This window comes from Choloepus didactylus, chromosome 17, assembly GCF_015220235.1.
Source record: "Choloepus didactylus isolate mChoDid1 chromosome 17, mChoDid1.pri, whole genome shotgun sequence".
Lineage (NCBI taxonomy): Eukaryota > Metazoa > Chordata > Mammalia > Pilosa > Megalonychidae > Choloepus > Choloepus didactylus.
Genome location: NC_051323.1, coordinates 14,021,990 through 14,094,078, shown reverse-complemented (window position 1 = coordinate 14,094,078; position 72,089 = coordinate 14,021,990). Strand labels below are relative to the sequence as shown.

At 36.0% G+C, this 72,089-nt stretch overlaps 1 non-coding gene and 1 pseudogene across 1 annotated transcript; both read right to left on the bottom strand.

Annotated features, from left to right (window-relative positions):
* Positions 1 to 17,284: 17,284 nt before the first annotated feature.
* LOC119512998 lies at positions 17,285 to 17,389 on the bottom strand. Its single transcript, XR_005212508.1, has one exon. It is a non-coding gene; the product is annotated as a U6 spliceosomal RNA (small nuclear RNA).
* An 18,250-nt stretch (positions 17,390 to 35,639) lies between these two features.
* LOC119512838 lies at positions 35,640 to 52,907 on the bottom strand (annotated as a pseudogene).
* Positions 52,908 to 72,089: the final 19,182 nt, after the last annotated feature.

Genomic DNA, 72,089 nt, shown 5'->3' with positions numbered 1-72,089 from the left:
AGACTTTATGTCAATTATTTAATATCCTGTTTTTATCATTAAATAATACACACATGCAAAAAAGTGCATTTGTACAGCTCAATGAATTATCACATGACCATCAGTGTATCTACTATGCAGGTAAAAGAAGAGAATTCTGACGGCATCCCAGAAGCCCTCTGCCAAACTCACTCCAGTTAGATAGATAGATAGATAGATAGATAGATAGATAGATAGATAGATATAGCCATATCATCTAATCATGTATCTCTAAACACCTACCTACCATCACTTAGGTTTGTCCTCTTAAGTTAACATATGCAGTATCAAGCATTGTACATTATTGTATATTTGCTATCTCTTGCTTAATATTATGTTCCTGAGAGTAACCCATGTCATTGCATGCTATGGAATTTAGTTTATTTTCATTGCTGTTCAATCATCCATTTTCTGGATATTTCACAGTTTTTTGCTCCATTCAACTTTGTTTTATTTCCAGATTATGATAATAATGAACTGTGCTGACATAAATATCCTTGTGCGTGTTCCCCTGGGAAGCTTTACTTCCAATCGTGAAGCTGAAAACAGGCATTGCCATGTTTTCCTTTCATCCATAGGGTTAACAATGGAAGTCCCCAATGACTTTTCCTCATAATAAAAATAGAAGACTTTTCTGGATATAACATGGCATAAAAAGTCACAAACTATAAAAGCGGGAGACATCTGTCCAAAATTTTGTAATTGATTGCTCTGTTGGCTACTCCGAGACCTTCCCTTGCTCTCTGCTTCTTTTAACATTGGATTGGAAGTTTAGGCAATTATGTTGGGAAAACTCACTGTGATACGTATGGTGTGCAGGATTATGATAAACCAGCTGTTATTTTGCCATTAACACAAGGGCATTTCTTTGTACCAAGAAAGTTGTCAAATTGTCTTGGTGTTCAATGGCATCATCCCAAGTGCTTCAATGCTACTATGGATTTGGTCTTTAATTTTAAATATTTATTTTTATTTCCATAATCATGTATTAGGGGTTAGAAGCGGAAAATAAATTGACCATTTCAATCATTTTGGACTAGAATTAAGAAATGGAAAAGATGAATAATGCCACATGGACAGAACATAATAACAGCAAAAATGATGATAAAAGATAGAATTTTTTTGAACTCTTAAAAGTTCCATATATTCAGATCTAAAGGAATCACTGAGGGAAAAAATAATAAAATCATAGGCAGACCTCAAGACAACTTACCATGAAGAACATGGTTGGTTGACTCTTAACATCTGTTTTACTGTCCTCCCAATGCTTGTCTATACCAAAGATGTAGGATATATATATATACACATATGCGTGTGTGTGTATATATATTTTTTTTTCCTAGACAATCTGGTTGTTAGGATCTTGGATGTGATTGTGGAGGGGGTCTTGTCTCTTCTGTTTCTGGCATTTCTCTTCTCAAGCATGGTTGAAGAAACACTGGGTTTTCCTGGTGCCATCCTTCCTAAATCTAGAAGATGGTTCAACCACTTATGTAGAAGCAGATTCCTGATGCCTATAAATCAGCTAAAATGGTCTGAGTATAGTCAGGAGTGACTTCCTTCTTCCCTATCTTTGTAACCAGAGTGGCGGTGTTAATCTGGAAGTGATTCATGGAGGCTCTATTTTCAGGGTAGTTGTCCAACACTTCTAAGGTTTGTGTAGGAATCTAGTTTCTTGTATTTAAACATTTTCCCCTTTAAAATGCTAAGGTTGTTTCTGTTTTCTGTATCTTAATCCTGAATTTAAAAGTATTTGATACAAGAAAAGGTTTTAGGCAATAGACTCTCAAGAATGGGAACCTAGTATTAGCTGTCTCATCAGATAGGGTTTGTAGGCAGTGAGTAATTGTTCGAATAATAAAATAAGGTTGCTGTAAGAAAATTAAGACTTTCCTTATGTGATTTACTCACTCAGCCCCATTCTCCATGGCACACAGAGAGGAAAGGATCATTTAAAATATTACTTCTCATGATATGGAATGTCATTCTCCACAGCTCAGCTCCAAGTATGATCAGAGAACCAATAACTTCCATAACTTCCTGAAAATAACCTCTTCTATGTTAGAAGCATAGGAATTAGGTGCCCAAACATCCCAAAAAGTCAGAGCTGCAGGTACTCAGAACCCAAGAACCAGAATGATAATGCTTATAATATTTATATGACTTTAAGTACTTGAATCCAAACTTCTTAAAGCGCTTTTCTTTGAGAAGTAGCCCTTCCTCCATTGTCTGAGGAAACTTCCTGTTTTAGACACCATGATTTAATTGGAATCGATTTGTCCATAATGATATGGCTATTTCTCCTTAAGCCCTATTCCTACCACCCTTTCTTTCCATAAGATCTATAAAAAAATCAAATGACTCAGTGATTAAATACAAAGTTTGGCCAAGAAAAACAACTCGTGCATACTAATATAATTATAATATTTTGGTAAATGTTATCAGCAGTACCTAAAAGACTATAAATGTGTGTGTGCCTTTATATATGCAACAGGTTTTAAAGATAGAGCAGAGATGAAGAAACAAAATTTTGGAACAGGGAAAATTTATCAGCATGGTATATTTATCATAGAGATTGCATTCTGTGTGCCAGCTCAAACAGCAAGGAATAATTCAGTTTGTTTGTTCACTACAAACTAGAATCATCAACAATGGCCAACACTGGAAGAAATTGAAATGCCAGAAATCCAAGTCTAATGTAGGGGAAGGAATCCAAAATCTTAAGGAGATAGGAAAATAGAATTTGATTTATTTTTTGAACCTCATGTCCTCAATCCTAACTAAGCCCCTTAAAAGGGCACAGAGAACAATTCATTCATGAAGTTTTGGGGATGAAAGCTGTAGTGGTAGCATCTTGTTGGTTTGGGGATATGGTAGATTATGGTATAAATGAAAAAGATTTTCCCATTTCTCCAGGAATGATGTGACTCCAGGGTTTCAAAGATTAAGTTGACATATTAGGAAGCAAGATCATTGGCTCAGACTGATTTGATCCAAACCATCACTGGTGGTTCTTAATTGGTAATTGTTTTCCTCTGATAGAAATATATAAGAAAATCTTATGGCCTGACTTTTTCTTTAAAATTGGGAAGAAAAAAAGAAAACCCAAAACAACAATAACAGCAACAAAACCTACACCTGGCAAATAGGGGCTTTCTCTGAGTGTCTGTTTTAGTTTCCCAGCTGCTAAAACAAACATCATACAATGGGTTCACTTAAACAATGGGAATTTATTGGCTCATGGTTTTAAGAATAGGAAAAGTCCAAAATTGAAGCTGAGGCAACAATTTCTCCCCAAAGTCTGGCATTCTGGGGCTGGATACCAGCAATTCTTGTTTTTTTTTTTTGGCTCTTCCTTCACATGGCAGTACACATTATGATGTCTTCTTTTTTCTCTTCCAGTTCTGTTGACTGCCAGCTTCTGGCTGCTCTCTCTGGTTTCTCTTCTGTGATCTTCTCCAACAGCCCTCCAGTATTAGGACTAAGACCCATCCTGATTCGGCTTGGCTACACTTTAACTGAAGTAACCTCATCAAGATTTTCTGTTTTCAATGGGTTCATACCCACAGGAATGAATTAAGATTAAGAACATGTTTTTCTGTGGTACCTAACTCCAAGAATGAAATCTTCTAGAATAAACATGATTCAAGCTGGTTAAATTATTTTAGAATGCTATTGATCTAAAAAAGAAAAAATAAAATAACATGAACGCTTCTGCGATATCCAGGGCATAGTGAAGACGGTAATATAAGACCCCAAGCATTGGTTTTAAAGTAGACATGCATGTATATATTTGAATAAAATAAATGGCACACTGAAAAAAAAGTCTTCTCTCACTTCTAGTTTTCAACATAGAAGTAGAGGATCTCAATGGAACAATATGTCAAAAGACAAAAACTAAACCAAGTTTTTTTCACAAATAGCATCATCACCTGTGTGGCAAGTTCTAAAAAATGTATAAAAATGCAACTCTAATCAGTTTAGCAAGGTTTCAGTTTACATAGTAATCATGACATATCCTTTGCATTTCTGTATTGAAAATTAAAATTATGAAACAATGCCATTTGCAATAGCATGAAAAACATAAAACATGTAAGAACAGATTTAAGGAAATATGTTGAGACTGAAACTGATATAACATGACTATGAGAAATTAAAGAGCTAAAGAAATGGAGACATAAACCATGCTCCTGTATTGAAAGACACAATATTAAGATACAAATTCTCCCCAATATGGTCTATAGAGTCAATGTAATACCAGTTAAAATTTCATCAGATTTTTGAATAGGAACTGAAATACCCACTTAAAAATGTATATGAAAGAAAAATAGAATAGGCAAAGCAAATTTTTAAAAACATTAACAAAGTTGAAGGTTTTACAGTAACTGAAGCCAGACACAAAAGAATACATATTGTATGATTCTACTTATATGAAATTTCCAGAAAAAGCAAGTATATAAACACAATTGAGACCAATGGTTGCCTGGGGGTGGGAGTAGGAGAAGGGACTGACTGCAAACAGGTGTAAGGAAACATTTTAGGATGATGGAAGTGTTCTAAAACCAGATTATGGTTATCACTGAGCTCCACAACTTTACTAAAAAAATGAATTATATGCTTATAATGGGTAAATTTTAGGGTATTTGTATTAAACCTTTTTTTAATGAATAATAAAGACATTGATAAAAAGAAAAATAAAATATCATACAATACAATATAATAGTAGGGTCAGACAACACCACCACTACCAAGAATCCCATATCCGTCCCTTATATCTCCCTCTCATACTGATTTAGCTTTGGTATATTGCCTTTGTAACATTGTAATATGCTTCCATTAAGTGTACTAAATTTTTACAAAGCTGTTTAAGAAAGCGTTTAAAACTCCTAAAATATATAATAAACACATGCAGCATAGGATTCAGAAAAGAGATTGCCAGATTAATAATTTAATTTTGAAATCAGAGATTAGTTATTTTTTTCTAATTAGGTAAATTAGAGAATCACCCAATTTGACAGTTCTCTAGGCAAATACAAACTGCTAATTGATTAAGTGAATAAACCTGAAAAAGACCGTAACACCAGAAGAAATAAAAACTATATTCAAAGAACTTCTCCATTTCCAAAACATCAAGGCTCAAGAATATTAGAGATTCTTTCATTCAAATCATCGAGTATTAGCGAATTTCATATATTTACTGTTTTCCAGATCATATAAAACTTCTTATTCCATCTTAATTGCCTAACTGTGATTCTAAAATCTAACAGAGCATAGAAACAAATCAAACACCAAAACTGACATCAAACAGAACAACAAATGTTATTTAGAAACATTTGAGGAGCATAGATATGTGACCAGAAAAATGAATTAGTTCTATATTGAGAAATTAATGAACTCTTCTTCAGATGGAAAATTTAGTGATTAAAAAACTTTTGATAAAATTTATATAAACATTTATACAGACATAAGCAGACCCAGGGATTTCACTTGCATAATAGCAAAGCATTCTTATTAGTATTTAAAATAGGATCACAAAGCTTACAAGTATGAACATGATTTAAAGTTTTCTAGCTAGAATTTCTAGCAACTGCAATTGGACAAAAAATAAATAAATATGGTGATTATTGAAATGAATGACTTTGATATGAGTTCCTAATTATTTAAGAAAAAAATGAAGTTAGATTCCTGTCACACATTTACTGAAAAGTAAATTTATTTTAGAGTAAATATATGTATGTGCTAGAAGAATCATTGAAATATTAGAATATAATATGTGAATATGTGTACGATTTTTGAATGGAGAATACCTGAGTAATTACAATGCTGATGATAGTAACAATTAAGGAACATATTTAAATATATAATAATTAAAAATTCTGCACATCAAGACATCATAAAATGTAAAAAGCAAAGAAGAATTTCAGAGATATTTGCAGTATATATGACACAGAGAAGGTGAGTATTATTACTTCATAAAGGGCTCTTACAAATCAGAAAAAAAAATGACTGATAAAAAATGGACAAACTTCATGAGAAGTAAATTATAAAATATTATTTAAATGACTAATAAGCATTGAAAAAGTGGTCCCCTTCAGTAAAATTATCAATTAAATAAAATTTAATAAATGACAAATTGTAATATTTTCTAATCCAATAATCAGAACTAAAAATATGTTACAATATCCAGCTCAGACTAAGATGAATTGAGATAGGCACTCTAATTCATATTTGAGAAGAATAAAAACTGGTAAATAAAAACATGTCTATTTGACACCATTAAAAACAGCTGAAAACATACATTTTGCTTGACTTCATCATACAAAGAATTTTTCCTAAATTAATAATAAAATATGACATGCAATTAGAAGGAAGTTCATAAAAATTATATTCATAGGGAAATAATGGATTTGTGTAAACGCAAAAAATATTTTAAAAAGTAAAAATACTTCCATACAATGGAGAGCTATGAGACCGTTGAAATGGAATAGAATATCTAGTGTCCTCTAATATGTATTTAAGAGTAAAAATAGGAAGCAATTCAGAATGGTGTTCTTCCAGTGTGTGTGTGCATGTGAGTTTGCAGAGCATCAATATTTAATGTTAGTATGAAAAATCTGGATGATGCTAACACAATGTAAACTGTGGTTTTATCTGATAGATGATATCGAGTATTGTTTTTATTTTTCTCTTTTTGTGTTTTGTCACAATGGACATTGCATCATAAGAAAGAAAATACAGTAAATCTTGTAAAATTAAAATATCTTTAAAGTATAAGAAATATGGAGGAAGGAAAACTACAGGAATGGAATCTTGAATCTTGTTAAATACCAGTAAACATTGTGGTAGTTCAGAGCTGTTATGTATCCCAGAAAAGGCCATGTTCTTTTAATACATTCCTGTGGGTTGAGACTATTGTGGGAGGGATGTTTTGGTTAGGTTATTTCAAGTGAGATATGACACACCGCATTGAAGGTGGGTCTTAATCCTTTTACTGGAGCCCTTTATGAGAGGATAAAGGACAGAAAAAGCTGAGAGAGCATCAAGAGAAAAGCCTCAGAAAAGTTAAGAGACAACCCACAAAAGCTCAGAGAAGAAGCCACTGGAACCAGAAGCTGAAAGCAATGAATCCTGGGAGCGAAGGACCAGCAGATGTCAGTCATGTGCTTTGCTATCTGACAGAGGAACCCTGGCTGCCAGCACCTGTCTTCAGAGAAGGTATCATCGTGTTGATGCCTTAACTGGTACATTCTTATGGCCTTGGAACTGTAAATTTGTAAGCTAATAAATCTCCATTGTATAAGTCAACCAATTTCTAGCATATTGCATTCTGATAGCTAAAGCAAACTGAAACACCCATTGTCCCAAAATATGAAGATTTTCTCTCTTTTGACCAATTCCTCACCCTGGCTTCTTTTTTGTGACTTCTTTTGAAGCTCACACCCTTAATTTATGTTGAATTATCTGAGGCAAAGATACAGTCTCCTTTACCTATCTCCTTTGAATCCTGGGATCCCTCAGTATTTAGCTCAGTATTAGACTTTCTCTTTCCTTTCTATTTATTAATTAGGTAAATGATATTTAATATTTAATAATACTAATTAGGTAAACAATTATATTTGTTAATTAGGTAAACAATTATATCCATTAAACAATTGTGAAATATGTAATCTAAAATATCTTTCCTCCACTCAGGGAGTTCTCAAATGAATAAAAGATTTTAAAATTATTATGTTGCCCAGGCTATGTCTTCATTTATGTTAGGAAATGTATAGTTAGATTTGGGTTTGTTACCATATTCCTGAAATGGATTAAGGCAACACCTAAGTGATAGCTTGAGCATATTGCCCTCTAATCCAGTTCTTGTATATTTATTGAAAATTAAACTTGAAAGACTTCACATTCACTGTTGGTTTGATCTTAGATTACTGTCTCCTGTTTTCTACAATTTTGGCCACTGAGATTCCCTTCCCAATCTAGCAGGAAGATAGAGTCAGCATACTAGGCATTTGGTACCAATAAATTAAGGACAGATAATAAATCCTTTTGAAATGTAATATTTCCTATAAATCAATTGAATAAATCTAATGTCAGATGAGAATGAAAGTGGCCTGACATAAGCTGGGGGCAAAAAGCAAAGTAGCAAGAAACAAATATGAGACATATTTGAAATTTGCATTTAATATTGCAAGCAACATAAATTCCTGTCTGTTTCACAAATTTTTTGTTTCTTGTAGTACTTTCTCAGATTTTCCATAGGTTGAATCAAGATGCTCAAACATTTATTGGAATTTTCCTGACTCAAAAATACATAGGCCATATTTGACTGACATATCTTAACCATTCATCCATTAAGAAATAAAGTTTTAAGCAAAGTAGGTGAAATACAATTGAGCTCTTACGAATTGCTACTTTTAAAATCATCTATTTTTTGTATGTTGCTTTACCGTAGCATTGAGTCACTTGAGATCTCTGGCTATTGACTGTAAAGAGCTGCAACAATTCATTTTAAATGAAAGTGCCACTCACAACCTTGACAATTAACCCAGTTAACCTGCTGTGTGAAAAAGTTAACATCAGCTTTCACCTCATGTGCTGAACTGTTTCTCACTATGTCAGACACACATTTCATTTTTGAGAAAGCCATATTTTTGTTCCTTCAGTGATTAGAATTTATAATTAATTCTAGAGCATGGAGATGCTGTAAGTACTTTAATTATAAAGCTCTTCAAAGTAGGACATATGAGACCTAGAGATGCAGAACATAGTAATCAAGCCATGCAACAAATAATTTTATCCCCTAATTGTAAAAGCTGCAGTAGTTCCTGAAATCTAAATGCAAAAGCCACTGGATTATTTTTTCTAACTGTGGGATTTCTCATATCTTATATCTTCTTCAAAGCCAAATTTTAATCCCTCATCTTCCAGGAAGCATTCCTGGCCATATAAGAGATGACATGCTATTGGAATTTTCTTTCCTTTCCCACAGGGAAAGAAAAGAACAAATTCTCTTCTCTTCCAAATGCTCAGTATGCTTATTTTATAGCTTTCTTATTATAGTTATCATTGTTAAGCTTGGTCATTATCATTGCTTTAGGTCTTATCTTCCTTGAGAATATTCTGCAAGATATGCATCTTTTATTCTTCATAGTCCATGCATTGGGAATAACAGTTTCGCACATGGTTTGTACTCAATCTATGTGGTTAAGGAAATAATGAAAAATGCATGACTGGATTATTTTACACTACCTTTATTGTAACATTTATTCTTCTCTAGTGTTAATAAAGTGTTCAAGATTATTAAAGCTGAATCTAAATTATTTTTAAAGATAGGTCACTAATATTATACTGCTTTGGCAGTCTCATAATGGTCGGTACTATCTCTATGTAATCACTATTCTCTTTCTTGTACAAAGAATCATACTCATGCCAATTGGGTTTTTGCCATTATAAGTCCAGTGAGGATCACATAGCAATCAATTAATTAGAATGGCTAATTATGCCATTAAATGGTGTATAGTGCTAGAATAACCTGGCGGGTCACGCAAGAAAAATAGCAAAGGTAAGACAAAAATTATGATGTATGTACAGTGCACAATATGTGAAAATGTTTCTCAGTTTCTATCTTACAGAGATACTAAATGAATGAATGAACTTGCAAAAACGAGAAAATTACACATCTACACAGTGACAATAAATCTTGCACTACTCATTATTTTGTGTAACTTACATGCAACAAGCGAAATGGATGACTATTCAAATGTAGTTCTAGATATTACATATGTCTACTCAATGTGATCTGCTCTGTAGAAGTTACTTAAAAATTATAAAACCCTATTGAAATATTAAAATCAATTATTGCTCTGTGAGGTGTGAAACTTAAAATTATACTTTCCCATTCTCTTCAAATTACAGAAGTAGCATTCAATCCAAGGGTTAATATACCTAGACATGTTGCTTATAGAAAATATTGAACATATCTAATAACTAAATTTTAATATTCACAAGGTAAAATTGTAGTTTAATCTTATATATAATTTTGTATTTTGTTAACTTACAAAAATCCATTTATGAAAACTTAGATTAATTCCTCTGTAGCATATGAAATTTTATCTTGATTTACTAGGTCATTATTTTTCTATTTTGAAACACATTTGAATTATTGGCCTTAGAAGAGATGAAAATTCTAGCAAATAAAGAGAGCACGGTGATGTTTTTTTCTCTTAGATCTTACTTGCCATTCCTTCCACAAGAAATGTTGATTGATACAGTTTTTGATTCATATTATAATCCAGTGATAAGTGGAAGGTTGAATCAATCTATAATCTTTGAAGTAATCATGTAACTTTCTATTGAGCAGGAAGTAAATAGCATTCCTATGTTCAGCAAAACTAAATATACAAATTTATTACAATTGGTGAAATTTTGCATAAAAGAAGTGGGGATTTATTTTAAAAATAAAATTTCTAGGATGTATCTATAATTGATGAAATACTTGTTTTTAGTTATACATTGAAAAGCAAAGATAATTTAAAAGTAAAACATAATCATTTTCATTTTCACCAGAGACTGCCAAATTCTTTTAGTTTGGTTTGTAGTCTTCCAAACAGAACACCATCCCAAAAAATCATCAATAGATTGTTGTGTCAACAAATATTCATCTGCATTCATGGTTAAGTAGTCAAGTATCTCATTTATGGATGTGCCATATTGATTTATCTATCTCTGATATTTGGAGGGCCATGCTGTTCAGAATTTTTCCTATCGTAAACAACACTGGGATAAACATTGTCCCAGATGGCTTTAAGTTAGCAACGACTGAAAGGAAGTGTTCTCTGGTTTAGAGTGCCTGAGAGTCAATCAAGACTTAGAGTCCCAAGAGCATACTGGCAAATCATCTGGGAACCTAGAAGGGATTCAGGAAATCTTCCTACATGCAAGATTAGGTACACACCAGATCTTGTAATTACTGTTCTTGCTGGCATTCTAAAAGTCGTAAAAGTTACTGTATTTCACAATATTCATTTGCTTGAAATTGGATTCAAGACAACTATGGCATTCCCCTTCTCAGAAGCTATCCAAAGGATAGTAAGAACTGCTGAGATTCCTTATGAAATCTCAAACTTCTTACATGGGCTTATCAAATGAAACATCCATAAAATCAAATACCAGTATAAGTATATATATATTTTTTGGTAGTGTGGTTGAAAGAACTCGTGATATCTATAAAAGTCTAACTTTTCTATAGTAGCCCAGATTCAAGAATATCAAAAACCAATTTCTGCACTCTAAATTATTGGCTAGGGCAATTAAGAAGGATGAATGTTTCAGATGTCATAAATTTCGATAGCAATTGTTTTTAGTGAGCACATTTCTATTGACTAATATATGAAAACTGCTTTTATCTATAACTCATTTTATTTTCCCAAAGATAGAAGAGGTGGTCATAATTTATAATTTAGGAAACTGAGGCACAGAAAGATTCCTTGTTAGTATTCATACTATAATACAAATAAAATTTGACCCTCAAAGACACAAAGCTTTCTACTATTCCAAATATCTGTATAATAGGGTTGTAGCTAAACATGACTCTGTTTAATGACATTTAAAAAGATATGTGGCATATACACTGTGAGCTCTTATAAATTCATAGTAATATAATAAAGCCCTGAAAACATACTAGAAATCATATTCATTTAAAAGAGTTGGTTTTGAAACTAACTTGTTTGATGTTAAAACATGTACAAAGAAATTATCAACCAAGGTGGTAATGAGAATAGATTTAGTGCAGTGCTTCTCAAACTTTAAGGCCCATACATTTTACTTGGGCACCTTATTAAAATTCAGATTCTGTTTCACTATGGGATATGAGAATATATATCTCTAACAGTCTCCAAGGTGCTGTCGATGGATACTGAGCCATAGACCATGATTATAGGACTAATTGTGTACAATTCAAAAAACTAAACTTTCTTTTTAGGAAAAGCTACCAAAATGCAGAGATTAAAAATCTACAAAAATATTGTTTAAAAACTTATTAAAATAGTAATAATATATACTTTTCCAAATTATCTTGATTTTTCATTGTTGGACTGGCTAAAATGTATGAAGTCCACAGTGTCTGTTATATCCATGTATCTACATAAAATGTTCGGCTTCTCTCACTCTCAGCAGGTACAGTCCCATAAGTACCTGTGATTTAAAAAGCCTGAGTTTCTCCCAGCAAGATGCGGTTTTATTAATATGTGTTATATTTATCTCTCTCTCATTTTACGATGTTATTATGTGGAACCAAATGTATAGTTATTGCTCTAGGACCTGTTCACTTCATAAATATTGGCCACTAAACATATGAATCTTTCTAGGAGGTCTGCATAATTACATGAGGGTAAACATTAAACAAAAATGACTTAAGAATAAATGAAAATAATAACTTGACTTAAATGACAAGTAGGATGATATGAGTAATATAAAAATAAGAATCATGGAAAGAATATGCTTACTAGCTGTTATTAAATATGATTGTCATTATTTTTGAAGAAATAAATGTGTAGACATCATAACTGTCTCTTTCAGAACTGCGAACTGCTTATTGTTTGCTTTTTCTCAACAGTGTGGAGTGCTAGTAAATGTTTAACTAGTTGTCTGTAATAATATTATTAATAATAATAGTAATAAAAAGGTCAGATGTGTAGCATTTGCAGATTTTCAGAGTGTACACTTTCTCACAGTCAGCTGCAAGCTACCAACATGGTATCACTGAGCATAGAGTTAGGAAAAGATGCACAAATGGGTCTCATGAATCTTGGTGAGTTGCTCCAGCACATCACTGACTTAGCAAGACTGAGAACCACCCTGCTTTAAGAAGGGAGTGTCACAATAATTGTCATGAACGTTCTTTATGTGACTGATTATAATATAATGTGCTTTCAATTCTAAAATAGAAAATGCATACAAAATAAGACAAAATTATCAGTATTACCAATAACCAAGGAATGATCATCACATATTGCATAAATTCTTCCAGAATTTTTATTAAAATATTTCCATCCATATATATTAAAAAAATGGAAGCATGTTTTATTTCACCTTTGTGTCCTACCCATTTAATTGATAATACATTAGAATTTTTGTATGATTATTACTTATTTTTTAAAATTATGCAAGAACTGGATGAAAATCTATTATATCAATATACTGAAATAAATTGACGCTTTATTCCATTGTTGACAAATTTAGACTGTTTCCAAAATTATAGGCAAGGAACATTCTTACACAGAAATTGTCGTGACTATCTAATGCTGCTTCTTTAGGATTAATTCCTCAAACAGAAATTACTGAATCAAAAGATGCAATTACTTTTAAGACTTCAGATACATATTCTTAAATGGCCCTCGGGGATATTAGTATCAGTTTAAACTCCTGTGAGGGGTGCCTGTGAGACCTTTCACCAGACTCATAAAAACAGCCTTAATTAGAAATAAGAAACAATCCAACCATCTTTGATGTTCCATTAACCAATATGATATCTCATTTAATTTTTAGATCTTTTAATTTTTTATTGACTGCTGTAATATTTCTTTTATTTGTGAGTTACCTGTTAACATATTTGACCAGTTTTTGTTTTTCTAAAAATTTGGATAGGGTTATCAATATAGTAATGATATTAGTCATTTTTTTCCTGTTTTATGTGTCAAATTTATCTCATATTTTATAGCTCCTTTTCATAATTTTGTTTATAATATTTCTTGACATTAGCCTGCATAAATCTTAAACTTCTTTTAATGATAATGCTATACAGTATACTCTGCATAGTTATGAACATTGTCTCAAAGGTCTAAAGTGGCATTTTGCTATCATCTCTGATTCCTCCTCCATGAGGATCTGAAAACAATTTTTGCCCTTTGTGGCTAAGACAATTTGGTTCTGTTACAGTTCTAGATCCTTCTGGGTAATAAAATGAACAAACAACAAACCAAAAACCCAACCACATAATATCCATGTCAATTTTACAAGAAAAGCATCCAAAACCTACAAATATGTTTAATTTACCTTTGATTTAAATCTACCATTTTGCTAGGCATTTTTTATTCTTTCCTCTGATTTATTTATTTTTTTATTTCACTTTGTGCTCTTTTAACAGAAATTCCATACTATTTTCCTCTTCTTATTGATAGTTTTCCTAAATTTAAAGCCCACATTCTTGAAATTAAACTATAATATTAATTCATTATTTTCCCTTAATTCAGGACAAAGTAAGGACCCTAAAAAACGATATCCCCTTCAAACTTCTATGCCATTTTGTAGTGAGTTTTAATGTATATTTTGACTCCCGAAAACATTGTTATTGTTGTTATTGTTTACACCGCAGACACTCATTCAAATTCTCCTGCATATGCATCATTTTATTGCTCTTCAATCTTTTCTAAATCTCTAAATTACTACCCAAGAATCATTTTACATTTCCTTAAAAAAAGTCAGCCTTGAATGTGGGTTCTGCTACTGGCAAGTCATTTCAGGTTTTGATGCTCTGAATAGGACTTCATATCATCTTCATTTTTTTTTTCTTTTTTTTTCTTTTTCACCTTCATTTTTGAAGGAAGTTTTCAGTATAATGGGAATATAGATGAGGAATTATTTCCTTTCAGCACATTGAATACATTGACTGTATCATTTCTTTGTCTTCTGGTTTCTACCAGGGCTTTACAGAGCTAATAGTCAGTTGAAAGATTGTTCTTTAAAATGTAATATTGCCTTTTTCATGACTTCTCTTAGATTTTTCTGCTTTCTGGATTTCTTCATTTCCTCTCTGTGTTGTTGATTGTGAACAGTTTTCTGTTTATTCTGCTTTGGAATTATTATTATCTTGCAATTGATATTTTGGTCCTTTTTCCAAACATTTTTTCCTTATACTTGCTTTTCTTTCTTGAGTCCTTAATTGTGTATGTGAGATATTTCACTGTAACTTCATTGTCCCTTACCCTTTTTACTGTATTTTCATCTGTCTTCTGTCTCCAGCTTGATTTTGTGTATTTTATTCTGACCTATCTGTTTCTTCATTAATTTTCTCTTTGGTAGTGTGTCTTCTCAATCCTGTCCACTGAGATTTTATTTTCTGGAATTGCATTTTCTTGTCATTTTGTTTAATTCTTTTTCAAATCTAAAATGCCAAATTTAAACTTTCCAATTATTTGATGAAATGTTTATATTTCCTTTTTCTCAACATAATAATTCTAATTCCTGGAGTAATTCTAACCAGTGGAACGTTAGATCTGTTCTGTTATTTGTTGCTTGTCCTCATTTTCCTTCATGTTATTTTGTCTCCTCTGTGTGATTATCTTTAGTTTTATACTGTACATCATATTTGAAACACCATTTGTAGAAATAATTTGAAGTCTATAGGGAATTCTCCACCCTGTTCAAGGGCAATACCTCCAGAATGTAGAAAAGTGTGTGTGTTTTTATTTTACATTTTCAGTCTCTTTAAAGCCTGGCTTAATGTAGACAGATGGAATCTCCTATATCCTTCTGTTTTCAATATATTTTGATATCACACATTATGTAGTCTCTGAAAAAACACTCTACAGTCAAAAGAGAAAGCGAAAGAGAAAAACATGTTTTCTTCATACTTCTAATTAGTCTACACTGTGTCCTCAGGAAGATGAATTACAATTGAGCTTGCATTTCCCTTTTAATTTTAGTCCTACAGGCCTTGAATTGCAGCAGCTGCTCTTGGGAAGGTGGAATTTCAAATAATCTATTTATAAGTATATTCAAGTTCATTTGATTATACATATACAGTATATTCTTGCATCCTATCACATCAGTAACAGAGTTGAAAATGAGAAGCAACCTTCATTAAGAGAAAAACAGAGAGTTTTAAAGTGTTCCAAGAATCACAATCGGATTTGAGCCCGTGCAGTGCCTAAGGACATAAAAGAAAAAAAAAATCCTCAAAATGAACCTAATCTCTAGGTGGCTAAAGAGCTCCTTGCACCCTGGGTCTGAGAGTGAGGGTGGAGATTGGGCTAAGAATTAAATAACTGAGATTAAATAACTGGATACTAGGGTTTCACTGATGCAACTATCTGGTAACTAACATAAAAATTCTTTTAAAAAAAGTTATTGTCTCATTTGAAAACAAAAGGTCATTTGAACAAACTAATGACAGATAACTTTAGAACCAATAAAAGAAAACACTTTGGATAAAAGGTATTCAGCTCTTAGACTCTATTGCCATGAAGTCCCATGAATGAACTTTTATATATTCACATGACTTTCAACCAATGATAAATGTTAACACTGGCACCTAAAATGTATTCACAAGAAGATGCTTGAAATTCCACAAGGCCTTAAGAGCTTAATTATCAACAAATTTAATGAGCCTTATTTTTTACTGCAGGACAAAAAAAAAAAAAAACCATTCTGCAATTCTTGTAAGGAACACTGGACTGAAGATTTGTATATACTCATGACCAAATTTAAGCCCTAATTCTACAAGTGCATTCTAGGTGTATGGTGACTGGTCTTGCAGCATTTATTCATTTGTTCTTTCACTCATTCATTTATTCATTTGAAATTCATCTACCCATCTGGAGTAGTTATGATGGTTGATAGCCTCTAAGAAGGTCCCTAAATGATTCCCACATCTTGGTATCCATATCCTCTGTGCATGGTTTGTACCTAGTGACACACTTCTAGCAGATAAAATATGGCAAAAGTAATGGGATGCCACCTCTTACATTGGTTTATAAAAAGGCTGTTGCTTCTGCTTTCTTTCTTTCTGTCTTGAAGGCTGAGGGACACATGATACAAAGTTTGTGAGTCATCTTATGGAGAGGCTCTTGTGCCAAGGAACTGATGTCTCCAGCCAACTGCCAGTGATAATCTGTAGCCTGTTAACCACCAAGTGAGTCAGCCCAGAAGTGGATCCTTCCACCCTCTCAAGTCTTGAGATAACTGCCACTCTGCCCAATACCCTCATTGCAGCTAAGCTTTACACCTATAATCATGATTCAGAAAACTTGTGAAATATTATATGTTTATTGATATATGCCGTCAAATTTAAGGTAATTTCTCTCTTTTTTTCCTTTATTGGAGAAGTTGTGGGTTTACCAAACATTCATGCATAAAATATAGGATTCTCATATACTACCCGATTATTAACAAGTTGCATTGGTATGGAACATTTGTTACAATGGATGATAGCACATTTCTATAATTGTGCTGTTAACTATTGCCCAGGTTTTAAGTTAGGGTTTCCTGTTTGAAAAATATGGAATGCTTCATGAATTTGCATGTCATCCTTGTGCAGGGGCCATGCTAGTCTTCTCTGTGTCATTCCAATTTTAGGATATGCACTGCAGAAGCAAGCACTTTGGGTAATTTCTTATGCAGCAGTAGATAACACAGTTAAATACATGGACTCTGAAGTCAAACTACCTATGATAGATTCCTGTCTCCATAATTCTTGACCTCTTTTCCTTGGGTGATTTGTAAACTGTATCAGTGCCCTTATTTTTTTAAAATAGATATAATAATAACAGTACCTCTCACAGAGAGTTCCTTTGGGTAATACCTGAAATATATGTACAAAGAGCTTATCACAGTGCTGGAGACACAATAGCCATTTATTAAATGCTAACTGTGGTACTCATTCATTTAAGCAATAATATTAAGAACATAATAACTTACTGATAACTTTGTGAAATTGAGCAGGTAAGATAATCACCTTGGATCTCAGTATTGTTTCATTCATTCAGTAGATGTTTACTAAGCAATGATTTTGCATCAGCCAAAGTCCTAGGCTCTGCAATGAACAAAACAGAGAGAGAGAAAAAAAAAAAAGATACCTGCCTTCAAGAATCTTAGCTTCAAGGGAAGGAAATCGACAATTAAAACAACACAATAAATAAATTGTATGCTATGTTAGAAGGCTATAAGTGCTTCAGAATAAACTAAGAAGAGAAAACAAAAGAGGGAAAGGGGTATAAATGTTGTATGAAGGGTTTGAAATTTTAGATAAGGTTAGTTGGGAAAGCCTGATTGGAAAAGGTGGCTTTTGAATGAAAACCTGAATGAAAGGAAAGAGCTAACCATGCAGCACAAGTGATATCCAAAATGTTGAATAACCTGTGGTGCTCACCGCGGGGACTACCATTCAAACCACATCCCCGCCAAAGTGAAAAGCAAAATGTTCTAAGTCAGAATAACTGCCATTGTGGATGGAGTAAATTAAAGGGGGAAGGATAGTGGGAGCTGAGGTTGGGGATTTAACAGGCATCCAGATCCTACATAAGTGAACAGGTCATTATTAAGACTGTGGCTTTACCCTGATACAGGAAGCCACTGGAGAGTTGAGAGCAGACATTTCACAGGATCTGATTTGCAACTTAACAGGATTTATGTGGCTGCTGAGTTGAGAATTGTCTGAAGGGAGACAAGACAGAGGCAGGGAAACCAGTTAGAAAGTTAATGAAAGTAAAGGTAGGAGAACCTAAGATGGCAGCTAGGAGAGAGAGGGCAAAAAATACTTCTGTGAAAAATACTAGATAGAGGCTAGAAAAGGACCCAGAACAACAGTTCCAGTGATGTACCAGCTGGACAAGTTCTGCTAAATCCACAGGGACCGTGCACTTGGTGAAACCAGGAGTCTGTGTTCTGAAATGAGTGAGTGAGCCTGCTGAATGTCTGGCAACCATGCTGCAGTGTGGGGAAACCGTGGATTGGTGTTTGGAGGCAGACTAGTTCTTTTTTAAAAAATCCCAAAAGCGGCTGCAGATATGGCAGCGAGAACCTCACACTGGAGCACGGCAGGAAAGGGCTGTGTGAACGCCTCAATATCTGGCATGGAAGATAGCCTTTCGCATACCCACTGCTAGTTGTCTCAGAGCAAGAAAGGCAGAGGTTATCCAAAAGGGGAAAAAAAACCCACGCCCCTTGCAGCCATCTTCCCGGTGAGCTGGGAACACTCCTGCCCGGTGCCAGAGCCACAGCCCAGAGTCACGCCAAAAAACTCAGAGTGACAGGAAGGGTTTGCAGTAACACAGGCACACGCCATGATATCAGGCATGGACAATAGCCTTTCGCACACCCACAGCTAACTGTCCTAGAGTTGGGAAGGTGGAGCTGTGTGAAAAGGGGGAAATTAACACGTGCCATTCAGCCGTCTTTACAGCAGGCTGGGAACGCACCTACATGGCCTGGCAGCCCAGGGCTTCCCTTGAGGGATGGTGGGCACTTGTGACTTAGCACAACTGTCCCTCAGCAGAGGTCCTAGAAGGGCACAGCTGGGAAGAGGAACCCACTTGGAAATCCCAGGGACCATATGCCAATACCAAGGACTTGTAGGTCAGTGGCAGAGACAATCTGTGGAGAGACTGAACTGAAGGTTTAGACTCTTGCAACAGCCTTAAATCTCCAGGAGCACCTGGGAGGTTTTATTATTAAAGCTCCCCTCCCTCCCTAACCACTCAGACACACGTCCCACATTCAAGGCAGACAGCACCAAAAACACACCCAAACTTGGTGCACCCATTGGACCCCACAAGAACCAGACCCCCACAAACCACAAAGACAAAGTTGGGGAGAACTGACTTGAGGGGAATAGGTGACTTGCGGATGCCATCTGCTGGTTAGTTAGAGAAAGTGTACGCCACCAAGCTGTAGATATGACAAATTAGAGATTGGTGCATGCATAATCCTTCAGATCCTAAAAGAATCCTATCAAATAAAACAAATGCCAAGAGGCCAAAAACAACAGAAAATTTTAAAGCATGTGAAAAAAACAGACAATATGAATAACCCAAACACAAACACCCAAATCAAAAGATCAGAAGTGACAAAGTACTTGGAGCAATTAATCAAAGAACTAAAGACAACAAGAGCATGGCACAGGATATAAGTGACAAAAAGAAGACCCTAGAAGAGCATAAAGAAGAAATTGCAAGAGTAAATAAAAAAACGGATGATCTTATGGAAATAAAAGAAACTGTTGACCAAATTAAAAAGATTCCAGATACTCATAGTATAAGACTAGAGGAAGCTGAACAATGACTCAGCAACCTCAAGAACCACAGAATGGAAAATGAAAGAGCAAAAGAAAGAATGGGGAAAAAAATCAAAAAAATCAAAATGGATCTCAGGGATATGATAGATAAAATAAAACATCCAACTATGAGACTCATTGGTGTCCCAGAAGGGAAAGAGAAGGGTAAAGGACTAGAAAGAGTATTCAAAGAAATTGTTGGGGAAAACTTCCCAAACCTTCTACACAGTATAAATACACAAAGCATAAATGCCCAGCAAACTCCAAATAGAATAAATCCAAATAAACCCACTCCAAGACATATTCTGATCAGACTGCCAAATACTGAAGAGAAGGAGCAAGTTCTGAAAGCAGCAAGAGAAAAGCAATTCACCACATACAAAGGAAACAACATAAGACTAAGTAGTGACTACTCAGCGGCCACCATGGAGGTGAAAAGGCAGTGGTAGGACATATTTAAAATTCTGAGAGAGAAAAATTTCCAACCAAGAATACTTTATCCAGCAAAACTCTCCTTCAAATTTGAAGGAGAGCTTAAATTTTTCACAGACAAACAAATGCTGAGAGATTTTTCTAATAAAAGACGTGCCCTACTTCAGATACTAAAGAGAGCCCTACCAATAGAGAAACAAAGAAAGGAGACAGAGATAGAGAGAAATTTAACAGACATATATAAAACATTACATCCAAATCACCAGGATACACATTCTTCTCTAGTGATCATGGAACTTTCTCCAGAATAGACCATAGGCTGGGATATAAAACAAGCTTCAATAAATTAAAAAAAAAAATTGAAATTATTCAAAGGACAGTCTCTGACCACAATGGAATACAAATAGAAGTCAATAACCATCAGAGACTTAGAAAATTCACAAACACCTGGAGGTTACAAATGAGGGGCAGATGAAAACGTTCCCAGATAATCAAAAGCTGAGGGGCTTCATCACCAGCAGATCAGTCCTATAAGAAATGCTAAAGGGAATTGTGCAGGCTGAAAGGAAGGGACACTAAACAATCAACTGAAACCACATGAAGAAATAAAGATTTCCAGTAAAGATCACATGGTAAATATAAATACCAATACTACTGTATTTTTGATTTGTAACTCCACTATTTACCTCTTACAGGATCTAAAATACATAAAGTATAATGATAAATCAGTGGTTTTGGACTCAATGTAAAATATGTAATTTTTACAAGAACTACATAAAGGTGGGGGAATGGAGGAATATAAGAGCATAGTTTATGTGTCCTATTGAAGTTAAGTTGGTATCAAAGAAAACAAGACTGTTGTAGACTTAAGATGTTAAATTTAAGCCCCATGGTAAACACAAAGAAAGTATCAGAGAACATGATCATAGAGATGAAAAGTAGAGTATGGTTTATGAGAAGTGGGGGAAGGGGCAATGGGGAGTTAATAAGAAATGAGTGTAGGGTTTCTGTTTGGGGTAAAGGGAAATTTATAGTAATGGATGGTGGGAAAGTGATGGCATTGCAACATTGTGAATGTGATTAATCCCACTAAATGGAATGGTTGGGAGAGGTTGGAATGGGAAGACTTATGCTGTATATATGTTTACACAATTGAAAAAAGAAACAGTCTTAATAGATAATGACAAATGCCATAGAAGATCCTGGATGAGATCTAAGAATAGAGGAGAAAAGGCTCAAAAGGACACAATTGGGACATAAGAAAAAAATAAATATAGAATATAAGCTTTATATCAATATTAAATTTCTTCAACTTCTTAACTACACTTAATGTGATTACATAAATGAGTATTCTTGTTCATAAGAAATGTATATGTGAATTATATTATTTGTTCAAGGATGTGTGCAACTTGCTTTCATATGTTCAGAAGACAGAGCAATAGAAGATGGATGATAGGGAGGGAGGGAAAGAAAGAAATGGTAAAGTGACAAAATATTAAAGTTGGTAGATGGGGGTATCGGTGGAGGGGGGTTGGGGTATGCTGGACTTCCATGTATGGGGTTTGTATTATTTTTACAACTGTTACTGTAAGTTTGAATTTACTTCAAAATAAAAATTAAAAAAAAAAGTAAAGGTAATGGCAGCTAGACCAGGATGGTGACTGCAGGATGGGTGAGAAGTTGTCAAATTTTGCATATATTTTGAAATTAGAGCCAACAGAATTTGTTAACAGGGCATGGGATGGGAAAGAAAGAGGTTAGGCACGTATGACGTCAAGAAGATACATATATAAGTATGTGTGTGTAGAGACATTGATCTGAATATCTGAGCATCTGAAAGAACTGCTGCCAATTAGTGAAAAGGGGAAGTCTGCAGGAGAAGCAGTTTGGGGGGTGTAATATGGAGGAGCCACAGAATGCCAAGTGAGCTGCCTACCCAGATGCAGGCAATAGGGGGTGCATTGTCTGAGCAGCAGTGTTTCTCAAACACACAAGCATAAGTAGATGCAAAGTAGAGCCCAGGAAGTGGTATCTCTAACAAATTCACGAATAATGCTGCTGCTTCTACTCCACTACGGATCACACTTAGAGAACCACTCATGGAGAATATTTCAAAATGATAATAAAAGAATCAGTTTGATTCATATTATCATTTATTAATATCAATGATAAAATACTCTTCCCCTTAAAAATCATTTTTGGGTGTGATTTATGAATAATTACTATGACTACTGCATAATTTTAGTAATTATTATGTAAGCTTCTAATGATCACATTTTAAACATATGTTTAACATTGTATTATACAGGGAAATTTAATTTGGAGAAATTCCAGCTACACTGTCAACCCCTAAGACATCACATCAGCTCTACCTATTCATTTCAAGGGTAAGTTCCTAATAATGTAGAATTTAATCCTAAATCTTTTATGTTTTTAATGAGATTTTAATAGTATTTTTAAAATTTCATTTTCCAGTAACTTAGTCCTACTATATAGAAATAACATTATATTTTTTTTCAAATTAGCCTGTATACTTTGACTTTGTTCTAATTATTTTGGAATATTTCCTATGATTTTCTACATATATAAAAATTATCTATAAACAAATGCATTACACTACTTTCTGTCCAATTTATATGCTTTGCATTTCTTTGTTTTTGTTTGTTTGTTTGCCTATTTGCACTAGTTAGGAACTCCAGTTCAATGTGTTGAGAGCAGATATACTTGCTTTTTCCCAAAATTGGAGAGAAAGTAATCAATTTTTCAGCATAAATTATGAGGTTAGTTATAGGGTTTTCATAGATACTCTTTATCACATTGAGGACTTTCCAGTTATTTCTTCTCTGTTGGAAATATCATGAGTAGATGTTTAATTTTGTCTAAAGCTTTTCTACATTGATAGAAATGATCATGATTTTTTTCTTTGTTACATCAATGGGGAAAATGTATTGATTTTTTTCTTTTTAACTTCATTTATCAAAAAATTAAAAAAAATTCAAACAAAACAAAACAATGGAAATAAGAAAACCATCTAAAATAACTACATTGTTTCAAACCTGTTCGTTCGTACCATAACCCCCAAAACTAACAAACCATAGTTGTTCCTGAGCATTCCCATAACATTAAGATTACCCTCCATAACTTATCTGTTCTTATTAGATTATCATTGCCCCTTCACTAGTTGCTGTCTATCGCTAGGTCCCCCATATTCTACAACATAAAACATTTATTTTACATTTTTCACAGCATTCCCATTAGTGGTAACATACAATAGTATTAATTGACTTTTTTCCTTAATTTTATTTTGAAATAAATTCAAAGTTACAGGAACAGTTGCAAAAACAATACAAACCCCATACACAGAACTCCAGCATACCCCCCCTTCCCCAATACCCTGATCCACCAACTTTAACAGCCTGTCACATCACAATTTCTTTCTTTCCCTCCGTCCCTCCCTCCCTATTTATCATCCATCATCTATTGCTCTGTCTTCTGAACATATGAGAGCAAGCTGCACACATCCTTGAACAAATAATATAATTCACATATACATTTCCCATGAACAAGAACATTCTTTTATGCATCCCCATTAAGCGCAGCTAAGAAGTTCAAGAAATTCAACATTGATACAAATCTTACATTCTGTATTTCCTTTTTTTTTTTTTTTTCCCTTATGTCCCAGCTGTGTCCCTTTAAGCCTCCTCTCCTCCATCCTCAGATTCCATCCAGGATCATCCTTGGCATTTAATTGTCATTGCCTATTTAGACTGTCTTTTTTTTTTTTTTTCTCAATTGTGGAAACATATATACAGCCTAAATCTTCCCATTCCAACCCCTCCCTAGCATTCCATTAGTGGGATTAACCGCATTTAGAATGTTGTAATGCTATCATCTTCCCACCATCCATTACTAGAAATTTCCCTTCACCCCAAACAGAACCCTACACTCATTTCTCAACTCCTCATTGCCCCTTCCCCCACTTCTCGTAACCCATACTCTACTTTTCATCTCTATGGTCATATTCTCTGACGATTTCTTTGTGTTTACTGTGGGGTTTAAATTTAACCTCTTAAATCTATAACAATCTTGTTTTTCTTTGATACCAACTTAATTTCAATAGGACACATAAACTATGTACCTATACTCCTCCATTCCCCCACCTTTATGTAGTTCTTGTCAGAAATTACATGTTATACATTGAGTCCAAAGCCACTGATTTGTCATTAGAGTTTATGTTTTATATCCTGTAGGAAGTAAATAGTGGAGTTACAAATCAAAAATTATTGACTTCCATTTGTATTCCGTTGTGGTCAGAGAATATGCTTTGAATATATTCAATTATTTATTTATTTATTTTTTTAATTTATTGAGGCATGTTTTGTCCCAGCATATGGTCTATTCTGGAGAAAGATTCATGATCACTAGAGAAAAATGTGTGTCCTGATGATTAGGGATGTAATGTTCTATATATGCCTGTTAAATTTCTCTATATCTCTCTCTCCTTTCTTTGTTTCTCTGTCAGTAGGGTTCCCTTTAGTATCTCAAGTAGGGCAAGTCTTTTATTAGCAAAATCTCTCAGCATTTGTTTGTCTGTGAAAAATTTAAGCTCTCCCTCAAATTTGAAGGAGAGGTTTGCTGGATAAAGTATTCTTGGTTGGAAATTTTTCTCTCTCAGAATTTTAAATATGTCATGCCACTGTCTTCTCGCCTCCATGGTGGCCACTGAGTAGTCACTACTTAGTCTTATGTTGTTTCCTTTGTATGTGGTGAATTGCTTTTCTCTTGCTGCTTTCAGAACTTGCTCCTTCTCTTCAGTATTTGGCAGTCTGATCAGAATATGTCTTGGAGTGGGTTTATTTGGATTTATTCTATTTGGAGTTTGCTGGGCATTTATGCTTTGTGTATTTATATTGTGTAGAAGGTTTGGGAAGTTTCCCCGAACAATTTCTTTGAACAGTCTTTCAAGACCTTTACCCTCCTCTTCCCCTTCTGGGACACCAATGAGTCTTAAATTTGGACATTTTATTTTATCTGTCATATCCCTGAGATCCATTTTGATTTTTTGATTTTTTTCCCCATTCTTTCTTTTGCTCTTTCATTTCCATTCTGTGGTCATCAAGGATGCTGAGTAGTTGTTCAGCTTCCTCTAATCTTGTATTATGAGTATCCAGAGTCTTTTTAATTTTGCCAACATTTTCTTTTATTTCCATAAAACCTTCTATTTTTTTATTTACTCCTGCAATTTTTTCTTTATGCTCTTCTAGGTTCTTCTTTATGTCCTTTATGTCCTGTGCCATGCTCTCATTGTTTGCTTTTAGGCTTTTGATTAATTGTGTCAAGTACTGTGTGTCTTCTGATCTTTTGATTTGGGTATTTGGGTTTGGGTTCTCCATATCGTCTGGTTTTATCATATGCTTTAAGAATTTCTGTTGTTTTTGGCCTCTAGGCATTTGCTTTACTTGATAGGGTTCTTTCTGGATATAATACTGATAACCTAATTTTTCAGATCTACAGCTTGGTGGCGTACACTTTCTCTAACTAGCTAGCAGATGGTATCCGCGAGTTACATATTCCCCTCAAGTCAGTTCTCCCTGACTTTGTCATTGTGGTGTGTGGGGATCTGATTCTTGTGGGGTTCAATTGGTGCACTAAGTTTGGGTGTGTTGTTGGTGCTGTCCACCCTGAATGTGGGGCGTGTGTCTGGGTGGTTAGGGAGACAGGGCAGCTTTAATCATCAAACCTCCCAGGTGTTCCTGGAGATTTAAGGCTGTTGCAAGATTCTAAGCCTTCATTTCAGTTTTGCCACAGATTGTCTCTGCCGCTGACCCACAAGTCCCCAGCATTGGCGTAGGGTCCCTGGCATTTCCGAGTGTGTCCCCCTTCCCAGCCGTGCTTTTCCAGGACCTCTTCTGAGAGAAGGCTGTGCCATGTCACAAGTGTGCACTGGCCTCCAGGGAAGCCCTGGGCTGCTGGGCCATGCAGGGGCATTCCCAGCCTGCTATAAAGATGGTTGAAAGGGGCATGTTAATTTCCCCCTTTCGCACAGCTCCGCCTTTCCAGCTCCGGGACAATTAACTGTGTGTGCACTAAAGGCCACTGTCCATGGCCGATATGGTGGCATGTGTGTGGTACTGTGGGAAACACTCCTGGCGCGGCTCTGGGCTATGGCTCCATCCCTGGGCAGGAGTGTCTCCAGCCCGCCAGGGAGATATCTGCAAGGGGCATGGTTTCTTTCTCCTTTTGGCTCCCCTCTATCTCCCGGCCCAGAGACAATCAGGAGTGGGTGTGGGGAGGGCTATCCTCCATGCCAGACACTGAGGCATTGGCTACAGCCTGCTCCTGCAGTGCTTCACTGTGCAGTTCTCACTGCCATATCTGCAGCCACTCCCGGGTTTTTTTTTTTTTAAAAAAGAACTAGTCTGTCTCCAAATGCCAACCCATGGTTTCCCCACACTGCAGCACAGCTACTGGACTTTCCACTGGCTTACTCTCTTGTTTCAGAATGCAGGCTCCCAGTTTCACCAAATGCAAGGGTCTCTGTCGATTTAGCAGAGCTTGTCCGGCTGGGCTTCGCTGGAACTGGTGTTCTGGGTCACTTTCTGGCTTTTATCTAGTATTTTTCACGGAGGTGTTTTTTTTTTCCCTGTCTCACCTAGCCGCCATCTTAGGTCCCCCAGTATTGATTGATTTTTAAATAATAAAACAACATTGCATTTCTACAATAAACCTTTCTTGCTTATAATGTATGTCCTTTTGTAGGATGCTAGATTCAATTCACTGACAGCCTCTAATGAATATTTGTATTTATCTTCAAGAGCAATGTTTGCATATTTTTAATGTCTTTCTCTGGATTTGACACTAGAGTTATGCAGAACGGATAAAATGAATTGGTATCTCCTCTTCCCCCCTTTTTCCCTCTAAAATGCATAGTTGGTATTATTTCTCCCCGGAAGATTTGATAGAATTCACCAGTGAAAACAACTGAGCCTGGAGTTTTCTTTATGGGAAGATTTTAAATTTTGAGTTCAATTTCTTTAACACATGGAGCTATTCTGATTTTATATTACTTCTGTTAATTTGTGAAGTTCTGTTTTTCAAAGAATTTTTACCTTTTGTCTTGGTTGCTAAGTGTATTGGCAATAAATTTGTTAGTAATATTCTTATTATCCATTTAATATCTGTACCAGGAATTGGCAAACCTTTTCCATAAAGGGCAAGATGGCAAATATTTTAGGCTTTGCGGGCCATGTGAACTTTAGTACAACTGTGCAACTCTATGATCTCTGTTCCAATAAAATAATAATTACAAAATCAGGCTGCAGACAGGAGTTGGTCCCCAGGCTATAATTTGTCAGACCTTCATCTATGGGTATCAAGATCTATAAATAGAGACTACAATGTCATACCTCCTATTTTGTTAAAGATATTGTCAATTTGAATTGTCATTCTTTTTAAGGCCATCTAATGATTTCTCCTTTTTATCTTTGTAAAGCACTAACTTTTGGGTTGATATACTTTATCTTTTTTATTTAATTGATTTGTGCTCTTATCATTACAATTTTCTATCTTCTTTCCTAGGTTTTAGGGTGGATAGTTACATAACATGTTTTAAAACTTTCTCCTTTCCTAATATAACTACCTATAACTATAAAATTCTTTCTAGCAGCACAAGTTTAGCTGCACCCCATATATTTTTAAATATTATTTTTTTAAATCTCATTACTTTGAAATATTTTCTAAATACCATTGTGATTTCTTCTTTGGCTGACGAGTGGTTTAAAATCGTGTCGCTTCATTAGAAAACTGTTGAGAATTTTTCCATATATGCTTGTTATTTATCACTAATGATTCCTTGTGATCAGAGAAAATACTCTGCATAATTTCAAATCCTTGTAATATATTGACATTATTTATGGTTCATCTGATGGTCTGTCTCATTGAACAACCCACATATGCTTGAAATATTATTTGTCTTATCCTTTGCTAATTCTATAAATGCCTGTTAGATTAATTTGGTTTATGTCATTTAAATCTGTTATATATTTAATGATTTTGGTCAATTTATTCTATCTATTACTGAGAGGATGTTAATACCTCTAAATATGTTTGTGAATTTGTCAGTTTTTATACCACGTATTTTGAATACTGTTAATAATTGTATGTACATTTGGCTTTGTTATGCTTTAAAATAAATTTATCAGTTTATTATTATGGAAATTGACTCATCTTTGGTAATAATTATTGTCTTGACATGTATTTTGTCCAATATTAATATAATCACATTAGTTTTCTATGATTGGTATTTGCATTATGCATTCCATCTTTTTACTTTTATCTATTTTTAAAGTATATCTCTTATGAAGAACATATAATTGGATCTTTTTCTTCTATACTGTCTGATAATTGAATCTCACTTTTAATTGGAGTGTTTGCTCCATTTATATTTTGTATAATGTTTAATAGGTTTGTGTTTATGTTTAACATTTGTTTTCTACTGTCTTTTGGTCTATATTGTTTTTGATAAAAAGTGTGGTGGTTTGGAGCAGTACATACCCCAGAAAAACATGTTCTTAAATTTAATCCATTCCTGTGGGTGTGAATCCATTAAAGTAGGGATTCCTTTGATGAGGTTACTTCAGTTATGATGTGGCCCAGCTCAGTCAGAATGGATCTTAATCCTATCACTAGAGGCCTTTTAAGTGGAATGTAGACAGAGAAAGTCACTGGAAGCAAGAAACTGAAAATCAGTGGGACCCAGAAAAGATTGAGGGGGTGGGGTGGACAGGAGAGGCCACATGTGCTTTGCCATGTGACAGAGGAGCCCAGGACCAAAGCAGGCAGCCCCAGATCTTTAGGAAGAAAGCATCACCTTGATTTGGATGTGATTTGGTCTTTTCATAGTCTCAAATCCATGAGCTGACATATTCCCAAATGCATTACATGACATTTCTGTGAGCAGCCAAGGAAAGCTGAATAAGAAGATAGCAGTAATTTGTAATGTGTTTCCTTTTAATTAATGTGTTATTTTTCCTCTGGCTTCATTCAAGATTTTCTCTGTACCTTGAATTTTCAGCAGGTTGACTATAATTGCTTGATATTTTCTGGGCTTATTGAGTTTTAAATTTACAATACATTTGGAACATTAATTCTTCAAATACTTTTTTTGCCCATTAATTATGAAAATACATTTTCTCCCCCAATATCTCTCTCCTCCTCTTCTAGGAATTTATTTGCATGTATGGTTGACCTTCTGATTTTATTCCACAGACTTCTGGCTGTCTATCTTTTTTCCAATCTTTTTATATTTTCCCAGAGTTTATCTATATGTCTTATATTTGTTTTGTTTCCCTTTCCTTCCTTTTTCTACCTTCTGTATTAGTTTATTATTCTTGTATTAGATAAGTATTTAATTCATTTTATTGCATGCATTGGTTTTTGGATAGCCTTTTTATTGTGGTTGCTCTAGGGATTTTACATGCATTCTTAATTTACTTCCTAAAATGAAAAAAATATATATACCACTTTACACTCAATATAAAAGCCTTACAGCCTTACAAAAATACATTTCTTTTAGCCCCTTTTCCTATCATTGTAATATATTTTCTTTCTACATGCTTTTTATACATCTAAATGTATTATAATCTTTTTTATTTTAAATATCATTATTTTTTTAAAATTAGAAATTCATTTTTAAAATGATTGCCCAGATATTTATCATTTCCAATGTTCGTAATTGCTTACGCACATCTTGCTTTCCATCTAGTATCATTTTCCTTCTCTCCAACAATCTTATCTTTAACAACTTTTTGTAGTGCTGTTCTGGTGATGCATTACCTTTGTTTTGTTTATTAGTAAATGTCTTGATTTTTCCCTCTTTTTCCATGTTTGTTTTCACTGAATACAAAATTCTGGGTTGATATTTGTTTCTTTTCATCACTTTAAAAATGTTTTCCCTTGTTTTCTGTATTTCAGTATTGTTAGTTAGAAGTCAATTATTAATATTAATGTCAACCTGTGTATAATTTTGGGGGGGATGAGGCAGGGGCATTGACTACTTTTAAGATATTTTCTTAAAACTTTTCATCAATTTGACTATAATTTCCTATGTGTCATTCCCCCCCCCCTTTTTTAATCTTCTGTGGGTTTTATTGAGCTTTGTAAATATAGAAGTTTATGGGGCTTTTGTTTTGTTTTGTTTTGATTTTTATCAAATTTGTGAAAATTACTTATTTTTTCAGATATTTTTCTGCTTTATCTATATTCCTCCTGCTATAGGTAAGTTAGATTGCTTGATTTTGTCCCATAGGTGAATGATGCTTTATTAATTTTTTTCACCCTTTTCTTCTCTCCATGCTTCAGTATGGGAAGTTCTATAGCTCCGCCTTATTTCTTATGCAGTACTCAATCTGTTATGAGGACTATCTATTGAACTTCTTTATTTTAAACATTTTATTTGTCATTTCTGGAATGTCTATTGTAGCTTCTTTCTATGTGATTTACTCGTACTTTTATCCTTTACTTTAAATCCTTAAAATATTTTCACTAGCCATTTAAATGTTTTTCTGCCAATCCAATGTCTTTGTTAGTTTGGGATTAGTTTCTACTGACTCTTTTATTTACTGATTATGGGTTACATTTTCCTGCTTATACGCATGTGTAGTGATTTTTTTATTGTATGCCGGGCATTATGTGTTTCTTTGTTGGGGTTTATATTTGTTGTCTTATTTCAAGTAGTGTTGTTTGTTCTGGCTGGCAGTTAATTTCTGAGTATACCAGCTTTATCCTTTCAGGTTGTGCTTAAAAGTGTGTTTGAAAGGGGCCTAGAGAAAGATTTACCCTGAGACTAGATTAAACATATTACTAAAATATATAGTCTTTCCAGGATCCCGTTGCATTCAGACAACTCTCTAAACTCTGGCTTACTAGATATTTTCCCTGCATTGTACAGCCTCCAGAATCTCCATTCATCTTACAGCTTCCTTACAGCTATTCTCCTATAGATGTCATGTAGTTTCATACTGAACACATGCAGCTTAATATTTGGACAGGGATTTAGTGCACATTTTGCAACACTCTGTATGTAGCAACTTCTTATCCAGTAACATGAGCCACCATTTACAGCCCAGCAGTCTTGAACTCTAAACCCTGCCTCCTCATCTCATTGCCACCATCTTGGTCTGTTTGTACTTCATCTCTCTGCGCTTTCATGGAGTTTAGCTATAGAGCTAAACTCATGTCTTTCCTTTCACTTAGAGGTAATAGGCCTAAACTTCTATTAACTAATGTCTGAAAACAATTACATTTTAGATTGTTTATCTAATATCTTCTACTTGGCCATGGCCAAAACTGGATATGAATAAAATATCAATTCACTAGATCTACTAGTTTATTACAAATTCTTTTTTCAATTAAATAAGTGATTGCATTAAAAAGGATTTTGAATACTAAGAAATGAAAAGAATAGTGTAACTATTATTTTGAAGTTCGTATTACCTAATTAGCCTTTAGATAATATATTAATAATTAAAGTATTTTGCTCACAAAAATAATGGAAAGTAAAAATAAATTAATAACCCACCTTTTAAACTTCTATTATTGAATTTTGGTATATATTTTGACTTTTTTGCACTGAAAACTCTTTTGTTTTACACATTTTAATTAAATACTCAGTAAATATAAAATATATTTATAAAATACATTAGGATATAAAGACTAATCTTACAATAGAAACCAGGGGATGCAAACTCAGTTTAATATTTCTTGCATCCTGATCTTTTATCTCATCTTCTTCCCTTTTTCTTCAAATGTAACAGATATCCTGGGTTTTATTTTTATTATTTTCTTACTTTTCTTAGTAACTTTGCCACATAGTTGCAAATCTTTAAACAAAATATGGGTTTTTCCATGTTTTGAAATGTTTTATTTATGGACAGATACTGTATGTATTCACTTGTGACTTTTTTTTTTTTCACCTTTAACACATTTTTACTGAAGGGGCACTTAAGGTAAAAGGAACAAGTTTACAATGTAAAAATTAATTGATACATTACCAAGCCTGGGAGCCCCTGTTCCTCCAGAAGCAGCTGGACATGAGCTCAGAGAGCTCTCTCTTGTTTGAGTTACAGAGAATTTACAGCATCTTGATTTACAGTAACTTCAACTGAGTTATTTTTACATTAAATGATGCTTTATGAACACAAATGTCTTAAAAAGTGAAGCATCTCAATCCATGAGTGGTTCAAGATCAAAGGAAAATATCCACATCATCCGAGACGTAGCCTTGAATGCCTGTAAAACTATACTGATAATATTTTCACTAGTTAAGCTATGATTTCTGTAAGAGCAATGTAACATACTTTCACTTGTATAAAAATTAGAAAAGAGATTACCATTACTTGTCTATAACTGGCTTATATAGTTTTTTTAATTTTATTCTATTGATTAGTTTAGTCATTACATCATATTGATAAACATACACTAGATTAGGACTCTATTTAACCTTGCAACATTATTTGCTTCTCTATGATTAAGTAATAGCAGCAGCCCATCCTATTTTCACAGAGCACCAGGTGATTACATGTTATCTATGTCTAAGAAGGTTGAGGACCCTTCTGCTTTCTTGAAAATATTCACAGTTCTTTTTAACTATTTAGCTTCTCCTTCATTTTAATTTTCTAATATGCATCTTCTGTCCCAGTTATTATTATAAGGCCTTTCCACTATTTATCATTCGGAAATTGTACTTGAGTGTTTTTAGGTAAATTTCTGTCAAATATGCGTCTATATCAAAAGGAATAACTGGTTCTTTACTATCAGAAAAGAAAATATGAGAGCAGCACAGAGATAAGTTGTCAGTCCCTCATTATTAGATTCCTCAGTAGGGATATTATCCTATGACACAAGTTACTGTCTCTGAGCCTCAGTGTCCTCAATTATGAAATGAGACTATCATAATCAACCAAAGTTTCCTGTGAGAATTTACCTAAAAGGCTTGTCATTTAAAATTTTTGATAGCCTAGATTTTTTTTCTTAGATTTTTGTCATATGTCACTCATGCATATATAATCACTCTTGTGCATACATAAAAATGAAAACATAGGGAAAGGATATGTCTGAGATAATAAGAACATTTCAGAGATGTTAAAAATGTGAAAAAATACATCACCTGGTACCCATCAGCTTGCTTAAGAAATGGATCAATTCAACACTCTTGAAGTCCTTGTGCCCCATCTCCCGCCTTTCTTAAAGAGAACCACAGTCCTGAATTTTGTGTTTACCATTTCTTTGATTGTGCTTACAGTTTTGCCAAATAGGTGCCTTGTTTAGATGGTCTATTGTTTGACCTTGTTTTTGAAATGTTCTGTGAGTGAAATTATCATGTGTTCTGTGACTCGCTTTTTAAAAACTCAGCATTCTGAGATTCATCTATGCTAAATGTGTGTGGCTGCTATTCAGTTTTCACTACTGTATAATATCTCCCTATTCATATCCCACTGTTAGTGGAAATGTGGACTGTTCCACTGTTTTGCTATCACACAATAAATATTCTTGTTATCTCCTAGAACACATGTGACAGTTTCTCCAGGATATATACCTGGGAGTGGAATTGCTTGTCTTCCCTGTTCTGATTGCAACAAATGCTGCTTCACCCCTTCATCTCTGAATATACAAAGGAGTATTAATAACAAAGCTACTGTTCTTTTGTATAGACCTTCAGGAGAAACAAAAGTTAGTAAAAAGGAGAAGGAGATAGTGGTGGCCGAGCTTCCCAGCCCACAGTCCGGCTTTCAGCCAAAGCCTTGAGGAACCAAAACCAGAAAGGGGGTGGCAAGATGGAGCCCTCCCAAGTGCTCTGAACACCTCTGCTGAGCATGAGGCAGGGTCCCCCACCCCTGGACATTGCTGCAGCACAGCTGACATCACAGTCCACTGTGAGGTCACTACTCGGCTGCAGCAAGTCATGGAAATTCAAACAGAACACAGCCTGCCATTCTGAGATTATATGGTTCTTTATTTATATTGCATTAAGGAAACCCGGAACAGGTTCTCCGGGGATACTCCCCTGAGCCCTGATCCTCTTTGCAGCTTCCAGCTCTTGCTATTTAATAGCCTTCAGAGGTCACTGGCTCCACTCTCTCAGATGTCACAGCACCAATAAACACTGCCTGCTCATGTTCTGCTGTCTCCAGGCTGGCCTCCATACTGCTCCTCTCCATCGTCTTAGACACGATGTCCACTTATCTACTGCTGGGGCAAGGCTGCTGATGTTGTAGCAAGGCTGGCTTGGACATTTCTCAAGAAAGAGCTGATCCTCCTGGGTCTCTTGTTCACAGAGCTCGAACTAGCTGTGGATGAGCTCCTCCCTAATTTGTGAGATGTCCTAGACTCCTTTGCAGTAGGCATGCAGCTGCTGCTTGTGTGAGTGCAAGTGCCTTCTGCCCCCTAGGCTGCCACGGCGTTTTCCCTCTTTATCCTCTCTAGTGGATCTGCACCCTGCCAAGTACCAGCCCAATGATTTTTGGCCCATCTTGGGTGTCTTTGACTTGCGAGGACTTTCACCTGTCCTGGGGAGTGGGAACTCTTCCTCCTGATGGCTCTGTCCTTTTCCCTTCATTCTGTCCTTTCCCTTCTTTCCTCCCAGGCTTCAGAATTGGTCTGGGAGACTCGCTGGCTTGCCTCCTGTCCAGTCCTGTGGCCTTCACTCACCAAGGTGCAGGCAGGAGGTCCCGCTGCTGAGTCTTGAGCTGTTTCTGCCACAGTCCTGCTGGCAGATGTTGCTCCTGCAATAGCCAAACTCATGCTGCTTTCTGGAGAGCGAGCGGAAGAGACCACCATACTAGAAGTACACTCAGAGATCTTGCTTGCAGCACCTGCCACGGCCACCTTAACACTCTTCAAGGGCATGTTGGCAACACCCATCGTGGCCACGCTGCTTCTGCTTCCTTTGGGGCCCTTGGCGGCTGCTCCTGGATTGCTGCATTCATGTGTTCAGAATCTGCAGACTTAGATGCCATCATGCTCCCAGTGCCTGCTGAGGGCCGTTTGCTGCCACCCCTGCTATTGCCCCAGATGCTGCCCCGTTGGCATGCTGCGCAGGTTTGGGGGTAGACACATCAGGTAGTGGGTTTCTTGGAGGCATATTTGATCACCTCCTCCCCCACCCAGTGAAAGCAGCCAAGGAGGCCCCAGACACCTCAGACACCACGTGGGGACCCCTGACGCTGACTTGGTCCTGATCCCTCACAGTTGCTGTGCTCGTCCTGTCCTCTTCCTCAAACATGGGATGCGTATCGTGTCCCCAGTGGCAATGGCGTCACTAACATTTGTGCTATTACTGTCCACTGGTGATCGCAGGAGATAAATTAGCTTTTCCCAGTAGGTAAAGAGGTCTTTCTGGGCATCTAGAGGGCAACACAGCTGCAAAGAATGGCCAGTGGCAAACTGCAGGTGCAGAGGCTGTTTCTCCCTATTGTGAACAGAGATTTTACAAACTTCAAGGGCAGGTGCCTGGTGAGCTCTAAAGCCCTGCTAGCCTTGTGGCCTCTCCCCGTGGTGCCCCGGATGGCGTGCTCCTCTCAGCTGGTGGCCATTGGGGCCAGGAGTGTGACATCAGGGAGGGGGAGCATGGGGCTGGTGCCTGCGATGCCATCGTCACCATTCAGACATGGTTGTGCACATCGATCACCTCTCCCCTTGTGGTATCTGGATGAAGTCACTCTGGAAGATTGGGGCATACTCAAATAAATCTACCCCCCCGATGCAGCTGGTGCAGCAGTTTCCCCATGGTGGTGTTGAACATGCCCATGGCAGAGCCACTTTGTGCCATGTAATAGGGTACCCTGCCCCACTCCAGAGCCCTCTTTTATGTTTCAGAACCTCCCAGAGGTGAGGGTGGGGGTTGGGCACACAGAGTATTCCTGGGGGGCAGGGCTGTAAGAAGCTGTAGGGAATCTGGAGCTCAGACCAAATCTCTTCCAGTTGTAGAGACAGATGTAGGGTGGGCTCCCAAGAGAGGTTTACTGCAGTCCTGGTGAGGAGCCACTAGGCCTACAGCCCCTGCACAGCCATATTTATACTCTGCCGCCCTTTGTGAGCTGTCATTCTGTCACATACCCCTTTGTCCTCATCTTCCCATCTGCCCCCTCAGGGCAGGACCACCATCCTCTCCCCTTCCCCAAAACACCCTATTGTCTCCACAGAGTACAGGCTCACCCTATCAGGGATGCATCAGGTCAGACCAAAATAAAGTGGGAATATTTTGTGTGGGTGCTTTGGTGTTTTTTTTTCTTTTCCCCAAATTCAAAAGATTCAGCAACTGAACAAAGACTATAAGAATGCAAGATGATGGGACAAATTTGCACCATTTGAGCTCATGGTTTAATTTTATTGAATAACCTAGAATTGGCAGGGTTGGCCCTTAGCCCATCTTTCCGTAAAATCTCTAATAATAATAACATTCAAAGTTGCTTCTCCTAGGCACCACACTATCTATGTTCTTCACTATGTTATCATAAGAACCCATTGAGTTTGATATGCAGCAGTTTAGAACAGGGCTTTAGAGGCAGTTAGGCTTGCACTCAAATACCGCCTCTATCATCTACTAATTCTGCTGTGGTAGGAAAGCAGTAGAACCTCAGTTTCTGTACCTGTAAAGTGGGGAGTATAACAGTAGCATCAAACTCAAGGGGAGGAGTGGAGTGGAGGTGACCACCAGGAAAATTTAAGCCCTGATTCAGCCCAGCCACCGAGGAGAGAGACTGTCTGAAGGGGCTTTCCTGGGTTCTCCATAACATATACACACATGGAGTTTACTATGTGACTTCCCATAATACATTGAGTTGGCTTTCTTAAAGGCTGTTAAATTGGTCTCATATGAAAGCATTTGGATGGCCAAGGAAAGCATTGCTCTGCTCCGCGCATCTATTATGCTTGTATTGATGACTTCTGTGCTAGGGACAGGTAATTCTCTCTTCAGGTCCCAGGTTTCTTCTTCTTTTTTTTTTAATGCAATTTTATTGAGATATAATCACATAACATACAATCATTCAAAGTGTACAATCAGTTGTTCAAAGTGTACAATCAGTTGCTCACAGTATTGTCATGTAGTTATGTTTTCATCACCATCATCAAACTTTGAACATTTTCATTACTCCAAAAAATAAAATTAAAGTTAAAATAAAAAAGAATACCCAAAACTTCCCATTCCCCTCCTCCTCCCATTGTTCATTTACTTTTTTTAATTCAGTTTAACTGAGATATATTCACACACCCTACAGTCATCCACAGTGTACAATCAGTTATTCACAGTGTGCCGGTTTGAGTGTATTGTGTCCCCCAAATGCCATTATCTTTGTGGTCTTGTGTGGGGCAGGCATTTTGGTGATGGTTGGATTTGCATGGAATGTGCCCCACCCAGCTGTGGGCAATGATTCTGATGAGATGTTCTCATGGAGGCGTGGCCCCGCCCATTCAGGGTGGGCCCTTATCGGTGGAGCTATATAAATGAGCTGACTTGGGGGGAAGAGAGAGAGTGCAGCTGGGAGTGATGTTTTGAAGAGAAGCAAGCTTGCTAGAAAGGAACGTCCTGGGAGAAAGCCGTTTTGAGGCCGGAGCTTTGGAGCAGATGCCAGCTGCCTTCCTAGCTAACAGAGGTTTTCCGGAGGCCATTGGCCATCCTCCGGTGAGGGTACCCGATTGCTGAGGTGTTACCTTGGACGCTTTGTGGCCTTAAGACTGTAATTGTGTAGTGAAATAAACCCCCGTTTTATAAAAGCCTATCCATCTCTGGTGTTTTGCATTCTGCAGCATGAGCACACTAGGACACGCAGCATCATCAAACAGTTGTGCGTTCATCACCAGAATCAATTTTTGAACCTTTTCCTTACTCCAAAATAAAAATCAAAGCAAAAAAGAACACCTAAATTTTTCCATCCCCCCCATCACACCCTATTCATCATCTAGTTTTTGTCCCCATTTGTCCACTCACTGTCCATACACTGGATAAAGGGAGTGTGAGCCACAAGTTTTTCATAGTCACACAGGCACACTACCCAATCTACATAGTTATACAATCGTCTTCAAGAATCAAGTCCACTGGGTTGCAGTTCGACAGCTTCCGGTATTTCCCTCTAACCATTCCAACACACTAAGGACTAAAGGGTGATATCTACATATAGCATAAGATTAACCTCCAGAGTGACCTTTCAACTCCATCTGAAATCTCTCAGCCACTGGAACCTTATTTTGTTTCATGTTTCTTCCCCCTTTTGGTCAAGAAGATCCTCTTAATCCCACCGTGCTGGGTTCAGGCTCATCTCCAGAGTCATTTCCCACATTGCCAGGGAGTTTTACACCCCTGGGTGTTATGTCCCATGTCGGGGGGGGAAGGTAGTGAGTTCACCTGCCAAGTGGGATTAGTGAGAGAGGGGGCCACATCTGAGCAACAGAGAGGCTCTCAGGATGGGGGGGGGGACTCCCATTCACAGTTATAAGTGGGCTTAGCCTCTCCCTTGCAGCAACTAGCCTCACAAGGGAAAGCCCCCAGATCGAGGGCTCAGCCCACTAAATTGACTGTTCTCAATGTTTGTGGGAAAATCAGCAATAGCCCAGGTGGGGAAGTCCAACACTTCGACATTTCTCCCCAGTTCCTCAGGGGGCCCCACAAATACTTTTATACTCTCTGCCCATATCACTGTGGGATGTGTCAGGATTTCACCCCAGCCTGTACAAACTCACCAAAATCCACTTCCCATTCACTGCTCCCTGCATCCATAGTGTTCAAACAAACTGATCACACAAATTAAATTATCTAATGTGCTACAGAAAATATAAATCCTGCAACAGGTAGATATCTCCTCCCTTGGTCTCACACATACGTTGTAGTTTTAAAACACAGTCAGTATCGCTCTTTACCCTTGGGCCTGATTTGCCTTGGTCCTAACCAGATCCTCTCCGTTCATATCTCTAATTAAAGTCTGAATTCTTTTTCACCTCTTTCAATAGTTGCTGCATGGAGTAATCCTGACATTCATAGCTGCCCAATTCTAGCTCTGAGTCTCATGTGTCACACAGACACCCAAAGTTCCAAAGACCAACCAGGTTATGCACAAAAAGCTCAGCGTCTCAGAATTTGGAGATAGCCATCACAATTCAGGAATAGATGTGACTGCTATAAGAGCTTACAATCTTGGGTCCATTACAATAAGCATTTCCCTGATTAGTTGTGCTCTAAGATTCAGTTCTCAGAGTTTACACATTATAGTTATTCCCTAATAGTGAAGTATTAAAATGTTTGTCCTCTTGTTTCTGGTGTGCCTCACTCAAAATGCTCTACTCAAGATCCATTCACCTAGTTGCATGTCTCACAGTCTCATTTCTTCTTGTAGCTGCTCAGTATTCTATTATATGCACACACTGCAGTTCACCATTCTGTTTATCAGTCAATGTACTCTTAGGCCACCTCCATCTATTGCAAATAGTGAATACTGCCACCAGATATACAGGTGCGTAAATGTCCATTTGTGTCCTTGCCCTCCGATCTTCCAAGTATATGCCTCACACTGAGGCTGCAGGACTTTGGAACCCCCACATGCCTAGCTTCTTGTGGGACCACCACACTGTCCTCCAGATAGGCCACACCATTCTACTTCCCCACCAACAGTGAGTACATACATCTTTCTCTCCGAGTTCTATCCAGCACTTGTGTCCTGTTTATTTTTTTCCCCTGCATTTCTATAGGGATATATTCAAGTACCATACAATCATCCACAGTGTACTGTCATTTACAGTATCATCATATGGTTGTGCATTAGTCACCAGAATTAGCACTTACACATGTTTGTTACTCAAAGAATTGAAACCAAAGAATAATAAAAAAGGATAAAAGTAAAAGTAAAAATAAAATAAATACAACAAGAAAGTCAGTCAACACCACCATTACCAAGAATTCATACCCCTTCCCTATACCCCTCCCATCCAGACATTCAGCTTTGATATATTGCCCCTGACACATTTAATGGGAGTGTACTATGATGTTATTGTTAACCCCAGACTCCAGGTGCATTGGTTATATTCTTTCACCAATGTCCCCCCTTTTCAACATCCCACAATGTTACAGTAATCTGTTCTCCCCATGTGAAAACATTTTTCCATTTGTGTATTTAGCCACCATCACTGACCACTCTAGGTTTCACCAAGCTACAAAGTCCCAGTCTCTATCATCCATCTTTCCCTCTCATGTCACATGCTCTCAGCCCTCCTCCCTCAACCCTACTCACAGACATCCTTGGTCAGTCCACCTACAATGCTATCCTACCATCACACAGCACTGCACTCTCCATTTCTGGATCTACACAGTCAATCCTGTTGCAACTTCTCTAATCATTTAGCATGAAGTGCCTGATCTCTAACAATGTTCTAGTTTTAACTCTCAAAGTTTCTTCATTAATGTTCGTTCATATTAGTGAGACCATGCCATATTTCTCCTTTTTTTTCTGGCTAACTGCACTCAACATGTCTTCAAGGTTCATCCACATTATTGTATGTTCTGTGGACTTTGTTCTGTCTTATGGCTGTGTAATATTCCATTTTGTGCACATACCACAGTTTTTTTATCTACTAGTCCATTAATGGACATCTGGGCTGTTTCCATCTCTTGGCAATCATGAATAATGCCGCTGTAGACATCAGTTTACAAATCTCCATTCATGTCCTAACTTTCAGTTCCTCTGGATATATACTTAGTAATGGAATTGCTGGAGCATATGGAAATTCTACACATAGCTTCCTGAGGAACCTCCGCAATGCCTTCCAGAGTGGCTGCACCATTCTACATTCCCACCAAAAGTGAGTAAGTGTGCCTCTTTCTCCACATCCTGTCCAACACTTGTTCTGTTTTTGTTTATGTTTTTGTTTTTGTTTTTGATAATGGCCATTCTGGTAGGTGTGAGAAGATGTCTCATTGTGGTTTTGATTTTCATTTCCCTGATAGCCAGTGAAATTGAACAACTTTCCATGTTTTTGAGCCATTTCTATTTCCTCTTCAGAAAAGTGTCTTTCCATGTCTTTTGCCCATTTTTCAATTGGGTTGTTGGTCTTTCTCTTGTTGAATTGTAGGATTTCATTATATATTCTGGATATTAAACCCTTATCTGATATGTGGTTTCCGAATATTTTCTCCCATTGCATAGGCTCCTTTTTTATTTTTCTGATAAAGTCCTTTGATATACAAAAGTGTTTAATTTGGAGGAGATCCCTTTTATCTATTTCTTCTTCAATTGCTAGTGCTTTGGGTGCAAGGTCTAGGAAACAACCTCTTATCACTAGCTCAAGATATTTCCTTACATTTTCTTCTAAAAGTCTTATGATCTCAGTGCTAATGTTTAGATCCTTAATCCATTTTGAGTTAATTTTTATATAAAGTGTCAGAGAGGAGTCCTCTTTCATTCTTTTGCAAATTGATATCCAGTTCTCCAAACACCATTTATTGAAGAGGCTACTATGACACAGTTGCTTTGGCTTGACTGCCTTATCAAAGATCAAATGTCCATAAATGAGAGGGTCTATTTCTGAACACTCCATTTGATTCCATTGGTCAATGTATCTATCTTTATGGCAGCACCATGCTGTTTTGAGCAATGTAGCTTTGTAATATGCTTCAAAGTCAGGTAGTGAGAGACCTCCCACTTCCTTATTCTTTCTCAAGATATTTTTGGCTATTTGGGGCAGCTTACCTTTCCAAATAAATTTGGTAATTGGTTTTTCTATTTCTGCAAAGTAAGTTGTTGGGATTTTAATTGGTATTGCATTGAATCTATAAATCAATTTAGGTAGAATTGACATCTTAACTATATTTAGTCTTCCATTCCATGAATATGGTATGTTCTTCCTTTTTTTTTTTTTTTTAATGGGTCTGTTTGATTTCTTTTAGCTGTTTCTTACAGTTTTCTCTGTATAGGTCTTTTGTGGCCTTGGTTAAGTTTATTCCCAAATACTTGATTCTTTTGGCTGCTATTGTAAACGGAACTTTTTTCCTAATTTCCTCCTCCTGTTGCTCATTACTTGTGATAGGAAAACTGATTTTTGCATGTTGATCTTGTAGCCTGCCACTTTGCTGAGTTCATTGATTACCTCTAGTAGCTTTGCTGTAGATTTTTCTGGTTTTTCTACATAGAGGATCATGTTGCCTGCAAACAGTGGAAGTATTACTTCTTCTCCAATTTGGATGCCTTTTATTTCTTTTTCTTGCCTAATTGCTCTAGCTAGAACTTCCAGCACAATGTTGAATGATGATGGTGACAGTGGTCATCCCTGTCTTGTTCCTGATCTTAGAGAGAAAGCTTTCAGTCTTTCCCCACTGAGTATGATCTTAGCTGTGGGTTTTTCATATATTTCCTTTATCATATTGAGAAAGTTTTCTTCTATTCCTATCTCTTGAAGTGTTTTCATCAAGAAATGACTTTGAATTTTGTCAAACGCCTTTTCTGCATCGATCAAGATGATCATGTGGTTCTTCCATTTTGATTTGTTGATATGGTGTGTTACATTAATTGATTTTCTTATGTTGAAGCAGCCTTGCATACCTGGAATACATCCTAGTTGATCATGGTGTATAATTCTTTTAATGTACTGCTGGGTTCAATTTGTTAGTATTTTGTTGAGTATTTTTGCATCTATATTCATGAAAGAGATTGGCACATAATTTTCTTTTTTTGTGGTATTTTTGTCTGTTTTTGGTATTAGGGTGATGGCTTCATAGAATGAGTCAGGTAGCTTTCCCTCCTTTTCAATTTTTTTGAAGTTTTGAACAGGACTGGTACTAACTCTTTCTTGAATGTTTGGTAGAATTCACATGTGAAGTCATCTGGTCCTGGGCTTTTCTTCTTTTGGAGTTTTTCGATGACTGAGTCAATCTCTTTACTTGTGATTCATTTGTTGGGGTCATCTATTTCTTCTTGAGCCAATGCTGGTGCCCATGCTTTTCTAGGAAGTTGTCCATTTCATCTAGGTTGTCTAATTTATTAGCATATAGTTGATCGTATTATCCTCTCATTATTTCCTTTATTTCTGCAGGTTCAGTAGTTATGTCCCCTTTTCCATTTCTGATTGAGTTTATTTCACTTTTTTTTTTTGTTAGCCTAGATAAGGGTCCATCAATTTTATTTATTTTCTCAAGGAACCAACTTCTGGTTTTATTGATTCTATTATTTTCTGTTTCTCAATTTCATTAATTTCTGCTGTAACCTTTGTTATTTCTTTCCTTATTTTTGTTTTGGGGATAGTTTGTTGTTTTTTCTCTAGTTAGCTCCTCCAAGTGAGCAGTTAATTCCTCAACTTTTTCACTTCCTTTTCTTTTAATATAGGCATTTAGGGCAATAAAGTTTCCTCTCAGCAGTGCCTTTGCTGTATCCCATAAGTTTTGATATGTTGTGTTTTCATTGTCATTTGCCTTAAGGTATTTAGTGATTTCTCTTGTAATTTCTTCCTTTACCAACTGCTTGTCTAAGGGTGTGTTATTTAGCCTCCATGTATTTGTGAATTTTCAGACCTTCTGCCTGTTATTGATTTCCAACTTTATTCTATTATGGTCTGAGAAGGTGTTTTGTAAAATATCAGTTCTTTTAAATTTGTTGAGACTTGGTTTATGACCCAACATGTGGTCTATCCTAGAGAGTGATCCATGAACACTTGAGAAAAAAGTGTATCCTGCTATTGTGGGGTGAAGTGTTCTATTAGTGTCTGTCAAGTCTAGAACATTTATCAAGCAGCTCAATATCTCTGATTCCTTATTGATCTTCTGTCTAGATGTTCTATCCATTGGTGAGAGCAGTGTATTGAAGTCCCCAACTATTATTGTAGAAGTATCTTTTCCTCCCCTCAGTGCTGACAGTTTTTGCCTCATGTTTTTTTTGTGGAATTCTTACTTGGTGCAAAAATATTTATGATTACTATGTTTACTTGATGAGTTGTCCCTTTTATTAATATATAGTGCCCTCTGTGTCTCTGTTAATTATTTTACCCTTGAAGTCTAATTTGTCTGATATTAATATAGCTACTTCCACTTTTTCTGCTTGTTGTTTGTGTGATGTATCTTTTTCCAACCTTTCACTTTCAGCCTATTTTTGTGTTTGTGTCTGAAGTGAGTTTCTTGCAGACAGTATACAGATGGGTCATGCTTTTTAATCCATTCTGCCAGTCTATGTCCTTTTATTGGGGAATTTAATACATTGACATTTAATGCTATTACTACAAGTGCAGTACTTTCTTCTACCATTTTGTCTTCTGGATTTTATATGTCATAGCTTATTTTTTTTACTCTCTCTCTCCTCTTATCCTTCCTGTTAGTCTTCATTTCTACACTCCTCTCCAAGGTCTCTCTCTCCTGTCTTCTTCTATCCACCTTTAGCACTCCCTTTAGTATTTCTTGAAGTGCAGATCTGTTATTCACAAACTCTCTCAATGCCTGTCTCTGAAAATATTTTGATTTCTCCCTCATTTTTGAAAGACAGTTTTGTTTGGTATAGAATTCTTGGTTGGTATTTTTTCTCTTTCTGTATCTTAAATATATCATACCACTACCTTCTTGCCTCCATGGTTTCTGCAGAGAAATCTGTACATGGTCTTATCGAGCTTCCCTTGTATGTGATGGATCATTTTTCCCTTGCTGCTTTCAGAATTTTCTCTTTGTCTTTGATATTGGACAATCTGATCAGTAAGTGTCTTGGAGTAGATCTATTGGGATATGCTGCACATCTTGAATCTGTAATTTCATGTCTTTCATAAGAGTTGGGAAATTTTCAGTGATTATGTCTTCTATTATTCTTTTTTGTCCCTTTTCCCTTCTCTTCTTCTTCTGGAGCACCCATAATACATATATTCATGCACTTCATGTTGTCATTCAGTTCTCTAAGACCCTGCTCATATTTTTCCATTCTTTTCCCTATCTGTTCCTTTATGTGTAAGCTTTCAGGTGTTTTGTCTTCTAACTCACTATACTGTCTTCTGCCTCTTCATATCTGGTGTGCTAAGTCTTCATTGTTCTTTTCATCTCTTCTATTGAGACTTTCATTCCCACAAGTTCTGCCATTTGCTTTTTCATATGTTTGAGTTCCTCCTTTTGTTCACCCAATGTCTTCTATGTATCTTTCATCTCTTTTGCCATATCTTCCCTCAGGTCATTAAATTGATTTTTGACTTGATATGTGAATTGATTTAGGAGATCTGTTTGGTTTTTAATTAGTTGTTTCAATTCTTTTTGTATCTCAGTTGAAGTGTTACTTTGCTCCTTTAGCTGGTGCATATTTTCATGTTTCCTAGTGTGGCTTGTTATCTTAAGCTTTCTAGGCATCTGATTTTCTGGATTAACTTATTCTGGAGCTTATTTTCACCCCTTTAGCTAGGGTTTTCTTGTTGGTTGGCTTTGTTCTCTATCTGTTCTTTGGAATTCAGTTCAACTGATTCTAGACCTCTACTGTAACTTCTGTTTAGTTGATCAGAGTTCTTCACTTTTTGTATTTCTGGTTTTTGCTCTACCTCTATGTAACTTTTTTGTGAGCGTCTCCTCAGATATGATCGACACCAATCAGATTTTCCCAGTCCAGACAAGCCCAAGTCTCATAAGGAGGGTATGAAGTTTCCCTGAGAATAAGGATCTTTGGGCTTCCAGACACTCCTGTGAAGCCTCTAGAGTCTGTGCTTTTCCTATCCTGTCCAGTAGGTGGTGCTTGTCAACCTGCAGCTCTCCACCAGTGTGAAGAGGTGTTATGGTTGCATTTAATTCTCTGCAGACCTTGTTCCTGTCAGGGGCATGGCTGACTCATGCTGGTTTCTGTTTTCTAGCCCCTGGCCACTGAGTTCTCTGAAGGAGGGCTGGCCACCTGAGGTGAGCCCTGTGCTCCCCTTTTCTTGGGGAAGTTATGCCCTTTAGGGAATTGTCTCCCCCACTAGACTCATTGCTTTGTCTCTCAGAGCTATCTTAGCTCCACTCTTGTCTGGATCCAGTGGCCAATTGCAAATATTTGAGGCTTTCTGTAATGGGCTACTTAGAAGTTATTGAAAAGAAAAGAAAAGAAAAAAAAAAAGAAAAGAAAAATTAAGGCCTTCCCCCAGCTCCCAAGTTTTGTCAGTCCCAGTGTAGGCTATTTAAAGATAAACGCTTTAGGCTATTATCTCTGCCTACTGAATAGTTACTCTGAGACCACTTTAATTCTTCCTTTGCAGGGGGGCCAGGTTGAGACAGAAGCTCTGATGGGCTATAGAAATGCAAAAATAAGGAGTTGGAGAGTAAGAAAATGGGAAACAGGAAACCAGAAAAACCAGCTTGGCTTTTCAGAGCAGAACTTCAGCTTCCTGGATTTGCATATGTGCCCCTTTCTGTTGGACCCCAGCCCTTCTCTGTATTCTGAACACCCCCAACTCCAAAAGTCTCTGTTTTTTTGTTTTGTTTTGTTTTGTTTTGATTTTTGCTGTTTTTGCTAGCCCTGTCTCCTCTCTGCTGGGCTGATTGCTCCCAAATTCTCTCATGTCTGGTCTCAGTTTATCTGTGGTTGGAGCTTTTATTCAGCAGTCTGAGTTTGTTAATCAATTCTGCAACCAGGGCCAGGTTGAACCTCCCTCCCTGTTCCCAGCACAGACTGCTTTCTCCTCCCTCAGGGAGCCAGTTATAAGACAATCTGTTGTGCCTGGTGGGGAGGGGTGCCAGCCTCCTGGCTGGGGAAACTTACAGGTTTCACTGCCATCTCAGCTGCTCTCCCTGTTCGAGACTATTCTACAATGCATGGCAGATCAGATTTCCCCAAAGTGGCCATTCCACACAGTTCCTGGCTCTCTACCAGATGCCCCACAGGAATAACTAAAATACACGCCTCACCATTCTGCCATCTTGCCCCCTCTGTGACTTACTTTTTATTATCAACCATTTGCTTCTCCATATTGTTCTTTGTAAATTCTGCTTATTGATTTTTCTTGATTATTATTATTTCCTCTTTTGGATATACTAAAACTTATTCATTCATTTAACTGTTAGCATGAATTTAGTTTGTTTCTCCTTTAAGACTAATATACAGATTCTGTGAATGATCATATAATTACCTTTTGGGATACAGGTAAAACAGTTTCTCATGGGTATATACTAAGAAGTGAAGTGGAAGAGTCACAGGTATTTATATCTCCCTGATTTTTCATCAAAACTGCTCTAGTTTCACCTGTAAACCAATATTTGAGGTAGAGTCTTTGATAGTCCTTATCATATTTCTACTTTAGAGTTATTACACCTTTCTATGAATAGGAAAATACAAACTATAAACCAAGAGATATTCTTTCCTTTTTATACTGTGAAAATAGTACATAAAAGAATGTTAAAATTATAGAAATTGCATATGTGTTGATTAAAAAGTGAGTGTGAAATTCTAAGTGTATTCTTACATATACCTAGTGGAGCAGAAATTAACATAGTTTTTTTTGTGAGGGTAATTTCTTAGTACTCATCAAAATTAATAATGTGTTATTTCTCGACTGTGCAATTTCAACAGTATAAACCTATCTTACTGAATGGCTTATTATGCAATAAAGTATTTATATTCAACAAAATTCATAGTAGCAATGTGGCAGCAGCAAAACAAAAAAGAGAAATCAAACAGAGTGTCAAATGCTCCAATATCTTCTGCTAATCCCATCACCCAGAATCAAGGTTGTTTCAAATTAGTTAAATTGCATCTTGAATGTGGGTTGCAGTGGATGTCAAGTGTGACACAATGGGAAACTGAGTCACAATGCATAAGACAAGGTAGTTTGTTACTCACAAGTCCCAAGGAGAGGGAAGGGCCATGAGGGTTCAACCAGAAGTGCCATCGGGTTGGTGGATCAACCAGCAGGCAGAGCGAGGGGGGACCAGGGCATGTGCCTTTATTTTGGTCCAGGGCTGGAAGTTAGTAGATTTCCTGCAGGAGTGAAGAAACGGTCAGTTTAAAGCAAAAGCGTGTAGAAAGAAAAAGAGACTGGGGTTCTGAGGGCCGTGGGGATGGTGAGCTTACCATTTGGGACCAGCTGTGGGTTCTGGCTGAGCTGTGTTGGTGATGTGGGCAGTGGCAGCAGATGTGGATTTTGACTCTGGGGGATTTTGTGTCCTGGGGCTGGGACGCTGCTTATTAATGAGGCCAAAGTTCAGTGTTGAGGCAAATGGCTTAGCAAAGCACGATGGATTCCAAGGCAGGACACACAACAATTCGATAGTTATAACAAAGGTTATATCTCCTAGATTCCCCTCCAGGCCAGTGTGGATGTAGAAGCAAGAACTAGCTAATAGGAGGTAAACGAGAAGCAATACGTGCAATCTTTGGTTACGCCCTCTTGAAGTGATGGGTCATGTCCGGCTCTTAAGTTTTCCCATTCCAACTGGTAGAATGGTATCCGAAACCAGAAAAGTCATCATGTACCATTAAATGGAAGCAATACGTTATAGAAAAACAGCAAGGTAGAGGAAACCTAAGAACTCTGTTGAACTCTCAGTGGATATACAACGTGATATAAATCTACTTTATATCGTTGTTAATTTTGAGTCTGTGTTATACCAACTGAAATGATATCCTAACTAATGTAGAATTTGGTGCCTAGAAATGGATGTGGTGTGGCTCAGCAATAGAACAGAGGGTGTCAAGGACACAGTCTAGAAGGGCGGTGATTCCTGGAGCCTGTGAGCACTTTATGAGGCAAACCACACACCAACAGAGCCTATAATTCTAAGGGAAATAATTGGAAAATCTCAGGATGTTGCATGTATGGCTGATTCTTTCTGCTTTTGGAAAAGTCACATAAAATAGAGATGATTGGATATAAATCTCACTATTTTGCAAACAACTCTGTTAAGGATGCTCACTTTGCTGTGCCTTGAATTCCTGGATGATGGAGGTCTATAAAAATGGGCAGAGAGCCCAAACCCAAAATGAAACTGATATAAGAGGTGGCTCTCAAGAAATAAAACTGTGCCCTTAAGCCTTTCTGAAGCATCTCCCAGTAATTGTTTTCTACCAGATAATGGGCACTAGCCAGGTAGCATAGATGATATAAAGGTCTTTTCCTTTCCACTCAAACCTATTGTTTAAGATGGCCCCAAGTTATGTGTGATTAACACAGGGAGAGACATTGGGCAGATACAAGCCTAGTAAATAAAAGACCAAGGTTTTTAGGCTTAGGGATTATTTCTAAATACTAACACCCCAGAATTGACCAGAAGCCAATAGACAGAAACCCACAAAAATTTTGAAGAAATCATTGTAAAAAATACTACCAGTCTTGCTTAAGAAAGTCTGTGATTTTTGGATCCCTAAGGCAACTCAATAGGACCTCCAAACTTTACTTTTAGAAAGTAAGTTGAGAAAACCATATGGTCTCCGATAAGTCATGTTCTCCAATATCCGCTTGAGATATGGTTGGAAAAGACAATCTGAAGATAATGGACAGGGAAAAACCTCATACAGGGTTAAGTCAGGAACCATAGAAGAAAATGGTTGAGGACCAATTGCCAGGAGATAAGAATTATTGGTAGGCAGATAGGCTAAGTAAGAAAATTATTCTAATCTGGCATAGGGGTTCTTAGCCATTTATTCAGTACGGGACTGAGACTTGGGCATTTCATTCAAAATTGACAATTATGTGCTTCTAATTTCCTTTATGGGAGTTTGAATTATAATTATTCTGTTCCTACATGCCCACTGTATTTTCTAAATGTATGTTAACTTATAGACTTCCAGACCAAGAGGGAATTACATACGGACTTGAGAGAGAGCTGGATATAATGCAGATGTCCAAGACATTGGATTGAAAACAGTAATTGGCTGGAATTTTGAAATTATGTCCATTATGGTATAATTGAGAATATTCTATGTATGAATATTCTGTTCATTCTAGACATATGTGCACAAACATTTGGTTCTGACTGTGGGAGCTCTCCCTGTTTTCTATGGATGTACAAATTTAGCTGGGTCATAGCCACCCAGAAAAATGAAATATATTGCCCAGCCTCCTTTTTAGCAAGGTGTTGCCATGTGACCAATATCTTGAGAGAATGAATATACAAAGGGACAATGGCCATACCATATATGACAATAAAACTCTGAGCCAATACTGCAAACATCCTGATAAGCCAAACCATAAAGCTTTCCAGCAATTGGTCCCAATCAGGGTCAGGACATGGTCCAGGACTACCGTCCCGACACTTCCAACTCAGGACCCAGCAGAAACATCCAGATATGCTCCCCAATCCAATCACAAAAGATGCCCCCATTTCTGGTTGGCCTTCTTTAGCCCATGCATGACAAGCACTTCCAATCAGAGCATGCCTAAGACTTCCCTTTTCTTTACTATAAGCTTTCCCATTCCCTCCTGATTTTGATTCCATGCCAAATGTAAGTGTTGGTAGCTGACTCCCTTACAAGCTCTGAATAGACCGTTTGTTCTCTTTTGGGTTATCTTAATTTATTTCCATATTCTGACCAATAGGATATGAGCAGAAATGGTAAATGCAATTCTGATTGGTGCCTTCAAATAAATAGGTTGTTTACTTTTCCTCTTCTTGTTCTTTTCTCTTTTCTTCTGGCTAGAGTAAGCTATAATGTGGCATGATCACAGAAACAAGAACAGCCATATTCAACCATAAGACATTAAGGGTAATAAATAGGGTTACCTTTATAGACTCTGGGACAGACACACAATACCAGTTCAGAATTTTACAAGAGAAAAAGTATGCAACCATTTTGCATAAAACATTGATGACTCGGGAATCTTTGTTACAGGATTTGAACTGACATAATAAATTAATATAAGAAAAAAGCATGTGTTATTTTAATTGAGATATAATTAACATATAATAAAATTAATAATTTTTAAGAGTATCATTCAATGAATTTTGACAACTGTAAAATTATAATAAAGACATAGAACATGCTCATCACCCCAAATAATCCCCCTTAGCTTTTTGGTGTTAGTTGCCTGCTCCATTCCTAGCCACTGGCAAGTACCCATGGATAAGAGGGTGTTTCCAGCTGGGAATATTATGAACAAAGCTTTAATGAACATTTGCATGTAGTGCATTGTGTGGACTGATATGCCCATTTTTTGGTAAATACCTAGGAATAGAATTGCCGACTCATTTGGTAAGTGGATGCTTAACTTAAAAGAAACTTCCAAAATGTTTTCCAAAAAGCCTGTACCATTTTGACTTCCCACCAGCAATATATGATAGCTTCAGTTGTTTCATATCCTTTTCTTTTTTTTTTGTATTTTTAATTTTAGCGATTCTAATGGGTTGTGTTGTGGTATTCATTATGGTTATAATTTGCTGTTTCCTGATGACTAATGATGGTGAGCATATTTTAAGTTCTTTATTGACAATTCATATGTCTTCATTAGTGAAGTGTCTGTTCAGATAAGTTGACCATTTACATTTCGTTGTTTTAGTTTCCTGGCTACTTAGACAAATGCCATGCAATGGTTTACCTTACCAAAAGGAATTAATTGGCTCATGGTTTCAAAGGCTAGAAGGCTTGCTTCCTGCTGGAGTTGGTATCTTCAGGACAGCCAGCAAACTTTAGGGTTTCTTGCCTTCTCTGTCACATGGCAATGCACATGGTGGCATCTTCTTTCTCTTCCAGTCCATTGACTTCCAGCTTCTGGCTGCTTCCCATGGCTTCGCTTTCCGTCTGATTTTCACTGTGCTTATGAAGGACTCCAGTTATTTGGATTAAAGCCCATGCTAATTCTGTTGGGCCGCACCTTAACTGAAGCAAACACCTTGAAGAGATTTTATTTGCAATGAGTCCCCACCCACCAGAATGAAAACCAAGGCCAAAAATGTCTCTAAATTGGGGTACACAATTCAATCTGGATATAATTCTTTTTAAATCAGCTATGTGTTTTAAAAATATAGTCTCCCAGTCTGTCTTGCCTTTTTGTTTCCTTAATGGCATCTTCTGAAAAGCAGACGTTTAAAATGAATTGGTCAATTCCAATTTGTTAACTTTTTTTCTTTTATGCTGTTTGACTCCAATCTGAGAAATGGTTGCTTAACAACAAATTATAAAGGTTCCCTCCGAAGTTTATTTTCTAGAAGTTATATAGCTTTAGCCCATTAAGTTTATGTGTGTGATTCATTTCACGTTAATTTGTGCCTTGAGGTAAGCTGTGAGTTTCCTTTTTTTAAAATTTTATTTTGCAAATGCAGTAAAAATTGTTCTAGCACCATTGTTTAAAAATGCTATCATTTCTTTATTAATGATAGTATCTTGTCAAGTATTAATTGGTCATATATGTGCAGATCCTCACTCACCTCTGTTGACCTGTATGTGTGGGAACCCTTTTCTATCCCATTTATCTGTATGTCTATTCTGACTCCAACATCACACTGTTTAACAGACTGTGACATTGCACTAAGACCTGGAATCTAGTAGTGTGAGTTCTCCAACTCTTTTCTTATTAAAAAAAAAAAAACGTTTTGGTTATTCTAGATTTCATGCATTTTCATTAACATTTTAAAATAATTTTTTCAATTTCTCAAAAAATCCCTTTGAGGGAATTGCATTGAATGTATAGACCCATTGGAGGAGTACTGCCATCCTAACAATATCAAGATTTTTGGTCCATGTAGACACAGTATATGTCTACATTTTTTAGGTTTTTTTATTTTCTGAGAAATGTTTTGCAGATTTTAGTGTGCATGTCTTATCTTGCACATATTTTATTAAATTTTATCTATTCCATGTTTTTGCATGGTATACATGGTATTTTTATTTCAATTTCCATATTTTCATTGCTTATACATAAAATATTGTATATTGAGCTTGTAACCTAAAAACTGGCTAAACTCACTTATTAATTCCCATAGGATTTTTGTTTGTTTGTTTGCTTTTCTTAGATTCCTTAGCATTTTCTACATAGAAGAGCATAAAATCTGCAAATAGAGACCTTTTTACCTTGTTCTTTCCTTTTCTTCCTTCACTGCACTGGTTCTGGATTTCTGGTAAAACACCAAATAGAAGTGGTGAGAGTGGGCTTCTTGTCTTGTTCCTGAACTTACAGGAAACAGCATTAAACATGCTGCTATTTACAGGTTTTTTCATTGATGTTGTTTTTCATGTTGAAGAAGTTGCTTTTTATTCTTAATTTACTGAGAGTTTTTTTTAAGAATAAATTTTGAATGTTGTCAAGTGATTCTTCTATGTGCATTGAGATAATCATTGTTTTCTATCTCATTCTGGTGAATATAATGGATTAAATTAATACATTTCTCAGTAGTTGAACTATCTTTGTTTCCTGGCATTAATCACTTGGTCAAGGTGTATTATATTTTCCATATATTGCTGGAATTTATTTGTTAAAATTTATTTAAAGAATTTTGTTTCTATGTTCATAGGAGGTATTATTTTGTTTTCCTCTTATCTACTACTTTGTGAGGTTTTGTATCGGGGTAAGGCTGGTCTTGTAAAAGGAGTTGAGAGTTGATAATTCTTCTCCAAATATTTTCTGGAAGATAATTTTTTATGGAATTTATATTATTTCTCCCATAAAAATGTGATAGAATTCACTATGAAGCTACTTGGGCCTGGAGTTTTCTTATGGGATTTTTCAAAATCTTGGATTAAGTATCTTTAAGAGATGTAGGTTGTTCAGGTATATATTTCCTCTAATGTGTCTTCTAAAGATTTCAATCTGAGTTGCCACTTTTTACATAATGTTGTTCACAAATTCCTCTTAACAGATTTTTAATGTTTGCTCAAAATGCACTAGCATTTAAAAAAATAGATATATTTATTTGGACTGATAGAAAAACCACTGCCTCATTACTACACATTCTAAAGTGAGAAAAGGGAGATTTATTTTCATGTGTGTATGTGTGTGTGTATCTTTCTCTCTCACTTTCACTCTCATTCTACTTATCCATTTATAGATATACATATCTATTTGTATCTACATATATAATACATATATGTATACCCTCTTACCTAATATATAATTCATACATATGTAAATTATATGTGTGTATTATACCAATTATTAAAAAAAAACTAAAATGACACATTTTTAAATCTATGCTCACATATGCACACAACTGAATACTAGAAGTCCAGGTATATTCACAATTCTTATTAGTGGTTTCTTGGATGCATAAATTGAAATTAAGGGTGTTGCGTGTGATGTTTGGAAGGCTGGGAGTAAGGGCCGAAGGGGCACTCACACTAATTTCTCCAAATATTTCTTCATAATTTGAACCTGTGACAAAAATATGTCTATATTATGTGTGTAAAACAACCTTGCCAGTATGTACACAATATATATATTATATATATATAACCCTATAATCAATATGTACATAATATGATGTTTTTAAATGGAACATAAATAAATTAAAAGTTATATTTATCTTGCTGACAACTGTAAGAATCACTTGAAGATGTACTGTAGATTGAACATCATTCACTCCAGGCGGTGGGCAGTGCCATGTAGCAAATGATGGCTCTCACTGGCCCCGTTATTAGGCCAAGTGAAGCTCTAAGCTTAGTCAAGATGCACAATTGCACTGCCCTTGAGGTATGAGGTATGCTCAGCTTACCTTTCCATACTTTACTTTAATTTTTCAATATTTTATGCTACAGATAAAGCAAATTATTTGTTGTTCTTATAACATGTCCTATACTCTCCTGTTTAAAACGCAACTTGAAAGCACCTACTATGAAATTCCATGGCACATCTTCTGCCCCTTGACAGAAAAAGAATTTCAGATCACTTGAGCCCAGGCCAGGGCACAGGGGCACTCACACCAGGTTCCACCCCCAAAACACAACTGGAAGTCACCCACACCCACCTTGCTCCTGGGTCACCCAACAATGAACCTGAGCTCTTCTCATGGGCAGTCCTTTTGCTGCTTACGTTGTGGGTAATGAGCTTTATTTAATATCCATTGGTGTCTGTGCCCTTCTAAATCCCAGGGAAGGGGCTTCCCAGGATCCACCAGGAATTTCTAGGCAACAAAGGAAGAAAATCTCCATGAACAGGTCCTCCAAATTCTGGCACTTGTGAAACTCAATATCATACCCCCAATCCTACCTGCTTACCTGAAACCAAGTCTTACAGTCAACATAGTGAGTTCTTTTATACAGAACTCAACAGAGTGCGTGCTTTCGTACAGAACTTCAAGTAATCCAATCCAAATATAACTGATGATCTAAGAATCTCTGGACAGTTGAGTAAAGCATGACAGAGAAAAGTTGAGGAAAATTAGAGAAAATAGTTTAGGAGAAACACAAATAATTTAGCAATGAAATAAACAAGCACAAAACCCCAGAAACAACAATAAATCTTCTGTAATTAGTATAGTCCTAAAAATAAAATATATCCATATAAAAAGAATAAGATGCCATGATTTTAAAAGAAAGTATATAAAATAATCAGTGAATAAGAGAAATGTATTAGAAATTTAACTCTATTGACAAAAAATACAATAAAATATTATAGCAAAAAAATTTATAGGCAGGAGATAATGTAAAAGAATCATAGTAGGTTAAAAGAAGATCCAAATTTTGACTAATACTCCAGTAGGCAAATGAAGGCAAAAATAGTACAATAAAGTATCAAGAGATGAGATACATAATTGCTCAAATGGAAAATGAGTGCCAGAGTTCACTAAGGCAAACAGTCACTTATAGGTGTAATGAAATTAAGAATCTATTATAGGAATTGAACTTTACTGATTTGTGATTGGAGCTGAGAAAGCAAAATCTGGATGAAGACTCTCCAGCCTATCAATCTGAGGAAATGAGCCCCACCAACCGCTAATGCAGGACAACAAAGGAGAATTCTGCATCATTACCACCTCGATGAGTCTATGGCTGATGAATTAGTTGTGAAAGAGCAAGAAAAAAGTGAGATCTTTCGGGCACATCTGTATCTGCAACTGCAACTGATTATATTATTCTTCAAAGAGTAACATGTGCTCTACTTCACCCAAATCCCAGACAAATCCTTTTGGCCACTATTTAATTCAAAACCATGCAGGAAGATATGTAATTCTAGCTTAACCAATTTGATACAGACAAAGCGAAATCATAAGATTAATTTTTTTAAAAACGTACACCTAGTTCATCCTTGAAATTCTGAATGGCCAAAATAAAGAAAATATCTTGAAAGTCTCCAGAAATAAAAAGAAAACTATTGAAAGTAAAAGGTCTACTCAAATGACAACAAAGTCAGACAGACATCATATTTCTCAGAAGCAACACTGGCTGTCAGAAGACAATAGAGCTGTGCCTATAAGGCATGAAGTGGGCTGGGAGATACTTTTTAAACTAGAATTCTATATTCAGTTAAACCATTAATTAATACTGAGGACAGACAAGAGGCATTTTCAAACAGACAAGGGCTCAGAAAGATTATCTCCTATGTATTATTTATTAGGAAATTACATAAGGATCTCATTATGTAAAACAATGTGAAAATAAAGGGAAAGTAATGGATATCAGTAAAAAGTGGATTTAACTCCAGAGACAAATCCTAGGATCTCTGAGGGGCTACAAGCCTACAGATAATCCAGATCACAGCAGAAGCAGAGAAGATACTGAGAGGAGACTCTAGGTTATGAAAGAGGGCATTTGATAGAGTAAATTATGAAAGTCCTCAGCTTTAAATAGATAATAACCAAGGGTGACACATTAACAAGTTGCATTATGAACCATTAGAGATACAGATTTAATCACCAGTAATGATAAAAATTAGAAATACTTGTCAATGTTTGTCTCTCTGTAGGAGGACTGAGATCACAGATTTCGGATCATAAGACTACTCTTTTCCATTATAATTCACTGGGCATGTATTATTTTCTCCAATGACAGCGATACATATTAGTAATAAGAAAAAGTAATTTGGCAAAGGATTATAGATACATAAAATGGGGAGATGTTGAGAAAATGAAGAAATAATAAGAAAAAGTAATTTGGCACAGGATAATAGATACATCAAATGAAGAAATATTGAGAAAGTTAAGAAATAATGATAACAAAAGCTCAGGGAACTGGAAGACAGCACATGATGATGCCACTTCAGCTCAGATCAAAGCTTGGCACAAGGAGGGCCAGTGGCTGGAATTCAAAACAATAGCCAGATTTGTAGGAAGGTAGAGTAGCCAAATAGATCCCTGCTGTCTCTGGGTTTAGACCTACTGGGTCTTTACTTCTTAACATTTCTTAAAAACATCACCATTAGAAGGTCAGAAAATTGAGCTGTTAGCATTGAAAAGAGAAAAAGAAATAGCTGCCCATGTTCACCCACATGTGGCTACTCATTCCATCAGAGGAAGTCATCAAAGAACTAGAGTCATAGTGTGACTAAGAAGCATTTTTTAATAGAAATGTGAGGGAGAAAAACAGATGTCTAAAAGTAGATCAATAAGCAGAAACCAATCCTTAAAGAAATGTGGCAAGATCTCTTCTACATCAGGGCAGGCATCAAAACCGCAGGGAATGAATTAGGCCCATGGCTTAGGTCGAAAGCAGAGGATAATAAGGAAGGGATATATTGCTTTCAGCTCTGGTCTTCGGAAACTACTTGATGTAAAATAAGAAATGTGTGATGGTAAAGACTTAGAGTAGAACTTTGGGAAATAGAATATATTTTCTCCACCCAAAACTCATTGATCAAGTCCTGACTCTCATCTCACTAGATGAACAATGTTGAGCAAATCACTTCTTTGTGTGCTCTAGTTTCCTCTCAAGTTGCCTGGAAAAAATAACAAAATCACCTAAACTAGCCACAATGATAATATCTAAACTATTTATCTGTTCATTCTGTGTTAAGCACTACTGATATTTCATCTTATAAAATTAGATTGCTTTAAAGCCCATACAGCTCTTTAACTCTGATTTCATGAGGTAGAAATAGAGATTATCAATCAAGGAGTGGCTTTGCTGATCTAGCAATTTCAAGACATGTCTCCTAGCCCAACCCCTATTAGACTGCCCCAATTAAAACCCTCCTATCTAGATATGTCATATTTAATACTAAGTTTCAGAATTCAAATGCCTGCAGGAACCAACGAAATGTTAACAAAAATTTGTAGAATGGAAGCATATACAACTATAGGTACCTAGGGATGAGTGGCTGGTCATTCATAATCTACAATTGTTCTGATTCAATATGTTGCTTAGGCAATATATATATATTATATTATATATATATAATATATATAATATATTATATATATGTATACACACTGGAACTGGACTATAGGCATCAAGATTATCATTTGATATAGTTTAGTTAATTTCCCTGTAAACCTCCACAGTGGATATTCATGGGGCCCCATCCAGACCTCCTCTACCCTGCTGGTGCACCATCCCCCAGAAGACATTGAGGGTGCTCCACCTTCTCATGTAAATAAGAGCTACGCACACAACCCATGACTGACACTGACTTGGGAGTATAAAAGGTTGGCCCCCTTTGGCCCAAGGAGACTTCAAACTCTGTGGTGCAAACCATGTTCCAGAGTTTCCCTGGATGATCTGGATGAAAGAAGTCTCCACCTAAGACTGCATTCTCCTTAGCTTTATGTTCTTCCCCTATGTTGGTTCCATCACTACCCTTCTCTGGGGAGCACTCCCTCAACAAAGCACCTGAGCAGAATCCACTTCTCAGATTCTGCTGTTAGATTATTCCATTTAAGACAACCCCATATTTTCCCTCATATAAAATACCTAATCTTTTTACTATGGAGATTAAGGATCAAAAGTGAAATACATCTGAAATTAAAACAATTAAAATGAGAACAAAGGATATGCATACTAACTTACTGAACTACAACCTTAGAGGTAATAAATAGATCCTTTATTATAATAGGTTATGCTAACATTGGAGCAATAACCTCACTTCCCCTTCCTAGCTCAAAAATAAGTTCCAAATTCTATGGGATTATGAGATTTAATCTTGGTCTGAACTTCACCTTGAGATTCTTGCCAAATTTCAGTGTTCAATTAGTCTCTGTATAATATGGAATAATCTATTCAACATGTCAAGAATCACAAGAAAAGGTATGGAGAAGTTGAAATGCATGTTAATGTGAAATTGAAGCAAAGAATTAAAAAATCTGAAGAACAACATGTTCATGAAGATTTGGAATACAATAGATAAGTAAAGATCTGAATACACCTGTAATTTTCCTCCAGAATACTTCAAACGGCATTAATTTTTAATAAACATAAATATCTATTTTTTTTTACAGCTCTCTCTTCTGATGCATGTGTCAGACCCACTGCCATACTTTGAATAATGTTTTATTTATTTGTGTCATGCACTGGGAAGACATTAGGTGGTAAATTGATTTTTTGGTGCATTTATGTTCTGAAATTTTAAGTTCTCTCCTAGTGATATATCCCACATTAGAGTGTGCCCCCAAATAATCTGGCTTTTGTAGAGACAGAGTTTATAAAGCATTTGATTATATATTGTCTTTAGAAGTAATCTCTAATTTGTTACTTATCTATAAGTAACACTGGCTGTCTATATATATATTATCTATAATAAGACAGCTTTGTGCCCATCTTCCCTAAAACAAAAACACCAATGCTTATAATTTTCAACACTTGATTATGCATAACATTTTCCACAAATATTTCATACTGAAACACTGAAAAAATGGTTCACATGAAAATTGAATGCACCTGTCTTTAAAAATAGTGAAATATTACCACATACAGTATGCTCTGGAGTTGACAGATACGAGTTATATAAACTTATCATGCCAACAAGTAAAATGCTATTCACAGAAAAAAGTTTGCTTATGAAGTCAGAGATTAAAAATAAAAGTCTAATGATGCTTCTATGTATTCCACAACATTCACTATAAAGACCAGACGATAATCAAGTGGGAAGTATCTCTCTTTATATCCAGGTGTTTGCAGGTTAATTTTATTTAAGTTTGGCCTATTGTTTGCTTTTGTCAAAGAGTAGACCCAGATATTCAATTAAAACATTAAAAGCAAATAACCTGCAGATAAAAAATATCTATGTACTTATCTTTACTTGCTAACAGTAGTGAGCTGAATAAGGAGACAGTATAAATTTAATGTCTTAAACTAAAAAAAAAAATTAGGGCAGATTTGAAAAAGTTTCAAGGAAAATGATAAAAGCTGAAAATGGGGCCCATTGGAGGAAGCTTAACTGAATTGAGAACATTCAGACTAGAGACAAATAACTCCAGTCTGAATTCATTAGTTTCTCCCATAAGTAGAGAATTTATTAGGCAATAATTATCACTTGCTCTCCATTTCCATGGAGAAGTTTTAAATTAATGCAGGAGACGTTTACAGCAGGTACATTTATGAAGTAAATGCTCTTAGAGGATCATGATGGTGACATCCTCCAGAAGAGAAGAGATATAGTAAATAGAGAAAATTTCCATCTACTGGGTTGCAGCAGTTGAGCAAGATGGATTCATAACAACATTACCTCAATACTATATATACATATTTTTTTCACAGAAAGTGATAACAATAACTTGCTTTAAGAACTGTACCCACAGAGGATACAGCATGCAGTTTGCCATAGGCTTTTACTTCAACAGCTGTAACAGTGACTCACTTTCACTCTAATTTAAAAAAAGAAAACAAACTTAACCTTTTATTGTATCTCAGTAATGCATACTTTACACATACATCTCCGTAAACAGAAAATTCTCACAGTTGAACCTCCTATTGATGCAACAGTAGAATTCTAGCTTAGAGAAAGATCAATACATCTATATTTATATATGAAGCTGTCAATAAAGACCCTAGTTTTGATTCATGATTTTGTTACTGCATTATACATTGGTCTTTTTGTTAATTTTCACCATTAGGGCAAAGTTATTGTTTGTAGTGAAAGTCTGCAGGGAAGAGTGGAGGAGTCAAAGAAAAGGCACTTTGTTGGATCAGCATTGGTCCAGTGGTAATCTTATGGAAATCTCCTTCCCACTATAAGTTGACTTGTGGCCCATCTGAATCCGTATAAGAGTAAATTATTTGGCTTCAAGAAAACAAGTTCATTTTGATGGAGGAAAAAAAATAACATTATAAGGGAAAAGGGACTACATTTGTGTCAAAAAATATTATATATTAAATGTCTCAGGATTTAGTCAAAATGTTTTGTTAATTGAGTTATTCCTTATCTTGTCTAAAAGAAGGGCAGCATTTCCTTCAGTGGCGTGGACCAGGTACATACGTGACGGCCTTTGTTTTCCTAGAAAATGTATCTTCATACCTGCCCACTAAAGGGCCTGATCCTCCCTGACCTAATTGAGAATGGGCTGGACTGGGCAGCACAATCATGAAATTGGACTTGCCAGGAATTCATGGTTGGGGCCTCCTAAATGAATGTAAGTCACCAGTATTTTTCACATCTAGTGGTTTGATTGTAATTACTTAATGCTCTTCTAAAAAGAAAGAAGGGAGGGAGGGAAGGGGGAGAGAGAAGAAGGAAAAAAGAAAGAAAAAGAGTGAGAGAGTGAAATAAAGAGAAGGAAAGAGAGAATGAGAGAAAGAAAGAGAAGAGAGAAAGGAGGGAAGGAAGGAAAGAAGGAAGGAAGGAAGGAAGGAAGGAAGGAAGGAAGGAAGGAAGGAAGGAAGGAAAAAAAGAAGGAAGGAAGAATGAAAGCCCAAATTTGTAGTGTATGCCAGTTTCTGTGGTGTAAATATTTCCAACATGGTCAATTTTATGCAACCAGGATAATGTCATTGAAAGCTGGGAAAAGATGTTCAGTTGTATACAATTATATTGTATTTGTACCAAACAGACCTGATAGATTAAATAATCTCCAGAGAATAGATACTGTTAAAATGTAGAAAAATAATTAGCAAATGATGATTTTGAGTATTTATACCTTTAAAAAGTATTAACCTATATATTTATGCAATTTAGTTTGTAATCTTGGCGGTACTTAAAAACTGGTTTGAAAAACTTGTGAAAATTTAAAAATTGGCTCTTTGAGCCAAGATAGGCTGACCGTATGAATTTCCGCTACCTTAGGGATAATCTGCTGACCAAGAGTTTTAAAAAAATTACAAAATGGAATTTGTTTTAGAAGTCTCATCCTTAGACTCCCTACGTACATTGTATAGACAGTGAAAACTTCATTTTTTGTCATGACCCAGTAGACAGACAGACACACACACACACACACACACATACACACACACACACACATACACACAGTGAAACAAGTTTTGCAAAGCCATTCTTACCCTTGTTAGGTAATATTTCCCCAATTTCATCTATGTTATATTAATTTTTTTTTGAAAATGTTGATCTGCTCCACAAAATTGGATTGGCCTAATGCCTATTAATAGGCTGCAATCCACAGTTTAAAAGTTATTTATGTAAGGTTTGTGATGCAATAGTTTTTTTTTAACCAAATTTTTTTTTAACCAAGCTTAAATAAATGAGGCCTGAATCTTAGGTCATGTCTTTTCACCTAATCACAGACAGAGAGATGAAGAAGTTCTACAGATTATCTTGCATTAACTCTCCATCTATTGCTTCATTCCCCTCACATCATCCCCCCAAATATTTCTTTATACTCTAAGCAATTCAACATTGGTCCATTCTACATTTTAACAGGTTCTATTGATGTTCCATTTTCCTTTTACTGAAGAGAAATGCTACTCTCTGAAAACTTCCACCTCTTCCCCTTGTTCTGAACTCTGGGGTCCCATGGAACTCTTCTCTTTCCTTTCCACAGGGCAGCTTCTCAAGTATTTGAAGAACTCTCCCATATACCAGCTTATTTATCTCCTCTAGAATATAAACACTCCGCTTCAATATCCTGCATTTACCATGTTCTTATGTAACTTCACCCCATGGTCACTCTCCCTGGACTTTCCTCTAACTCACTCATATTCCAATCAAAGCACTTTGCATAGAAGTAAACACAATTCCTAAAGGTTGTCTTTCACTCCCTCTATCAAATGCTAACTCTTCCAAGAGCCAAAACATTTAATCACAGGTTCCTTACAAATACTCTTTATCCAACCTCTTCTTTTACTTGTGATAAATTTATTATTGGACATAACCTGCAGACTTCAAGTCTGCATTTAAAATTGGTCTTTGGAGTTATTTTGAAATACTGCATCCATAAAGGAATCCCTAGCTACTCAAAGTTGATTGATCATGTCAGACAATATCCAATCTTTCTCCAAAACACATGCCTCAATAAAATCTATTATAGATCTTCTCAGAATATCTTTTAGTATGTTCTTTAAGCTGAAAACTAAAACTGGTGATGTAAGGCAGAATTATTTTTAGATTATTGAGCTTTTCACTATAGGTGACAATCTAGAATAATCCCCTCAAATTTTCCCCTCGCCTTTTAATAAAACAAACAAAACCTTTTGTCTATTCAATGACTCAAGTTTGGGATATAAAAGGGTTTGTACAAAGTGGGGTTATGGAGTTGAGTGGTGCTATGCTGCATAATGAATGTAATTAATAGATAATTGTAAGAATGGTATCAAAGAGATTTTGGAGAAACACTAATAAAACTTTAAAGTGAGAGTCTGACAAGTAGACATGATTGATATCACATTTTGAGAACCTATTTTTGTGGCTTCTTGTTAGTTCTCATCTCAGCCCAACTTAAGTCCTGTTAGAATTTTTGTACTAGTGGAAGACTGATGGTAATTGCTATTTTCAGGCAATCTTTAGCTGTTTTGAAGCCTGTACTTTATGAATGTGTACTGGTTTGAGTATGTCATTCTGTTATTCTTTCATAGGAAGTACATTTTTATTCCTAGATAGTTTAAAACATGGTTTCTTCTTTCTTCTAGCCAAAATTAACTATGAGATTGCACCATTTCAATGCCTCTTCCAAACTCCATTCCTTCCAACATCAACTTCATATCCCATGATTTAAATGTACGTAGTCATTGGGTGCAAAAAGAACAATTAAAGAAGTATTAGAGTGGGAATTGGATCATAGAATCACAGATGTTCTGGAAAACAACTCTGATACAGCAGAGCAGAATTTGCCCTGATGGATGAAGATACCATGCCTATACTCACAAAGAAGAGCACAACAGAAAATAAAATTTTAGGGTTAATGATGGAGGAAAATGTGCTGGATTCTATGTCTTTTTTGAAGGACAGGTTCTTTAGAACAAAATACCTAGGAAAAATGTTGATACACTACGAAGTGCTAAAAATGTATTTTGTTTCCTTTAAATACTGTGTAAGCAAGGTGGAGAAGGAAATCCATCCCAGGGCATGGACCTAAAGCAGAGAGAGAACAAACATGCAACAATGAGTACAATTCTTTCCCTTCACCTTCTTCCATGCATTCCTTGATGTGAGGGCAGAGTTTTCCCTCTTTAATCAAGGTAATTAACCGAATATCAGTCATGGCCTTTCAATATAAATTCTATGTATCTTTTCCAGTAAGCCTCTTCCTTTTGCAAACCCACAGTACTCCTATATCAGGGTCCTGCCCTGGCATTGTACTTCCAGATTTATTATCCAGTTCTGGATATTCATCACCTCATACTCCTAGTCTCCAGAGTCTTGGAAACTCTCTCTCTCTCTCTCTCTCTCTCTCTCTCTCTCTCTCTCTCCCTCTCTCTCTTGTTGACTATATTCATATTTCTTTGGAAGATGGTTGCACATGAGCCACAGGCTATAACTTCTTGCTCTTCTCATCTGGGAAGTACTGATCAACCACTGATAAATTATTGAATAAGATTCTAAATTGCAGCTAATGATAAACTCCGAAAAATGCAGTGACTCTTAGGATATAGCCCCAAACGGGCTCTCTTTCCATGTGAAATATGAAATATATTCAAGCAAGCAAAATTGGTATATTACTCAAACCATTACTTTAAAGAATGCCTGACCATCAACCTTAAAACTAGCCAGGTAATACTTATTGCACAATGGTACTGATGATTTTTAGATTATACACAATAATCTACCTTTTCTTGTGACTATTTGTTCTCAGATTTATTCACCATACTTCCCCCATTGTGCCCCATATCCCTTCAATTTGCATTTATCTGTACCTTTAGCTACACTCTTTTAAATTAGATTTGCTAAGTAAGAGGTGCTGACAAGTGTTGCTTTTCAGCTCTTATAACACCTTAGTTTCTCATTTTATTTATTCCCTCTACTAAAGTAATTGGCGTGGACTTTATTTTCCTGACCTGCCCCAGACTGACTGTATCTGTGCGGGTTGATGGATTTCAACTCTGATTCAGTTTCTTGATCAATAATTTTGAAAGTTAACTCTGGAATGTTAGGAGGAAAGATGCTTTCCTAGTCAGACCTATACAAACTTCCAGTTATCGAAACGTGTCAACAATTATAATGGAAGCTATTATGTGAACAGCTAAATGCAGACTTTTCAGTAACTATCAATGGATAAGTTCATAAATTCCTATCATAATTTTATTATTGATATGTCTGGAGCCTACTTTTGTGATATTAAGCAAAGAGCCTGTCCTCTTTGTGCCCATTTTGTCTATTAAATAAATAATAATAATATAATTATATAATAAATAAAATCAAAAGATTGATTTGAATATGTTAATTAAGAGGTGAGGAGGCAATTTGCAATGAATTAACTGTTAAAGGAAATTAAGAGTGTTGCATGATTAAACGTCCATAAGAAAAATCAGTTCTTGACCTGGACACCTATCCCTATACTGCTGCTAAATCTCTCTAAGGAAAGGAAAATAAGCAGTTACATAGCACACAAAGAAAATGTTCACCTGCTATTATTACATAATGTATCTTGAGCGAATCTCTAATTTTGCGATCAGTCTGGCCTGCACGACAATTCTTACTTTTCTTGACCTTCTTTTGTCATCTTTAGGTATATTTTCCTCAATACTATATTCCGAGCTCCATCAAAATTCAAGAGGGCTACTCAATAAATATTTTAAGAAATATCATTTAATTAAACACTTGAAGCTCTGCCTCTTAGACCAAAGTACATAGGCCCAATGAGAAAAAGTCACTTCTTTCCCGAGAACAATTTTATTGAACAGGGCACAAAAAGTCTCCGCTAGAAATTAGCTGTGTGAGGTAAATCCTCTGTCTCATAGCTAGTACAGTAATTGACACATAGTAGATACCTCAGTTAATAGGAGCTATTAGGCTTTCATACAGAAACATTTTACTCGCATTCATAATTTGTAAGATTTATATGTAAACCTCTGGGGCAGTGTTCTAATAGTCATGATTCTTGGATCGGCTGAGTGGGCATACATATTAAAGAATTCAGACCTTTTGTGTGCCCTCAATTATACCAATTTTTAGGATGGTGAAAGTAAAATATACCTTCTCAGTATATGTGGTCATGAAAGAAGTCCAAAACCCTGCTGGAAACACTGTATGAGAGGCCCTGAAAATACATAGAGCAAAATAAAAGGAGGGGAGGTGAAGCAACTGAACCCAGCTTTCCAGTCATCCCTGCTGAGGTTCCTGACACCAGACGTATGAGTGAAAACCTGAACTTTCCAGACCACAAGCTAAATAATACTGCTACTCTGGAACAAAAATATCCTTGTGGAATCATGCCCTACTTCCTGAGCAACAAAATAATGACATTTCATGATAAGATTGTTGTTTCAGGCAACTAAATTTTGGAGATAGATTATTACGAAGCCACAGATAACTGGAAAACAATTCAACATCAAGTGGGTTTGCTGAACCTATTGGTCAGATGGTCAAACACACTAGCGAGATTGCTATCTGAGCGTTTATTACCTTTGCAAATGATATGAGTTGTATTTTGCATTCAATGATTTGAAATATTGTGGATTCTGGAACAAGCTATCTTTAAATATCCAAGTTACTTGTTAAAGTTTTAAATGATAAGCTGTCGTGTTAATTTTATTCCATTTTATGATCATTATGAATTTAAGAACCTGTTTTAAAATCAATGTGTAGCAGATGAAGAAGCATGAGGAAACAACTTTGCTTACAGTGAAAGTAACGGTATTCAAAAACTCCATCTTCCAACCAAAATCTCCTTAAGGAACAAATGTTGTATATATGTGTGTGTGTGTGCACATGTGTATGTATGAATGCATGTGTGTATGTGTTGACAAAGACTTTTCCTTTTCATGACCAAGCTGTCAGCCTGACCCTTCGCTTGCCCCTACCCACTCCCTCTTGACTACCTTGAAAGCAATCTTGAGGCTGTAAGACTGCAGAGAAAAACAACTTGGAGTGCAGAAAAGAAAAAGAAAAAGAAAAAGAAAAAAGGACAACTACAGACCCTAACTATTGAATATATCAAAATAGCCTTCAACTTCCCCCACCCCTCTTACTCTCACTCCAGCTACTTAGGCACCTGGGACACCCTAAAGGAGTAGAGCCTATCTCCCTCTTCCCTTCCAGCCCTCTCAGACTCCAAGCTAATTACTGCAAAGGAAAACATTCTTAACCAGGTTGTCTACTTGTAATCTCAGTAAATCCCTCATCCATCCTGGGGATCAACCTGCCTTACTATCCTCCAGTGCTTTTCCTCCAACCATCTCCCAGCTCTTAAAAAAACCAGCTGTCCTTTGTTTCCCCAGAGTTTACTTCTACTCTATTTGCCCTCCTATAGCAACCCCTGAATGAAGTCAGATTGTCCAGTGTAGTATTGTCCAGTACATATTATGAATGTTTGTATTTATTATTTATTGAATTAGTGAGTAAGTTATCTTAAGTCCCAAACACAATCTCAGTTTCACTAAATTTTAGGTTCTCTGGAATTGCAAATAACTTCTTCACATTCTTTCGATTTTAATCTTTCTGACTGCCTATGCCACTTGAACAGAATCTGTTGGCATAAACTCTGATTCTCCAACTGTTAAGCGGTAGAAATGATGATACAGAACAGCAGTCAGTGCCTACAACCCTCTCACATCCTGAGGAAGTAACTGATGCTTCTTCTTGTTTTTGTTTTGTTTTGAATACACATACACCTACGGAAACATAGGGCTGTCATTGCCGTCTACTGCTAAGAAAGGCGTAATCCAATATCAGAACTTCCATGGGGGCGGGCAAAAGAGAATAAAGGAAGATTATTTATGCTGAATCTGTTTAGTACAATTAAAATTGAATGGTAAATGAGCCTGACAGCATCCTAGCAAAGAAACATAATGCTTTTTTCACTCCACTACTGATGCCTTTACTCTCCCTTTACCAGGATTTCTACCACCTGTACTCTCGAAAATAACAAATCAACCAAACAAATATTATTTTGCACATGAACGATTATTTTGGTACTAATTTTGTATGTTTTCCTTTTACTTTAAATAATAAAAATTCTAAATAAGTAAAGTATAAAACATATTATTATATCTTTAGGATTTAAGAATTCCTTACCATCATTTTTGTGAAATTAACAAACATCTCTGACATTTGTATGTCCCACTAAAATTATCTAGTCCTTTTGCGTAATAAAAAATAACAAATCTTAAAGAAAATCTGTTTGGTTCCTGTGTGAAAGAAGTTTATGAGTTTTAAAAACTCAGGCCATTAAAAAATTTAAATGCTATCCTAATAGAAGGATAGATTAACTTGAGAGATTCAAGTTAACTAAAAGCAGATCTATGACTTCTAACCCCAGGATTTAATAATTGCATTCTAGAGCAAAGGTCAGGTATATCTGTGTACACTGGAGGTCCCTAGTGTAGTCTCTCCAAAATTCCAATGAAAATGTCTATGAAGATATTAAAAATAAAAATAACCAACCCTATGACTTGTCATCCTATAGCCAAATGTCATATTAATAGCAAAACCTTGCAGAAATACCATATTCACAATATGCTACTTAAGAAAAATCTATTCAATTAGCATCTCATAAAGCAGATACTAGAAAAGTGTGAAGGGTTACTTTTATCCCCCAGAGTCTTTATAAACGTATTTGAAGGATCTAGGCATCCAGGAACTCAGGGACAGATTTACCGAGAAAACTGTGCTGTGGTGTCTCTTTCATAAGGAGATAGAATATGATGTACTTCTGTCTATCTCATTGGACATTCCTTTTATTAAATGGTCTTTTTCTTTAAGAGGTAGTGATGCCCTCAAACCTATTGATACAAAGGACCAGAAGGTACTGTTTGGAAGCTCCTTGGAAGGAACAAATACATGGCTTTGATGATTATTTAAATATATTTGAGTGATTCAGAATATTAAAACAAAACACTGTGAACAGCACTGAAATATATATCTGAAAATGGTTTAAAGGGGAAATGTTAGTTTGTATGTATAATAACAGAATACATTTTTTTAAAAAATCCATGGAACTGCTCTACACAGTGAGCCCTAAGTTAAACCATGGACTATAGTTAATAATACAATTATAAAAATGTGCTTTCATCAAAATATTCCACACCAATGCAAAGTGTTAACAATAGGGAGGTATGTGGGAAACCTGTATTTTATGCATGACTGTTCTGTAAACACACAACTTCTCTAATAAAGAAAATAAAAAGATGCTTTTGGGGAAAAACAAGAAAAAAATAAGCAAGACAAATCAAAAAAAGCAAACAGGCAGGGGAAGTGAAAGAATTTTGCATTTATTGGAGAATCGAGGGTCACCAGGAAAAATCACCTAAAAACTGTGAATTGACCTAAAGTTTGAAATAATCAACTTTCTGCTTTGCGGTAAAGTTCCAAAGAAAGGATTGGTCTACCTCCAAGGACCCAACATGAGACCAAGATGAACAGTGGAAAATTAACTTAAATAATTAAAATAATACTCATAGCAAATAGGAGCCCAAGGGCCTGGGAATAAGCAATGAAGAACCAAGGAGGGTTCAACTTCTTGGAAGAATCAGAACGTATCTCACAAAATTATCTTTGGACAGATGCTGTGGAAATTTCACAAAGAGAGGCAGTGAGAAACTAGGATGGGCACAGCTAAAATTCAAAATGCCAGTAAACTGAAGATTATCTCTTATAGCAAAGGACAAATATTTTTAAAAGGAGGATTGATCTAGAAGATATGAAAACCAGAAGGGAATAGTTCCTGAAGAAGAGAACTAGTTGAATAGAAAATAAAAAAAAAAAAAAAATCTTTTTTAAAAATGAGCAGTTCTTGAAGGAAATAATTTGTTGGACAGTAAGGAAATAATAAATAGGAGAAGAAATAATAAAATGATAAAGCTCAATGTGACAAAATTAGGTTTTCTGATTTAAAAGTCTGAGTGTCAGATATATTAACATCCCCCCCCCAAAAAAAAACCAGTTATATCTTTGATGGTATTTATGAACTCAAACAACAAAGAGAAAAAATATCATCTACACAGAAAGGTTTATGTATAAAAGGAAAAAAAAATCAGCATAGGAATCAACTTCTCATCCACAATACTAAAAGCTAAATGTCAGTGGAAATTTATAGACCTCAGAGAGAATGGGAGACTGTATATTCTGAACACTTCTCCAGCTACAGAACTCCTGAAAATGCTGGATAAAATATAGCAATCCCTCTCCCTCTCCATCCAAACACAAAACCACACAGATATAGGTGTGAAGAAACTCAGAAAACCAGTGAGGTTAACCTCAGCATGAGCTAAAGATACCCTGAAGATGTTTGCTGAAGAAAAGCTTTGAACCTACAATTGTAGGGGAAATGGGATGGGCATTCCCACAGACACTAAAATGCTTTCAATGCACAATGAAGAGGTCAGAAAACAATTTCTTTCTGGCAAAATCTTGTTTTCTTTTCTATGCAGCTGGATGGAAAATAAAGGTAGTTTCCCTGAGGGATTTGTAACCACAGCCCTGTCCTATACATGTTTAGTGTTTGCCTGTACACTATCTTTGTGATCTCTAAACCACAAATCCAGAAGTCATTTTAAAGTGGGCCCAAGTTAGCAGCCCACAGACCATTTAGAAGAAGCAACAAAACGCTGTCTCTGGGGGAACACAACCTAAACTCAGATGCCTCGTGTCATTCAAATACGAAGACAGATTCCTGAAAAAATAGTTGTGCTTGGAAAAATTAAAATAATAAACAAAAATGAAAATAAATGACTGAATCAAATCCACAAGTATTTCAGATATGGATAGTATCAGAGAGGTATATAAAATAAATGTATGTAAAATTCAATGAAATTTTAATGAAATGAAAGGGCTGTTTAAAAATGTGAACAAATAATTAGAAACTACAATGTGAACAAATAATTAGAAACTCTAAGCTATAAAAATGGCAAGACTATCAGAGAGGTATGTAAAAGAAATAGATACAAATATTTAAATATAAATATAAAATATATTAAAAATATGAAGCTTAATGAAATCAAAGGGCTGTTTAAAAAACATGAACAAATAATTAGAAATTATAACACAAACAGTTAGAAACTATAAAAACTATCAAGAACAGATAAGAAAAATGTAACAATATAAAATTAGTAAATTAGAAAATAGATCTGAAGAAATTAACAAATAAACAACACAGATAGAAAATCAGAGGTATATAAAAATAAAAGAAATTGAAAAATACTGTGGCATGAGGGTGGATTGAGCCAAACAGGAAAGAGAAGGTAAAATCCAATATAGACATATTTATAATACACATAGAAAAGATGAAAGAGAAGTTTAA